Source organism: Typha latifolia, chromosome 4, assembly GCF_019914945.1.
Source record: "Typha latifolia isolate L0001 chromosome 4, TyphaL0001v2, whole genome shotgun sequence".
NCBI lineage: Eukaryota > Viridiplantae > Streptophyta > Magnoliopsida > Poales > Typhaceae > Typha > Typha latifolia.
The window spans coordinates 6,500,936-6,571,037 of NC_133089.1; the positions used below are offsets into that span (position 1 = coordinate 6,500,936).

Sequence of the window (70,102 nt, forward strand, 5' to 3'; positions counted from 1 at the left end):
ACGACACAAAATATTGTTATCATCCCATTTATGCTTTACAATTTTTTTGTCTACTGTGGACTTCTCGGTCAAGATGGAGCATTCATTTTCTATAACATAATGTATCTTCATCACCATAAGGACAAACTCAAGTTTCTTCTTCCATCTTTTATAATTATATTTATTAAAATAATTAAGTTTGTCATGCAATAACATGGATGAAAGTGTAGCATTTGAAGTAGCTATTTAAAATCACCAAGTAAAAAAATTGGTTCAAAAATTGTAGAAAAACTAAAAAGTGGAGATGAATGAATCAAATGGCTAGACTCTTATAACAATCAGGCGAAGATAAATCTCTCTTGAATAAATTTGTCATCCACTTCTTGTGATTGAAAATTGCAAAGGCAATATATTCTTGAGATACAAAACCCTCAACAAGATGTAACTCACAAAGTTAAACTTTGATCTTAACAAGAGTTAATTATAACAATAAGCACTAAGCTTTTTAGAATTATTCAAAACAATGGCACCATCTTCTATTTATAGAAAATAAAAAGACACCAACTAAAATAATGCTAGTAGTTAGACAACTAAAAAGTAGTTATGGTAGTTAAAAGACCAAAAGATGCAATTGAAAAGATGCTAGTTAAATAACTAACATATAGTTATAATCGTGAAAATGTGCCTTATCTAAATATTCACTTACAAAATTATTATTTATTTTAAAATAACACCGTAGAAATATTAATATTTCTAACAGCCTCACCTTATGAGCATTTTTTTCTCTATCTCACCTTTATACACTCATCTTTGAGTCATTAGTTATTCTTATTTAATTTTTATTCCTCCTAATGAAATAGATAAATTAATAGTTTGTTGCGTCTTTCTTAGATACAGTCTCAATATGTGGTGTTCTTAGAGTGTGTCCCATACTTTTCTCGTGACTCTTAGTACACACGACTCTACTTCTACTACTATTAATATTTTCTTCCTTGATTGACCTCACATGACCTAACTTTGATCTAGATACTTCCCTCACTCTTAGTGGTGAACTGGTGATAGTTGATCACTCGTGGCTCTTTCAGTGGCTGCTATTGAAGATATTTCTTATGGTTGAACGAAGGTATCCTTTACGCGTTCATAAACCTAAATAATTTTTTATTATATCTCATCATCACTTTCTCTATAATTTCATATCTTTTTAGCCAAGATCCATTCGCACCAGGAGCCCACTTCCTTTCATCATGCTATGTCTTATCCTGAATGGCAAACAATAATGTCCGAGGAGTTAGCTGCTCTATAATGAACTAGCACATGAGATCTTGTCATTTGTTGATGTATATATAAGGTAAGGATGGTTGTCCTTCTATTGTTTATCTATGTTTAACATCCTTATCTCTGAAAATTTTCATACATATCTTCCTCTTTCTACAGCTGATTTAAATTTTTCTCTTGCAATTCTTTTTCCTCATCTTTCTTTTGGATTATTCTTCACTAGTTAAGAATTGGGATGTGGATGCTCAAATGCCAGCATACCTCCAGTTTTGGCAAGGGTGAGGGGGCCAAGTCTCATCTAGATGGGAGCACCAAGCCCTGATCTACAAATAAATTGTTGCAAGTATTTATTTCTCATACCAACCCAGATCATAAAAAATAATTTTATAAAAATGGAATGAGAAAGAATGGTTTTATAAAGACTAACTTATTTTTAGTTTTTTAAATAGTTGGAGAAAGATTCAATACAATTTTCATTTCAAAACTTATCCAAAGATCCGTAACTTGAAAACTCCATGGTATTATGACTCCATAGTAATTAAATATGCATTATATTACTAGAGAAGACACCTCAAAGGGAAGAGTTATTTAGTAGTCCTTTAGAAGGCTTGTTGAATGAGAATTCAGTTTATTTTACAATTCTGATTGTGTTGGAAATAATATTTTATTTGATAGTTTTTATATTATTAATTTATTAGATAATGTCAGTTATAATTCAATACATGTTCATACTGGCACTAAACTATATAATATTAATGAGGACTCCACTATGTTATGGCACATCTATGTTATGACACCGGAAATTAGGACATATCTTCATAGAAAAAATTAAAAGATTAGGACACATATTCGTAGAAAGAATTAAGAGATTATTGAATGATAGAGTACTTAGTACTCTAGATTTTATTGATTTTGAGACATGTGTGGGCTGCATAAAGAGAAAGCAAACTAATAAATCCAAAAAAAGATGCCAATAGGAGTTCAGGCTTATTAAAAATCATACATACTGATATATGTAGTCCAGATATAGGCTCATACGGTCAGAGATACTTTATCACATTTATTGATGATTACTCATGATATATGTATCTCTACTTGCTTTATAATAAGAATGAAGTATTAAATGTCTTTAAGATGTTTAAAGTTGAAGTAGAGAAATAATGTGGAATGGAAATTAATATAAGATCAGATAAAGGTGGAGAGTATTATGGTAGATATACTAAGGATAGACAAGCACCTGGTCTAGTCGGTAAGTTTCTTCACGAGCATGGGATAGTTGCCTAATACACCATGTCTGGTTCACCAGATCAGAATAATGTGACAAAAAAAAGAAATCAACCATTGTTATATATGGTACGGATTGAATTATTGAAAAGTTGCAAACCGAGTTTGCAACATATGCACGCTTGGGGATATCTGTCTGAATAAGAACCCATAATCCACAAGAAAAAAAGCTGGACCTAAGGACTATTAGTAGGTATTTTCGTTGGATATATCGAAAAGTCTAAAGGTTACAGATTTTATTATTCATCCTATAACACTAAGATTGTAAAATAATATAAACAAATTTCTTAAATATGATTTGATGAGTGGGAGCAATCAAATCATGAATATAGTTTCTGATACTGATTATTTAGAGTCTCAACATTCCACTTCAAATGATAGATTGTTAATTATTCACAACACCTCTCAAGTTAAAAACTAGTGTTGAACATGTTAGGTTTTTATTTGTTGGCAATTGTGTACAAAATATTCTAAGTGTATTTTTTTCATGTATATGAGCTTTCCACAAGTCTAGAATATCTCTGGTTTGAAGAATTGCAAGATTATTGAAAAAAAGCCATTGAGTTCACAAACACATTTGAACGCGAAATCTGCATTCACACAGACAGAGAGCCGCGTTCACAAACGCGTTCGAATGTGGGTACTGCATTCACACAGACCGAGAGCTGCGTTCACAAACGCGTTCGAACGCGGGTATTGTGTTCACACATACTAAAAGCTGCGTTCACAAACGCGTTCGAACGCAACTTGAAGAATTCAAGTTGTCGCGTTCGAACGCACTCAGGCCCGTTCGAACGCACCTGAGATCAAGTCATGCCGTTCGAACGCACCCGGGCCGCTTCGAACGCACCAACGAAGTTTGATAAAATTGGACTTTCGTGAGTACGGATAAGACTTAGATTTGGCTCTATCTTGGAGATCATATATAAGGATTGTGATGCCCTATCTCTAGGGTGGTTGAAGAAGTATTATTGAAGGAGACTTCTTGAGGCTACATCGGTTCTTCAACTAACAAGGTTCCACTCATCATTAAAAAGTTAATCTTTCGTCTTAAGGGTTATCTAGACGAAAGATCAATCTCGAGGGTTACTGAGGTTGGACTTCAATCACGAGAAGCAATGAATCATGGGTTCTAGCGAGTGAGACTTAGAAGAACAAAGTTGTTTGGATCGATGAGTTGTTTTGTGAGTCAGTCTTGTAACTGCTACTATTCTAGTGATTGGTTTTGATCCGAGTTTGGATCCGTGATTTTTTCCCGTTTGGGTTTTTCCACGTTAAAATCTTGGCGTTCATCTCTGATTTCGTTCTTAATATTTCTACGGACTTTTACTTAAGCGAACGAGTGATATCATTGCCTAGTATTTAGATACATACTTGTGTCTAGGGGTTTTTCAGAACAACTAATGATAAAAAAATTTCAAGTTGTTGACAACATTCCGACATATCAAGTTGTTTAGGAGATGTATGAAACTTCTAAATAATAAGTTGAACCTCATACTTTTTAGGAAGATGATAATGTGACATTAAGAAGATCTACTAGAATTAAGAGGTCAGCAATTCTTAGTGATTATGTAGTGTATTTATAAGAATCTGACTATAATATTATAGCCAAAAATAATCTTGAGTCTTTTTCACAAGTCATGAGTTGTAAATAATCTGAATTATGGTACAATGTCATGAAAGATGAGATGAGTTCCATGAAAAGTAACAAAGTTTAAGATCTTATTGAGTTGCTTGATGGTGCAAAAGTCATAGATTGTAAATAAATTTTTAAGACTAAGAATAGCTCATTAGGTAACATTGAGAGATATAAAGCTAGACATGTTGCTAATGGATTCACCTAGAAAGAGGGAATTGATTACATAGAGATTTTTTTCTCCTGTATCTAAGAAAGATTCTTTGCGAATTATATTGCATTCGTAGCCTATTTTGATTTTGAGTTATAATAAAATGGATGTGAAAATAGCATTTCTTAATGAAGATCTAGAGAATGAGGTTTACATGAAACAACTTGAAGAATTCCTCTCTAGTTATGGTGAGCATTTGGTTTGTAAAATTAAGACATCCATATATGGTTTAAAACAAGCATCCCATCAATGGTATTTTAAATTTTATGGGGTGATTTCTTCATTCGAATTTATTGAATATCACATGGATTAATGCATATACTAGAAGGTTAGTGGCAGTAAGATATATTTTCTTGTTGTATAAGTGGATGATATTTTACTTGATTTTTGAGCTCGAGCTCAAAAATTCCATTAATGACATTTCTTAATGCAATAACTTTAAGATGATAGCCGAGCCAAGTTAGATTTTTGAGCTCGCTCGAGCTCGACTCGAATAGGCTCAATATATAATATGTGAGATGATATTATATATATATATATATATATATATATATATATATATATATATACCAAAATAAAAGTATAAATGGCATATAGCATAGTTTGTTAAGCAACTCTCATTAACCCAAAATGCGATGAAATTGGTTGTTGGATTAGCTTAATAAAATAATTAGATTTTGGATCGAGCCGCCAGCCCACATAGGCCCATTAAGCCCATGACCTGTCGAGCCTCATCAAGCTAGAGCCGAACCGAGTCGAGTTGAGCTTTTCCAGCTCGAGCCGAGCTAGATTTTTCCAACTCTCAATTCGCTCAAGCTCGGCTCGTTTACACCCCTACTTGCAACCAATGCTAAGAGTTTGCTTCATGAGATGAAATAAATTCTTTCTAAAAATTTTGATATAAGATATGGGTAATGTGTCTTATGTTGTTGGCATTAAAATTTATAGAGATAGACTTCGAGGTATTTTAGGTCTATCTCAGGAAACCTATATTAATAAAGTTTTGAAAAGATTTTGGATGAAGAATTGTTCACCGAGTAGAGCTCCCATTATGAAAGATGATAAGTTTAATTTGAACGAATGCCCGAAGAACGATCTTGAGAGAAAACAAATGAAGAACATTCCATATGCTTTTGCCATAGGAACCATGATGTATGCTCAAGTCTGTACAAGGCCTAGCATTGCATTTATTATAGGAATATTAAGATGATATCAGAGTAATCCAAGTATGGACCACTGGAAAAAATATCTTCAAGAAACTAAATACTATATGCTTTTGTATAGATAGACAAAAAAATTTAAAAGTGATTAAATACTCAAATTCTAACTTTGCTGGCTGTGCTGATTCAAGTAAATCAACATCTGGATATATTTTCATGATAGCCAGTCGAGTTGTGTCATGGAAGAGTGTCAAGCAAACCTTTATTGCTACTTGTACTATAGTAATTGAGTTTGTTTCTTATTTTGAGGCTACTTCACATGGTGTATGATTTAAAAGTTTCATATCTAGTCTTAGAGTTATGAATTCTATTCCAGGCCATTAAGATTTTTTTACGATAATTCAACTGACGTTTTTATGGCTAAGAATAATAAAAGGCAAAGTCAAAGTAAATACATCGACATTAAGTAACTAGCCATAAGAGAACATGTTAAGAAAAAGAAAGTGATTATTGGGCACATAAGCACTGAATTAATGATCGCTAATCCTTTGACTAAAGGCGCATATCATTGAAATTTAAGGATCATATAGAGAAAATAGGATTTGGTTCCACTATGTAATTGTGAATATAATGAATGAAACTCTTATTAATTGTGATATTTTCTCATATTAATGTGCATCTTAAATATTTAAGAAAATTCACTGGACCAAAATAAATATAGAGTTTATTCATTAAGTGTTACCATATAAAGTATAATATTTGAGAACTAAACACATTGTAATACATGAAAGGTAATAATTGTTATCAGATGACTTACCGCCATGATTCATCTGTTTATTTCTTAAGAAAGATAATTAATGAAAGTAAGTTAAGGTATTGATTAGGTCAAATGTATGGACAAGTGGGGGGAATGTAACATTTCTTTTAACTCAATTTATTATGATTCAAACATTTCCCTTTCTTATACTAAACATTTATAATGGTTAGAATGTTTTATCATTAATTAGATAAAGGTTATCTCATTAACTAAGATAAAGGTTTTCTTATTGATTGAGATAAAAGTTTTCTCATTGATTGAGATGATAAAAGTTTTCTCATAAGATGAACGTTTATTTTTAATATTATAATTCATAATCATGAAACTTAATGAGAGCTAGGTATATATAGTTGATTTTGTTTCTAAGCTCATTCACTCAATTTATAATAACCACACAATTAGTTTAGAATGTTTGAGAGCTTAAAAGAGTCAAAGCTAACGTAAGAAAAATCATAAAATTTGAGATGTGAACTTAAACACCAATGACAAGAAAATTTTCAGATATATCCCTACTGATTATGAGGTTTCATGAGGCATAGTATTACCGTATAATTTGAATATGGATAAATTTTATTTCATATCCGTTAAAGTTCAGATAAGGAATAGGATCTGAGTATTATCCACAAGTGTATGACGCGATATTCAACCTTACGAAGCACCCCAAGATGAATTTAACAAGTACTAAATCTCTAAGAAGCTTCAAAGGGTTGAACTTTTCGCATCCTGCCGGCCTGGAAAATCTTAATCCATCAGTCATATTCACAATAACATGACACAATTTTTTAGAATTAATGGACTGTCAAGTCCAAAAATGAAATGCAAATGACCCAAACGGCTGTTCAATCAGTGGATATCACAACCTATGAATATTACACAAGCAAGCAAACAAAACTTACAAGCTTCAAATCCTCTTACAATATATTTGGAATCGATCTTCTACCTTCTCTTCTATGACCAAAACCGTGCTATAATCAACTTGGCTGTTCTCAAATGTGACCTCAGATAAGCTCATCCACATCCATATATGCAAGTCAGCAATTTGTTACCAATCGATCAACTCAATGATGTGGTTCTAGAATCAAGTGCATCTAGAAGGTATAGAAAATTTAACCCCAACTTGTAAGACTTAAGGTGGCTAGACTCACACCTAACAAATCCTTGATCGATTGACAGGTGCGAGCTTACGTAAGGGTGCTTGTTCGTATGCAATGTAAGTTGTTAATTTGATGAGCTTTGATATATTATTCTTCACACCAGTCTTTAATTAATATGGAGTAGCTATTAAGGCACCATCTCTTCGTCTTCGGCCCCACATCTCCTAATCATCTTAAAAGTCTAATAAATACAACTGCTCAACAAGCAATTAATTGCCCTTTGATGGCTTTCCCGAAATGTGAAATTATTTATTTTAAATAATTTGAGAGCTCCTAAGCTATAGGCCGGATAATAGGACTAAATCTTAATAACTAAGCTAATCCTGCTAAAAAATTAATTATATTAAAGTAACTATGATCACTTACCAGGCTCAGTGTAAAGGAGATAACTATAAGTCCCCCTCCTTTAGTTAGAGTTGCTGGCAAATTGATATGTTGTCAAAATAATTATTAATCTGTCACATATCAATCAAATTGATATTAAGTCTATTATATATATATCGATAGTATTATTGGTTGACTTTACTGGTCATTCCGGAAGATAAACTAAACAAAACTTAATATACTCAATTATGATGTCTGCCACTTAATCCTCACGCTGTTCTTATTGTATAGGTTGCATGGGTGAATAAAATGGAGAGTGGGCAATTATTCATTGTGTCTCTCTTTTGTTTTGCTTCTTCGTAATAGATCTACTTGAATCTCAGAAAATGTAAAAAAGAACGACAGACAGTATGTCTAAACTAAAAACTAATTAAGTTATTAGGTGTGGATCGAACCTTATAATTTAAGTTTAAGGTGTAGGCCATTTTGATAAATAAAGCTTAGGTGAGAACTAGTTTGGTCAAAAACTCCAACAATAAAACACAAATACCATATCTGTGGAGTTTTATCAATAACTAAAGTTTAGGTGAGAACTAGATTGGTCAAGCCCCTTTTTTAATAAAAAAAAAGGATTCAATTAACGGTTACATTGTTCCTCTATTATTGTTTTATTTCCTATTGTGATTTGATTATGACAATAGGTCTTTTACCAAAGGTCCGTTGATGAATAATTTATTAAGCTTAAAATAACGGTTACATCATGATACACAAATAAAAGTAGGGGAAATATGATGATAATCCTATAATAAGCTCCACACTAAGCTAAATACAGACTGACTAACATTAAAACCCAAGGTATCAACATGTAAAAAAATAATAGCTCAAGCAAATAGAAGAAAATAGAGGAAATATGGCACCGACCCTAGATTAAGCCTCCCTCTTAGCCTAAAGTTGCAATACTACGAAGATGCTCAATTTGCAATAGACTTAAATTCGGATGACATCTCATAAAAGGTGAGAAAGACCCCTCTCATGAAGTAGAAAGATGGCAGCTCAATCCTAGCAGAGCTAAGGCCGGTGCTAGCGAATGTAGTCCATTTGGACCAGTTGATTTCACCTCACTATTATGACAAGATTGAATACGAACGTGATAAACAAATTAATTATCGCGACAAGTTGCACAAGTTGCTACGAGCAATAGGATAGGAAGGAGCAAGATAGGCATTAGTTGGTATTGTGATAAGAATGGTAAAATAGATAGATATTCATAGGTGAATTTCCAAACTATAATTACAAACATTGAAAATTTCAAGTCCTTAATTATTTTCAAATTATCTTGCAACTTAGCTAATGGATTTCTCTATGAATTAAGTATAATGTTCAAGCATTGAAAAACTTGGTGAATTTCCAAACTAATTAAAAGGGTATGCTCTAATAAAATGAATTGTTTTAGAATGAGAGTGAGTTACTTTCATTGTTATTGTTTTGTTACGATTCGACTATGTGGGTTAAGTCGAGTCGAGTCTATTTATTTTTTAATTATTTCATGATGTAAGCCTTTTAGGCAAGTCTAGTTTGGTTATGTGAGCTATTAAGGCAAGTTGAAATAAATCATGACAGCCCTTAAGATAAGTCTAATTAAGTCAAGTAAGCTTTAAAGCAAGTTCAAATAAGTTATGTAAAACATTAAGACAAGTCCAATTAAGTCATATAAGTCTAATTCAAGTCGTATCAGTCTTTATGGCTAGTCATAGTGGGACTCGTTGTAACCGACTTCTATAGATAGAAGGGTTGGGCTCCTTTGTTAAGCATCGAAGAATCCAAGTATCAATGAATCCAAGTATCCAAGTATTGAGAATTAATTGAGTTTAGTTATTTTTTTATTACCATATTTATCGTTTTGTCATAACTGTTAAATCATCTTTACCTTTCTAGTAGTAGATCATAGCCATAGAACCTCCAAAGCTTTCAAACCCTAGCCACCACCTTCCTACGGCAGCCATCCTACCCTACGGCCATCCACCACCACCCCTGACCATCCATCACCACCCTTGGCCGTCCGACACTATCCGACGACCGCCATAATATTGGATATTTACCATTCTGCCTTATTCTAATCTATCTCAATTTTTTTATTTTTAACTTTTCATCCCGACCTCCAATTTAGGTAAAACTAGAGCCATTAGAACCCTACTCATAAGGCTACCACTCTAAATTTTTATAATTTTCTTACCTTCAGATCATTCCAAATCTGGTTTGTAATATGTTTCTTCACTTATACATTTTTTAAGGGTTAATTACACTTAGACCCCCTTAAATTATCATTCTTTTCTATATATCTTCTCTGAACTTTATTTTGTAATATATAGACCTCTAAACTATAGAAAATATCTCAAATACTCATTTATTAGATTTTTCATTACCTTTTCCATCCATAAGTTGCCGCGTGTAAGTCACGTAAGTAGCTATATAATATGTTTACTCTTATATTATTAATTTATTAAGATATCCTTATCTTCTTATAGGAGATTATCTTGATCTTTTTTAACTTTTCTATCTACGATGACAATAAAGTGAGACATTTTTAATAGTTCAAAGAGTATATATATAATATAAAAATAATTAGGAAAGATACATAAAAAATAATAATAATTCAGATGATCTAAATATAACTATCACTCATTATAAAAAAAATGACTATGTTTGAAGAACAGATTTAATTATGTTTGACTGACTTGACAGTCAAAGAAAAGATAGAAGCCTGAAATACACCATTATATATAGGAAAATCGTGCATTCGGGCCTGCAGAGGATCTGCTACCAGTCCACATGGATAACTGCCACTCTCTCGGAAGGACGGCCACGTTTGAGAAGTGATAACTACCATTTGATCTAATCCTGGATAAGACTCATCTAATTCCACGCCCCTTCTCTATACCATGATGTCACCATGCTTTCTAGAAGATTGAAACTTGAACACGATGATCCAAATTAATCAAACCCATCATCATTGATCACATGACTCATTCTAAAGTTCATCCACCACAGGGATTTCCGGTAGCCATATAGATTTGGAAAAAATATCTGTTACATAACATCACGATAAATGTTTATGAATCAATTAATTACCCATTTGGATGTTAAAAGTCCTTCCAAATACTCTTTGTTCCTTTCCAAATAAGCACTTTTTAGTTTCCAATAGTGTAATAGAAATTCAAATCTTATCAAGAAATCGCGTACATTGCATATTCCTAATGATTAATGGTTAGGTGCAGCAGCACCTGAGGACAGAACACGATTAATCTAGAATTTTGGACTGTTACTTGTAGGGAATGCAACCCCGTATAAGTACAGACAAACTTAATATTAATATGCGTGCAAAACACGTAGCTCTTCCCACAAACACAACCGAACCTTCTGTTTCTTGACTGTAATACATTTCAATGTCACCGTTTGACCAAAGACTTGCAACCGCCTCCTTTGCTGATCAACTCTTCTCAGATCCAAGTCTTAAAATACCTCCTCTACAAGGCAAAAGAACTCAATAATTCCTTCATTCACATGCCACATATAGCTCATTTAAACTATGTTCTGCGGCAGCGTTAGCTTCAAGCACGTCGACGAGGATCCATCAAATCCGGCGTCGCCGAAGGGGTCCAGGAAGAAGGCCAACAAGAATCCGTACTCAACGAGAGGGCTCGACAAGTACTCCACCGTCTTATCAGAGCTCGAGTCGAAGAGGGCGTCGATCATGGCGAAGGCCGGGTCTCAAGGAATCGCCTTGGTGCGGTTCGTGTACTCCAATTCTCACGATTGGGTCCCAATAATTGTGAGGTTAAAAGATCATTCAAAGGAAGAAGAAGATAAGGAGAAGGCTCTACCGCCGCCTCCGATGTCGCGGCCGGATTCGGATGCAAAGGAAAGCCCGAAAGGGTCGATGGCGGTGGCGGAGAGGAAGGCGAAGAAGAGCTTCTCTTGGAGGAGGCTGAGGCCGAGTAGCTATTGGCCTCTGGTAATAGTTTTAATGTTGGTTTGCTTGGTGATGTTTGGGAGGGTGTTTGCTATATGTTGCACTTCGATATGGTGGTATTTGTTGCCTACTCTGATGGGTGAGGAAGTGGATGGGAGGAAGTCCATGAAGAAGGAGTATGGAAGAAGGGTGAGTGACAAGAGGTTGGGTGCTCATGTGGTGGTTGGACCTTCTTCACACGCCAAGGTGGGAGGTTGGCATGAATCCATATCACCTAGAGCCCATGCTAATGGGATCAAGAGAGGGTGATTTTAGAAGTAATTATGTGAAGGTGTTTTCTTTACACTTCTGTTTTTTTTTTTTTTTTTTTTAGTATGTTAGAAATGTAAATTATGTAGCCTCTAGATGTTGGTTTGACTCTTAAAGAGTCATAACTCCAAGCCGATCAGTTTTTTTTTTTGCCTTTTCCTTCCGGCTTTTTTGCCCCTTCTTTTCTTTTGTGTGTTCTTGTACGGTTAATCTGCACTCTTCTGTGATCAGCTGCACGGCATCAGTATGTCAGGAATGATTATGTTTCTAGTTCGCTGCACTGTTGTTGGGAAAAGAATCTCCTACAAGAAAATGGTTATGTTTCCGGCTTGATCAATTAAAGTCCACATGGATCTGAAAGGAGAAGAAATATGAAAAATAGCTGGAATACTACTGCTTTTTCTTTTTCTGTGCATGCCTACAGAACACAAATGAAGTTAAAATAGGAAACATAATATTTATATTTGTTTATAAGTAGGAATCTTAAACTACTCTATATTTTCTTCTTGTGAGAAGAATAAAGTAAGTGAAAAAAATTTTGAATTTGGTACCGGAGCCCAAGGTCCAAAGACACAAAACTTGGGTCGAAAAGTTGAGCCACAGCATCCCAACGCCCAACTAATTTCCTAGCTAGCATGCTGTATTGCCACCATTCAAAGTCATTGCCACTAAAAGACTCCATGACATCCGAAACTTGTTCCTAGCCGACCCTCCCTATCCTCGCTTTGACATATTGGTGCTTTTTCAATCAACAATGTCATCATGAGGGCCTACCATGATGCTGCTACCTGAAGCTGCCTTCTTCAACTGTCATCACTGATGCGAAAGACTCATCGAGCTCTACTCCCATAGTCACCTCACCAAACTCATTGAGTTCTTTTGTCGATTCATTGCCATGAGCAACATCGACATCCCCAAATCTGCTCCTACCATCCTCCGTAATTTTGGATTCAATGCATGGAACACATTGAATGAATTGAGCTATGATTTATGGTCCCGGTGCAAAAAAAAAAAAAGGGTCCTAGTTCCATTGATGGCGATTTCAAGATTCCGGCCTAGACTCCAATTGAGCAATTGGCCCAACAACCGAGCAAGAGTCTAGCGCAAAGAGAAGCTTGTGATTATGCATGTGGATTCGGGCGTGATGATCACGGCTTGGCGGAGACCTAGGTTTTTTGAATCTGAGGGTTTAGTGAGTGGAAGATCCTTGGAAAGAGAGCTAATTAATCTCACATAGGATGGAGTTTTTGAATAGCAATTTTTTTAAAAGCGTACATTCGAGTGAAGAGAAGGAATTTGATGTTGAGAGGGGGAAGGTAGCAAACCACTTTACAAGGACATCTTGTTAGGGTTCGAAAAAAAATTTGAGGGAGAAGGTAAAGATAAAGAATTTAGGGTTCCACCAAAAAATTACTGCATAGTTCTAGCAAGTGTTTTCGCTATGATGATCGTGGTCATTAGGCGACGTTCTACTGAAATAGCATATTTTACTACAAGTGTGAAAAATTTGGTCGTCAAGCGAAACTATGTAGCATGGGAAAAGTAACTCAACAATATTCTGGAGATGGATCACTGATAGTGATGCTATAAGCATTAGATGAAATGCGCCAAAATGAGTTTAATATGAAGTTGTGTATGGTGGTGACCATAACACAAGGTTAGATCTTTGCAAATAACTTAGAATTGGTCATGGACACAATGTGGTCACGGGGACATGTTTCGAGGGCTGGAACGGTCTCGAGGCAAGAGTATCTAGTAGATTTTTTATCTATGTAAAGGATGAGAACACTATTAGTTTTGTAAAGAGGATTTTGTTGGGTTGGTTCATAAGTGGTGGAAAACTCGTAAGGGAGATGTCTCTGCTATATAGAAATGGGCTGGGAGAATCAAAAAAGTGCAGCAAGGGCTTCGTGGCTAGAATAAAAATAATAATAAGAAAGATCAAGCTTAGAAAAAAAATTTAGGTTTAGAGCCTAAATGCTCTAGACATTATTAAGGAAGGTAAACCTCTAAATAAGAATAGGAATGTTGAAAGGCTATAGTATATATATATAATATAAATAGTATATATATATATAATATAAATATAAGATAATATAAGATAATTAACTATACATTATATATATATATAATATATATAAATATTTTAATATAATATAAAATAATAAATAATATAATATAAAAATATAAATTATATATAAATGTAATTTAGTAAATAATATAAATAAATAATATTAAAAAATAGTAAATAATATAAAATAACTTTTTTAATTTTAAATAATCAAATTCAAATAATAAATGCTAAAATGTAGAACTAAATTAAGTGTACCTATTCATCTTTCTACACAAATATAGATATGATAATTTGCTTTAAAATTTTTTATTATTCTTCTGCCATCCTTATATTCTTTCTTTCTAATCTAATGTAATAAGGTAAGGAGTTTATTATTAACAAATAAGGTAAGGAATTTTTTTTAACTAAATAATTATTAAATAATAAATTATTATTAACTAAAAAGGAGTTTTTTATTATGAAAATCAAATAGTTTATTATGAATTTATGAATTCGCGACTCTAAATTAAATAATCTGATCCAACAAACAAAACAGAAATTCATAGTTAAAAAGAACGGTTATCGATAGAGAGCGAAATAAAATCACTTCTATTCCATATTTTCTATTTCTTTTTATTTTGATATTTTTTATTATTTTCTCTATTAATACGTAAGAAGGCCAAATAAAATTCTTTTTATTTCTTACAATTAGAATTCCGCGAAAGCTTATAAAGAGGAGGAGTTATTGTGGCAGCAAAGATCCAAACAGCAATAACTGACTAAGGAGAATATTAGTATAGTCAATTTTTATTTGATTAAAAATAATATGAGGAAAAATTATATCTGCTCTATGCTAATACATGATAAATATGTAATGACATGGATAAGATAAAGAATCGTATAATTGAATATTACCAATAGTTATTTAGGAAGGTGAATAGTTGGAGGCTCAAAATGACTGATGATGTGTGAGATAATCTCATAATTAAGGATGAGGATGTGGATAGGTCAGGGCATCCTTTTACTGAAGCTTAGGTCTCCAAGGTTGTGTTTAGGTAGCTACAAATAAGGCCCTAGCCTTGATGGTTTCAATATGAAATTCTATTAAAAAAATTCTAGGATTGATTAAGCAGGACTTAATAAAAGTTTTTCATGATCTTTATGAGGGTAAAAGGTGTTTACATAAACTTAATTATGCTATACTAGTTTTAATTCCTAAAAGAATTGGGGCTAAGAAGATTAAGGAGTACAAAACTATCAGCTTGTTGAACTATAGTTATAAATTTGTAAGAAAAGTGCTGACTACCAAACTATGTAGTGTTATTCGATAAATGATTAAAAATTATCAAAGTACTTTTATAAAACAAAGATATATTCTTGATATCATAGTTTGTGCCTAAGCCATGAGATCATTTTTGGGGTGAAAAAAAAGTAAACGAGAAGGTTTACTATTGAAGCTGGACTTCGAAAAAACTTATGATAAGATAATATGAGATTTCTTGAGGGATTTATTAAACTAGAGAGGCTTCCCTAATGATTAGATTAAATGGATAATTCAAGCGGTTCCGACTAGGTGGTCAGCAGTGATGATCAATAGGGAATTAGGTAACTACTTTGGATGTCGAATGTGGTTACAACAAGTAGACCCATGGTCACCTTATCTTTTTGTGCTAATAGCAAATGGATTACATAGAATGATTGAACAGGCCAAAAATGCAAGTCTGATAAAAGGATTGGGGGAGGATGTCTAAACTAATAGGATCAATAACTTGCAAGATGTGAATGATATGCTAATATTTCTATGGGCAGACAAATGGGAAGTTGGGGTGTTAAAATTTATATTATACTATTTTGAAGTAGTGTTAGGTCTAAAGTTTAATTTTAATAAAACTCCATTGATATATATGGGCAATAATCCTGAGAAGGATTGTATACCAATTATTTATAAGATTGAGAAGAGACTGGCTAGATGGAAAGATAAGCTCCTCTTTATAGGAGGGAGAATTACTTTATTAATTATGTGTTGAATTTTATTCTCTTATATTATCTGTCACTTTTTAACATATCAGTGTGAGTGAAAATAAGGACTAGCAAATTGAGAAAATCAAGTTTTTCTATGAAAAGGAACAGAGGAAAAAAAGGATACTTTTTGGTACACTGAAAGAAAGTTTGTAAGAGGAAAGTATTTGGGGATCTGGGGATCACCGACTTCTTAGATATGAATAGCGCTTTGTTTGAAAAGTAGTGGCGTAGATCACTAAATTTTAAAAATCAACTATCGACTGAGATAGTTATGTAAAGACATTACAAAAAACTCAAAATTGAGGATATTGTTCTTAGTAGTTCCGCAAGAGTTTCTCCTTTCTAGAGTGCTGCAAACTAACAAGATATTTCACCTTGGAGCTAGCTAAGATCTAAAGAATGGGAAGGCTACTAGAATTTGGAAGGATATTTTGTGTAGTGAGTGCAGTTTGACAACAAGATTCCCTAGGTTTTTTGAGATTGCTTTGGGTGAAATGGTTATTGTGCAGGAGATTTGGGATGGATATAATAGAACTTGATGTATATGAAAAATCTCATGGAGCAGCAAAAAAAGGAGCAGCAAGAAATGATAACTCTAGTGGAGTGCAATGGTATTAGCATTAATGAAGGGAAGGACAAAATAAATTGGAGGCTTGTAAGTAATGAGATTTATACTGTGAAATCACTTTATCAATTTTTAAGGGAGGCATTCTTTCTCACCCTTCAAAAGATTTGAAAGTTAAAAATTTCTTTAAAAATTAGATATTTTCTGTGGCTGATGTGTTAGAATATAATTCTAACAAAGAAATAATAATTTGTATAAGAGAGGCTAGAGTGACAATACTAAATATATGTTTTGTTCTAAGGAGGAGTTTGTGGATCACCTTTTTCTGAGATATTATTATGTGCAGAAACTTATTAAAAAAGTTGTTCTTCCTATTAGTATGAGAATTCATAAGAATGCTAAATATTAGTTTTTCTTTTTGTACAAAGTTGATTACAAACAAACTTTCATTTGGGTTGCAGACCTAATATGGAGTGTTTGGTTGGAAGAAATAATAGAATATTTATTGATAAATTTAGACTTTGAAAAGATCTCCGGGGCGAAGGAAAGAGGGTGTAAAAAAAGGCTATGAAGAAATTATTTCTGAATCTATTTTGGAAGTTGGATGTTTCTAGTTTCCATTGTAGTACTTGCGAACTGGCCAAAAGTCACTGTATTTCCTATCCACCAAGTTTGAATAAAAGTTCCATTCCGCTTATGATCATTCAATCTGATGTTTGGGGTCCATATAAACACACATCACTTTGGGTGGAGCACGTTGGTTTGTTACTTTTATTGATCGCTACTCGAATGACAGGGATTTGTCTTATGAAAGCAAAGTGATAATGGAGGCGAATATCTCAGTGCCAAATTGCAGAAGTATTTCTCTGACATTGGAATTCTTCATCAAACTATTCTACACACCTCAGACAGAATGGATAGCTGAGTTGAAAAAACCCCAAAAAAAAATCATCTCCTTGAGGTGGTATGATCTTCTCTTTGGAAAGTCATGGGCCACTCATGTTTTATGGTGAAGCACTCGCTATGGCTTGACTCACAGAGTTCCCTCTAGTACTCTATTTTCTTCAACTCCGTTACAGGCACGGACAGATCGCATTCCTGATCCTATCTCTACCAATTTACCCCACATATGTTTGGGTGTACGATGTTTGTACATCTCTATCAACATCAGCAAAGTAAACGTGAATTGGATACGAGTGGTGGAATCTTGGGTTTAAGTGGTAATGGTGGTTTGAATGGAAACAGACGAAGAAGCTGTCGCGGAAGGATGAAGAAGTTGTCGGCAAAGAGGCTACTAAGATATCACCCACAAAAGCTGCCGACACCACCGAGACTGTGTCGTTGTCCCATAGTCCTCAGCACTGCATTAACATCATAACTTGATTGTATCAAATAATCAAATTGGTTATTATTAGTTACTCACTCTCTTTAAAGTCCTATGTGATCTACAAGTAATTATTAACAAATTGTATCTGTACGTATCTATAAATATCAAAGAATTACTCTCAGTTAACCTGAGTTGCAAACTTCCATTTTTAATGGTATCAGAGTCACCTATGTGAAATTTTTACTCTCTTCTCCTTCAACTAAAAGTACTGTGTCCTTCTCAATCTTCTTCCCTTCTTCAAATCGATTCTATCCCTTATAATGTCAAGTTTTTTGTATCCAAGCATAGCTCTCTTCTTACGATTAAGCTCAACACATCAAACTTGATCATATGGCGAGCTCAACTCCAATCTGTCTTTAGTGCTTATCAACTATTTGATTACCTTGATGGTTCTAAACCGTGTCAACCATCTACTCCACCTGGATCCTAATTGATTAGCATATCCAAACATGCCACCTTAAGTCCTCTTGTTCTTGCTAATGTTACTAGTCTATCTCCTACCTCTGCAGTATGGTCAGCCCTTGAGCGTCAATTCATCACTCTTCAGATCTCATGTCATCAATCTCAAAATCTAGCTTCAATCTCTTCGTAAGGGAGACTCTTCAATGTCTTCCTACCTAGACAAAATGAAAGAAATAGCTGACAATCTTGCAACAATCTCCTCTCCTGTTCATGATGAAGATATTCTTCTTCATACATTATATGGACTTCCGACCGTATACAGTGTCCTTGAAGACAGCAATAAGAACCTGTTCTGCATCTATTTTTATTGAAGAGTTATAGACTCTATTATTAACAGAAGAACTCAATATGCCCAATGAAAATTATTTGATTTCACCTTCACCAACTGCAATGACTATCGACAAATCTTCTTCTACAACTTTCCAACCACAACATGGACACACCTCAGACTACCGTGGTCGTAGCTTTGGATGAAGTTGACGTGGACGTTCTTATAGAGGTCGTGTTTTGTCTTACACCTCTAAAAATTTCAATCCCTCTTCTCCACTGCTCATTTGCTAAATTTGTGGTAAAGCTAATCACTCTGCTTACGAATGTTGGCAACTCTTCGATGATGTTCCTCTGTCAACACCACCTCTTCTTTTGACACTGAGCAAGGTTCCATATGCTACTCAACCTATCACAAATTCCATTGGAGATAACCATTCATGGTTCTTAGACTGGTGCAATAGATCACATAACTTCAGATCTTTCATCAAGATTAATTAATGCACCTTACAATGGATCTGAAAAATTCATAGTGGGCAATGGACAATGCTTACCTATTTCTCATATGGGTAAAACAACTATATGTACATGCATCCCATCATCCTATTCATCTTCATCATGTACTTTTGAGTTCCTAAAATTTCAAAATATCTTCTTTGTTCACAAATTGGCCACTAATAATAATTGCTCTATCACTTTTAACTCCAATGGCTATTTTATCCGGGACAACTATATTTTCTTTTGAAAAGATGTAAATAGATTTCTTCAAAGTAATGGGACTATTCCAATTATGATATATGTTAGACCACGAACCACATACTTATTTGCATATCTTTGAATGTCAATGTTATCCCTGGTTATGATCTTACGCCAAACACAAATTGGAAGCTTGGTCAATTGCATGTGTGTTCTTGGGCTGTTGTTCAGCTTCAAAAGATTACATATGTTATGATCCAATTATATCTCGTATTTATATTTCATGCAGTGTTCGCTTCTGTGAAGATGTTTTTTCATTTGCCTCTTCTACTCCACCTACTCCACTAGCTTGTCTTTGCCAGCTCCACCACAATTCCTATAACCATCTTCTCTTCTACAAACTCTAGAGTATTATCATTGTCCTACAAATACATCAAGTACTTCACCATCAAATCACTCTTTCATTCTTGAACCCACCATATCCACTACCTTCCCTCCAATCTCACCTATCCAACCCCCACCACCACTTGCTCCAATCCCCACCACAATCTGCTCCATTGCCATCAAAACATGCTCCAAACTATCATCCTATGCAGGCTAGAAGCAAATCTAGAATCATTAAAGCGAGAATCCCTTTAAATCTTCACACAAAAGTAATTGAGATAGAACCACTGCTTTACTCAGGCATCCAAGCTTCTTAAATGGTGTCTTGCCATGCTCGAGGAGTTTCAAGCACTGCAATGCAATGGCACTTGGTCATTTGTTCCATCAACTATCAATGTCAATACCATTGGTTGTCGTTGGGTCTATCCAATAAAATAAAATAGTGATGGCAGCATCACTCGCCATGAAGCTCATCTTGTGGCAAAAGTTTATCACCAGTAAGAAGGGTGCGACTATACAGATACTTTATCCCTATTGTTCGCCTTGATATTGTATGTCTTATATTGGCTCTTGCAGTTACTAATAATTGGTCACTCCATCAACTAGATGTTTCTAATATTTTTCTTCATGGAAGTATTACAAAAGAAATCTATATGGCTCAACCTCAAGGTTTCATTACACACAATCCTAATTATGTCTGTCGATTGCATAAGGCATTATATGGACTAAAACAAGTGCCAAGAGCTTTCATGTTTTCGTCACACTACCACCGACGGTACTATTATTTTGGCCTATGTTTAAGATATCATCATCACTGGAAATGATACAATCAGGCAAATTATTGTTCAACTAAAAACATCCTTTGCCACCAAGGACTTTAGTCCCCTTCACTTCTTTCTTGGTATTGAAGTCAAAAGAACTTATGCAGGTCTTTTTCTTTTCCGAAGCAACTATGCAAAAGAGCTTCTTCAACGAGCTTCTACGGTTAACTGCAAAGAATGTGCAAGTCCTTGTCCAACTAAATCATTTGCTCCTTCTTCTAATCAAGAGTATTCAGACCCAACTCTTTATCACAGTGTTGTTGGATCACTTCAGTATCTAACAAACACTCGTCCTAAAATCATATTTTTGTTAATAAAATATCTCAGCATATGCATCAGTCTCTCGATTCTCATTTTGCTGCTGTTAAACATATTATTCGATATCTTAAGGGCACTACTTATTATGGTATTCTATCACCCCTAGTTCCATTTATATCCAGGCGTACTCAGATGCAAATTGGGCCGGTGACATTGCTGACAAACGTTCTATTAGTGGTTCATGTGTCCACTGGCTCTAATCCTATATTGTGGAGTTCCAAAAAAGTAGAAAACTGTTGCACGCTCATCAACGAAAGCTGAATATAGATCATTGGCACAAACTTATATTGACATTAAATGGTTTACTATGTTATACACTGAGCTTCATCTACCACTCCTTTCTATTCCTAAGCTCTAGTATGACAACCTATCGGCTATCTCCCTTGCATCTAACCCAGTCTTTCCAATCGAACTAGACACATTTGAGGTTTGATGTTCATTTTGTTCGAGAGAAAGTTCAATCTAAAGAAATACTAGTTCATCGTATCTCCAATACAGAACAACATGTTGACATCTTTACAAAGTCGTTTCTTATCGCTCGCTTTCATTTTTTACGTGACAAACTCAAGGTGCATGCTCCTTGACTTTGAAGGGTTCTAATAGCATAACAACTAGATTGTATCAAATAACCAAATTGATTATTATTAGTTACTCATTCTCCTTAGGGAATTTATATATAACACCCTGTCTTTTAGCAAAATTATGATTTACACCCTATATTTTTATTATTTGTGAATTGAGCCCTCTAATTTAGTGAATATGTATAGAAAATACCCTACTGTTAGATTTGTTAGTTAAATTTAACAAAATATTTGGGTTAAGTTAACTATACTAAAAGAATTACAAAAATACCCTCAGCCAAGTCAAACTAAGAGTATTTTTTAGTAATTTTATAAATAAGGTATTTTAGTCATTTTATAGATAAAAATATTTTTACTTAACGGAATATTCTCACAGTGTTAGTTCAAATTTAACATAGGATGTTTTATACACATTCGCTAAATTATAAGGCTCAAATTGCAAATAGTAGAAATATATGTTGTAAACCATAATTTTGTTAAAAAGCATGGTCTCATATGCAAATTTTTCTTCTCCTTAATTGTTATGGCTCAACATCGGCTACTCAATCAAGCTCTGGTGTAGGAAAGCAGTCTGCATAGTTAGAGAAAAATATTCATTAAATATTCTCTCATAGCGAGAAAATTATGAAACCAATGGGTTCATTACGTATCTTCTTGATCTATGTTTTTAGCATTTATGCCCTCCTCAGATTCATATTGTAGCTAGGGAGAAAGTAGGCAGAGTTACGGTGGAGGTGAAGATGAAGGGTGGTGGTGATGATGGAGTGGATGTGAGTTATAAGTAGGATTTCCACGAGATACTATTGGGTGAAGGAAGAAGGGGGAGAAGGTGATCGGTATCTCAAGGAGGAGGGAAGGTCTAATAGTCGATGGAGACTAGGAGTAGTCAGCGTCGAGGTGGCACACGGCTAGGGTTTGAGCAAGGAGGGAGAATATTCGGAATAGAGGAAAAAGAAATGTTAACTCAATATTCATCGATAAATCCCATAAGATTGTCTGACACATATTAAGAGGCTAACATAAAAAGCAAAACAAACAAATGATAAATCTAGACACAGTGCATTCTTACCGAGTGCGTTCAAATGGCCCATTCGAATGCGACTTCCCGTGTTCGAATAGATAAATTGTACTCTCTGTATGTGCAAATGTATGCATGCGTTCGAACGGGACTTTCCCACGTTTAAACGCTAGTTCTCAGCATTTATGAAAAAGATTCATAGATTGTATAAATGCACGAGGCTACTCAGTTTGATTTGAATCACATCAAAGATCATTTCGATGTGTTATTAGTTGTAGCGAATTATAGTTATACATATATATTAAAATTAAGAAAATACTCTTAGTTAATTATCAAGCTAAGTTGCAAACTTCCATTCTTCATCAAGTACCAAGTCCAGCCTCTTGCACAGTAGCCCTCCAAACCCCACAAGCAATCAACGTCTAACATCTCTCATAGGGAACTTCCAAATCGCACTACAAGAGGTACCCCGAAATCCACAAATGAACTTGATCTTACGAATAATGTCAAATATCCCATGAGTAACTCTATGTCTACCCATAGGTTATATGAGTCGTACATTTGTGAATCAATAATTCAATTATTCTTCGTATCTATTTCTAATAATATGCAGGAAACCTTATTTGATCCAAAATGCAAAGCAACAATGTGTGAAGAGATAAACTCCTTTAAAAAAAATGAGACCTGAGATATTGTGAGTTACTAGTAGGAAATAAATATGTGCGGTGAAGATGGTTTTATACAATGAAGTATAAATAAGATAGATCAATAGAATGATTCAAGATGAGACTAGAGGTGAAGGAATATACACAAACATATGGGATCGACGATGATGAAGCATTTGCTTTTGTAGCCAAACTCAATGTTGTTCAAGCGTTCATATCACTAGCAATAAATTTGGATTGTTCTTTACAACAATTCAATGAAAATGACTATTTTTCTACATGGCGAGTAAACAGAAGAAGCATATATAGAACTTATACTTAGTTTGAATAGACTCATTAAGCATCGTAATAAAGTGTGTAAATTGAAGAAGGCATTCAGATACAAACAAAGTAACTTTGATCATACTTTGTTCCTGAAAATGGTAAGTGAAACACCCTTAACATGTTATGTGCCGCTCATCTGAAGCTATCTTCACGTGTGGGTTGGAAGAACTTGACAATATACATATTATCAATAGATAAGATCAAAATAATGAAAATTACAATAATGCCAATAGGCTACAATAATTTTGTCAATAGTATAAAAGCAAGTAAAGTGTCTAAGTATAAGAGTACATACTAAAATTAGCTACAATAAAGAGAAAACATGCCTCCAATAAAAAACTACAATACAAAAAGAAAAAAAAAATATAAGAGAGGTCTAATGCCCTCTAAGTAAACTGCTACATAAGCTCCAGCCGTGAATACAATCAATCTACATCATAAATTATATAAATGAGCCTATTGCGAAGTAAATTGCACTATCCCTAGCATGATTATGCATAAAGAATCTCATCACATGGCAAGTTTATACACCCAACATGATAATTACTTGACTAATCAAAGAAAACTATGACATTAAGTAATTTCAAACTCATCACCACGTTATACATATACTCATGCTAAAGGTCAATGCAATAAATTATATATGAATGATGTACTCATTCTCAATCATATCTAGGTATGGCATAGGGCAAGCATTCTCAATCATATCTAGGTATGGCACAGGGCAAGCATTCTCAATCATTCTCAATCATTCTCAATCATATCTAGTTATATTGGCTATTTGACTCCCTCACATGCTCTCTTTTGCTATATTCACTAGTCTATCTGATTTGCCGGTCATTGGGCCCATCAACATATACACATGCTATACCCATGTTGAAATTACATGTGAGGGAGTCAAATAGTTACATTTCGGCCTAGGGGCACCGCTGTGGACTGCATGGGCACTGGTTGTGGGCCACCGGCAGTCGACCTCCAGGGGTCCTTGAGGCGGTGAAGTGGCGGCGAGCAGCGATGGTAGCCAAATACCGAGCTCGGACTCGAGTGGCTACAGCGGTGGCCATGGCGCATCGTTGACGGGTCCCCTGGCCCCCGACGCCTACGGTTGGTGGTCGTAATCCCACTGCCGTGGAGCCAAGGCAGTGGTGAGGCATGTAGAAGCCACCCCGATGTGGCCTCGCTCAGGTAATAATACCGCGAGCGTGGCCGTCGGGTTCAGCCATGCGGTGGTCTCTGGCGACTATGATGGCTACCATTGGGTGGCAGTCAGCTTGAGGAGGCCGATCGTGGCCGTCAGTGGTCGCTAGAACGTCGGACACGCGACCACCTACCACGATTTTGCTGCAATGAGGAGGGTCGTCGATGACGCTCTTTCAGCCTTCTACTATGGCTGTCGTTGGTCTAGCTTAGGTGCGGGGGTCCCATGGAAGGGACCGGATGAGACAGCGGGGGCCATGAGCGATCGAATGGCTGCCGATAGGAGGCTAGGGTTTTCAGCCCTAGCTCTCACTACGGGTGAGGAAGATGACTCGGGGGGTCATCTCTATTCACTGCTCCGACGTCGTTGTGGCAGCTGTGAGGATCTGTAGTGGTGGAGGGACCTCCACCACAACCGGAGGAGGGATCGAGGTTGCGATTTTGGCTAGCTCATCCCCTCCCTCACGGCTTGGGTTTTCTTACCGTGGGTAGCCGGATTCCATTATGGTCGACGGCTCTGGCGACATAGGTCAATGGAGGGTGGCTAGTAGGACCTCTGTCAAGGCCTGAAACGAGTCCTTGAAGGCGGTTTGGATCTCCTTCGCGTTCTCCTTCGACTCGATCGAAAATGCTTTAAAAAAAACTTTTACCCACGCCAGTGGCTCGTCGTCAACAATTGCTAGGGTTCGAGGGGGTGTCGAAGAAACTCCCACAAGAATGGAGATGAGATCGTGGTCCTCCATGGTCGATCCCTTCTCGTTGGCTTTGGAACGTGTGTTAACCATCTTCCGAGGAACGTCGGCTTTGATACCAATGTTGCGAACCAGATCTAGAATGATTCGTTCACAAGAATATTATGAAAATTTAGGTGGAGGTAGCCTCGTGAGTTAGGGTTCTAATAGCTCTAGTTTCACCTAAATCAAAGATTAGGATGAACAGTTAAAAATAAAAATAGTAGAGATAGGTCAGAGAGGGCAAAACGGTAAATATTCGACGTTGCGGGGGTCGTCGGAGGGTGGCGGACGGCCAAGGGTGGTGGTGGACGACCGTGTAGTAGGGTGGCTGCTGGAGGTAGGATGTGGCTAAGATTTTGATACTTAAAAAGGATCTATGGTTATGATCTACTTCTATAAAGATAAAGACAATATAACGACTAAAGTAAAAAGGTAAGGATAAAAATAATAACTGGCTAAACTCAAATTTTTCTCAATGGTAATTATTAACACATGTCCACTCCTATTTATAGGAGTAAAATTTCTAGCGGATCGGATCCACATGCGGATTATTTAATTTATTTGAAATTTAAAATAATAAGATAAAACTAAGTAACTAGTTTGACTCAACTTAACTTGACTTGACTTAACCCATGTACTCAGATCATAATAGTACCTCGTCAAGTACATCCAAAAGTCTACATTTCTACTCGAGGTTGCTAGCTAATTGACAGCTTTATTAGCTTTTCAATAAATATGTTTCATACCAAGAACAGAAATACAAGAAATTAAAAAGTTTAAGTCCTCCATGAGAGAAGATATCGTCAACGGTGAAAGGTAAGACTATTCAGAATGTTGCCAAGTAATTGGGAATCTATTTCTACCTCAACATAAGTGATGCCATGCATTCAAATGGTGGGCAAGTCTTCCTTAAAGCCAGTAGTTCAACTCAGATAAGGTAGACTAAAATCTGTCAAAACAACTATGGGCTATTATTGGCAGAGCCCAATAGGGAACGCATGATAAAGATCTCCTCATCAGACTTGTTGGGACTCAAGAATGAGTTGTTGAGCTTTAAATACCTTAGTTAAGGGGCTATCCAGTGAATGAGGCGAGATGAACTAGTGGGGTTAGTGTGGTTTTGGGTCTGATTGCCAAATGGGCCACAAATTGTTGAGCTTGTCCTACATGGCTTTGGCCGACAAAGAATACGTGATCATTTGATTCATAAGAAAGGTCACACACCTGATAAGTTTTGGATGAATTTAGACGTAGGATTCTAGGCCAATTTCTTAAGAAAAATCTTACCTTTTAGGGAGTCTCTCAACTAATAAATTACTTTCCAACTTTTCCAAGTAGCCGAGATTCAATTTTATTCAGCATATTATAGACCGATTTGAAAGTAGCGAGGCCCAAAGGATTAGGGGGCATTAAACCATTTATTTGATGCCAAAATACTCTCACTTGGGAAATGACTGAATAAGTCCAAAATACAAGTGTCATTCCAAGTTTAATTGCAGATTAATTCAGAAACATTATAAACCATGTTAACTAGGTTCATATTAACACTTATACTTCTTGTTCCAAGGATCGATAGCCTCATACCTGTCTAAATCAGTCGGAACCGGATGTACTTATGTTTATTCAAGGCCTATAAGGCCCTTTTGTTCACCAACAGGTAGCGACAGACACTAGAGGTTCCTAATGACTAGGCCCCCATAGGTTTGGTAATGAGATTTCCAACCGATTAGGTGGAGCCCGTGCTTGTCCGAAAGGAACTTTGTAGCCGTTTTTTAACATTCTTAACATCTTTTCTCTCACCTTTTTCGGCACAATAATAATAGCAATAGTAATAATATAAATAAATAGAATACTTGAAGAACTTCTTAGTTAAAAGTTAGAATATGTTAAAGGTATTCCCGATGGTGAGTCTGGAATCCTTTTTCGTTGTGTGAGTGTGACCCAACCAAGGCGTAGTCTACGACGAAGGGAAGAAGAAGAAGACGATGCCTCTTTGCTCGTGCTTCGGGCCTTCGAAGGCAGAGAGGCGCGAAGCAGACCGCCTCGAATCCCAAGAAGCCCGCGCTAAAGCCGCTGAAGCCGCTCAAAGGAGGCAATTTTTTGCCCTAATCTCCCCTTCTATCTCTGTCCCCACAATGATTCCTATGCAAATCATTGGCCAATCCCTTTTGATAAAGTTTTTAATTATCTGAAACCGAATAGAATCGGATTTATTCTCTCCCTTATGATTGAAGAAGTGATAGGTTCTATAAGATCATGGAGAATTCTGCGTTTGACCTTAAGAAGATTGGTTGCAGGCAAGAGGAATACGAAAAGTCGGCGGCTGGGAGGGCAGCTCGAAAGCAGATGGCGGCGGCGAAGCAATCTAATGTATCGGATAAAGGGGAGCCGGTTCTCAAGGTGAGAAGGTTCTTGTACGTTAGAAATTTTAGATTGGTTTGGTTAGGTTTTTTTTCTCTTTTAATCTTCTGCTGAATAGAAAGTTGGGGTTTATGTCGTGATTGCAGTGGCAGATGGGATGAATGCTGGCTTCTTTTGGCAATTATCTGTAAATATGTAAGTGCTTGAGATCCTTTTGGTCTCATGATGCAATCTATGTAGTTACTGGTTGACTCTAGTTGTGAAATTCTTTTCTTTCTGGTGAAGCTGGATACTAGTGTTGCTTATATCATGTGGCTACTTATATCAATTTAGTATCTGATAGTCGATTAGTTTTGTATGAACTGCTTACGTTCAAATTTGATATAATTGCTGCAAGATGTTCCCCTTTATTGATCACTGGTCATGGATAGTGGTAAAATGATTCTTGATAAATATAATATGGATTCTTATGATACGATATTTGTGCTAAGTGAAAAAACTTGTAGACATGCGGATATATCTATAAGAACCCTAGGCACGATTCTCAACCCTTTTGCTTAAGTAAAATTGCGGAATAATAATTAACGAATAAAGCAAAGATAAACACCAAATTTTTTGGTGGAAAAACTTTAAATAGTAAAAAACAATGGATCCAAACTCGAACCAAAACTAATCACTAAAAATTATAGCGGTTAACAAAAAGCTTATAGATCATTCACCGATTCTCACGACTCAATCTATACCAACCTTGTTCGATAGACTCCGCGATACACTGCTTTCATAATAAGTGTTTCAAATCTCAATGGCCCTCGAGATTCATTCTTCCGTCTCAGTGACCCTCAAGACATAGTTCTTTCGGATATGATGTAAATGCGTGAGATAAAAATGATAGAACACATTTTGTCTAAAGTAGAGAAGTGATCTCCAATAGCCTCCAAAAGATGATCTATTGATTATAGATGGTATTTTTAGGATTAGATTAAACCCTTTTATATACCTCCTAGAGATAATATAAATATCTCTTGTAATCAATGACCGACCTCATCTAGGATTAGGGTATCCCAACCCTTTTATATCTTATAAAGATAAAGTCAAAAAGTTTTGCGACCGCATTCAAATGGCCTCCAAGTGCGTTCGAATACCAAAAGATGTTCTCTGTATGTATGAACGTACTACAAACAACTGTAGGGTGCGTTCGAATAGCAGAATAGATAGTTGAATACAGAGTGGTCATTTCTGTGCCCTTGAGTATTTTTTTTATACTACTCAAATCTTTATAATACCGTTTGAGCACTTCAATAAAATTTTAACTTCAAAATCAATTTTTCACATCAATATTCTTAATCAAATATTTCATACTTTGTGTATATGTTCATACATAAAATTTAGACATATTACATGAATATAAATTATGTTTTGAAATATAATTTGTTAATTACATAAGTACAAATAAAACCTAAGCCAAGTAATTCCAGATATTGAGTCCAAGCATTAGTTGAAGACTCTTTACCTAATTGGGTTGTTGTAGAAGGATGTCGATAAGGAAGAGAAGTCAAGGAAGGATTTGAATTAAATGGTAAATTTTGATAATGAGACTAAGATATCCTCATGCCTATAAAAGCAAAAGGAAAAGAACTTTCATATTAAGCAAGTGGCATGAGGGCATTGATGGCATATTGTCGGCATGGTGCACGCTGAGCAGCACCGAGCTATGCTGCTCAAACTTCTTGTCATATTGTGCACACTAGATGACAAGGATATGGGTTAGAGTTGGCGAGAGCAACTAAAGCCCTTCACTTGGATACTTTGCTGAGATCGTCTTAGATTCTCTTGTCAGAACTCAGAAATTGAAGACAGCTCAATCCAGTCACTGAGTTTGTTAAGCTATAGGAAGATGAAAAGATAAACCCTCAACCTCAATAAGTAATGGTTCTATCATTGGACTGGATCCAAAACTCTAACTTTCGCTTGACCCTATCTAGTAAGTTAGGCCTTACTATGTTTTTAGAACCCTAAACATCTGCCCTTTGCACAAGCATTCATTGAGCTAAGAATTTGCTCTAGAGGGGGCAAAATCTATTGACAGATTCTACGCATTGTCGTGAGGAGATTGTATGCACTAATGATATTAACTGTTTCTTTGATAGTCATCTTTTGGAGGCTATGCTTAGAAAGTTATCCGGAGTCATATGTAAGATATTTTACAATACAATCAAAAGGGAGACTTTGCACAGTAGTTTTACTATTTGATATATTTGGTCAGCGAACATTGTTTAGTGTGCCTATGTCTATCTACTCGTGTAGAAAGAATTGTTGATCTGAAACTGGGGGAATTTAGACATTCAATAATATGGGGAGCTGTGGATTTCTTGTAGACATCTCTTATCTAATATCTTGTTATTAGAAAAGAGCTGCATCTGAACAAACAAATTTGGTGCGTTCAAACAGTTCTTATCTTCAAATAAAAATCATGTCAATAATGTGTACACATCTGTAGACTTGTATATTTGAGATCACATCAGTAGTTAGCTTCTGCATTCCAGATCACATTTGTAATTTTAGTACATTCATAGGCTTATATATTTGAGATCACATCAGTAATTATATTCTACATTTCAGATCACATTCATAATTTTAGTATATCCAGTACCTTATACATTTCAGATCAAACAATGTTTCTGATACATCTATAGGCTTGTAAATCTATCTATCTATATATATAGGATTCATGTAGAGGCATACTTGATTAAGATCCCTTTACAAAAGCTTAATTAATGAAGGTTGCTTTCCACGATTGATGTTGTGATGGGTGTAATAGGGACTTCAGAACTCTACTTGAGATAACAGGAAATGATAAAATCTAGTAATCTTTCAGGATAATGCTACATAATGATCATGCAGACTATTAGCAGTAGCAGCAATGATATATATTTGTTGTTTTGGGGATAGTTTTCTGGAGTGATTTTCTGTATGATCAGATCAAATCCTCCATTAAGACATAGTATTCTAACACGGTAACACAACATGGGCACTCGTATCATAAATATTCTCTAACAGATAGTATATTAATGGTCATATTGATGATGTATTGGTTATTTACTTGTCCTCTGAGCTAAGGTAGCCATCTAAAAATGCTCCTGTTAATCTAACCATTTCCTTCAACCAAATGAGAAGTGATGTCAGCTTCTTGAATCAAATTGGAGTCTCCCATCATGTATGATATGACCCCAGAGTATTGAGTAATGGATGGCATGACTCAATGTTTTGGTTCTATGCTTCCATCCCGGCTATGACAAGTAATTTGCAGAGTAACCTTATAAATTGCATAATTTGAATTATTAATATCTTGTGTGAAAAATTGTAGGCAGAAGAACCTAAAGTGCATTATCAGCGGCTCTTTTTAACATATAGTACATTCTACATTGCAACTATATACAAGATGACTATTTAATCTTTTCATGATTTGTATCTGTTACATGATATGCATTGAGCTCTCTCCTAGAATTCCTTGCGTTATTAACTATGTTGGTTTTGCTCAGGTTGAAAAGCTGTTATCATACTCCTGTGATGGCTTATGCTACTGTCAGGTGCGCGGGAATACAATTGGCTGCGTTCTAATATGTGGATATTGGATGTTTTTTTCATCATAAGAAGTGAGGAATAATTTAAGGAGCATTTGCTTATTCCCTTGTAAATACCCAATTAAGTGTGATGTGGGATTTCTGAATGTAATAAATGCTTTTCTTCAGTTTAGCATGTTGTGCCACTACCATTTAGCCTATAGTCCATGAGCATACTGCATCTACAGGAGGTTCCTTGATGCGACTCCACCAAGGACAGCAGCAGGAGTTCGAATGCGATGCTCACCATTGGCCAGGGCAGGTCCATATCGAACTCAATCGAGCTGTGGGGTTACCTGCGAGTATTTTGGAGTGGTGCACACCAGCCTTCTCAAGTGTGCATCCACACAGGTAAGGTCTCTCAATGAGGTTGATCTAATGATCAATTAATGGATGAGATTTAAGGATGGACTTTTAGGGACTACACGAGGTTGTCGGGCGGTGTTTGGATTGAATGAAAAATCGTGGAAAGGTGCAGCTATGTGGTAGGATTATTTAGGGTTTAGATACAATAGATGATAAATGAATTAAAGCTAGGGTTAATGTAAGTGATGCTGGAATGTGAATAATGGCTCTGGTAGGGTTGTGCATGGTGAGAAAATGGGAAAACCGCTAAGATGAGAGGGTGGCAAAGGTAGAGAGAGATTTGCTAGAAGATAGAAAGAGCTAGAGATAGAGAGTAGGTTGCACAGGCCGAGAAATAATATTGCCGCAAGATTTGCTACAAGATGGCTAGAGATAGAGATAAAGAGATTGAGAAAGATAAATTCATTTAATTCATAAGCATGCCTATAATACAAGTCATAATACAGTATTTATAGAAAATACAAAAAGTTCTAAAATCAAATAAGAAACAAACATTTAAACCTATCTAACTAGTAATTATATTTCTCTCAAATTGTAACTTCATTCTGCTCCAAATAAAGTCTGAATCTAAAGGAAGTGAATAAGAAAAACGTAGATCATAACATCACTAATCTAATCCTTCTTACAGATGTTGTACGAATATTTTATTATTATTTTAGAAACTACGCAGATTGTAAATTCTTGCAATTCAAGGGCTCAAATTTATTTCTAGCTCAAGCTCAATTTTGATTATAATCATATCAAATCCACAGTACTTCTATTCATATTGGCCTCAAGGTAAATCACAATCTCTGTTTAGGAATCCTCATATAGCTCATTCTCCATTGAATCCAACTTGTTCAAGCAAGTTACTAACTCGCTCGGATCAAGCTATTGCGATAGTGCATCCGCAGCTCAACTCTTCATTCCCTTTTTATATATTATTTTATACTCGTATCTAAGTAATTTGGATCCATCTCACTGTTGTTGCAATGCATATATCTACTGACCCAAAACGTAAGGTAAACTTTAATGGTTTGTGCAAATAACAAAGCGGCGACAGATTAAATACGAACGCTACTTTATGATAGCACGAACAGTAGCCAACATCTCTCGCTCATACTTAGATAGTTGCCGAGATTTATGTGAGAGAGCCTTGCTGAGATAAGCCACAAGTTGACATTCCATGAGCACGGCTCCAATACCAACTCCCAAAGCATTGCATTTAATAACGCATGCCTTCAAAAAATTTAGCAAGAAAATGGAAACAGAGGTCATAGTTATTTTCAACTTCTTAAAAACATCTCGTGTTTTGTCCATCCATCTAAATTCACTCTTCTTTAATAAGAATGTCAATGGGACAGCAATCTAATTATACCATTTGATAAATCGATAAAAGTAGCCCGTAAGACAAAGAAAACCACGTTGGTCCCTCAAATTTGTCAATAATGGCCATCTCACCATGTTCACAATTTTCTTAAGTCCGTCTCAATTCCTATGGCTTAAATAGTATGTCCAAGATAATCTATTCTCGTTGATCCCAAAGGCACTTGGACATCTTCACATGTAAATGGTTTGGTGGATTAGCTAACGCCCCCTTACAATGACTCAAGTGCTCCTCCTAGGTAAAACTATACATCAAGATATCATCAAAAATACAAGTAAATACTGATAGAGGGCTAAAGATATCATTCATTAGTCCTTCATAGATCACCAATTCATTGGTAAGGCCATATGCATATATTAATGGTTTTTGTCGTGGGTGCGAAAAGCCTAGTGTTGCTAGTACGAAAGAAAGATGAGACTTGACAATTTGTGTAGACTACCGAGTAATGAACGCATCATCATCAAAGACTGATATCCAATGCCGATGATAGAAGATTTATTAGATGAGTTATCAGTGGTGTCATATTCTCCAAATTAGATTTGAGGGTCGGATATTGTCAAATTTGAGTGCTGATCCCACTAGCAACCAACTTAGTAATTTCTTCCTTTTGGATGTGCGAGTAGTAGTATGGTCGCACATTTGTCAATCATGTATCGAGCACAATCTCATTTCAGTGATCATGAGATCTAGCCATTGATAAACTCTTCAGCACATCAAATACCTCGCAAATTCCTACCATACATAAGATAGATCAGCGTGTAAAACATTGACAAGTTGCTCCATCAAGGGACCCTTGATCAACTTTATGAAATAGCTACTACATTGGTTTGGGCAAGCTGTTCAATAAATGTATTGCTGCACCTGAATTTGATCTCTCAATTTTGTATTGTTCTCAATGGTGGCATTTAAACTAGTGTAGGTTCGACCTCCAATCCTATTTTTTGAATCATCTTCTCATTGAGAAAAATTATTAGTACTTCCACCTTTAATGTGAATGCGAACTGTATAATTCTTCACTGTTCTTCCATCTATATAATTCGCGATGCAGTAGACCCTAGATATGCATGCAGGAAGATCCTCAACATAGATTCCCTCCTCCACATCCCCAATTTCTTCAATGACCTCTTTCTCTTATCCATCTTCTTCATATGCCTTAGCCCCAATCTCAATGCCAACCGGCTCCCCTATCAATATTATTGTTGCTAGTCCAACACATTTGTGCCTTGGGATAATTTACTCGTTGCAATAAAAGTACAAACATTTGGCTCTTTACTCCTTCACTTGCGCTACTATAAAGCGTCATGTCAAAGGTCGTAAAGGATCTCTATAAGTCTCTAAACTAACCCTAGCCACGAGTGATCACACTAAAGCTTGTGTGAACACAGTTGTCACAATGGCCGCACCATTATGGTCGCAAATGGGCTGGTCTACCTCATATGTATGTCCCTATCCAAGATATTTTTCATCCCGTCTTTAATACCAGAAGTTTTTCCCATATCATTGTGCTATGTGGAAGGCATCTGCAAGCGAAGTACGTCAAGCTACCCTGACTTTAGCTTGAATATAAAGACGGAGTTTGCTAATGAAAGTATTTCAAAGAGTGAAGTCTTAGTCATCTCTCAATAAATTTGGACAGAAGTAATTTGAAGAAGTTTGGAGAGAATCATCTCGAAGTCCGAACAAAAAATAATTAATTAAACATATCTAAACTAACTATCATATATATATATATATATATATATATATCCCTTAGATTTTAACTTCATTCTGCCCCATATAAAATCTCAATCTAAAAAAAGTCTTAGTACGAAAAATATAGATCATGATATTAATGGTCTAATATTAACATTTTGGTTTCATATTATTCAGGTATTGATGATCAATTTTTCGAAATTGCATGGACTATAAATTTTTGCAATTTAAAGACTTTGACTCAATTCTGACTTTAATCATATCATTCCTTGCTCTAACAGCATCATCAAAGGACGTCAAAATATAGTAAGATTCTAGCTTTTAGGGTAATAATCTGATGAAAATATAAGAAAGAAGCCTGCTGAACTACATATGTTGGATATAACTATGGACTGATAATACTCTTCTATCTTGTATAGCAAAAATGCTGCTAACGAGAGGAGACAAATATACTTAATTTGGTTTGAGTAGTATCACTTTCATTAGCTGGCAGCATGTGAAAGATTGTTAAAAGATGAAATCTAACTAAATTTTCTTTCATATATTCATTAAGAGACCAATCAACTCTAGTAGAGTTACCTTCCCATGACAAAGAGATTGTGAGTTCGACTCTAACCCTAGACAATATTATGAAGAAAATTATTTGATGGTTCGATGGCTTGACTCAACGACTCAATAGTGCGATTAATAATTCGGTAATACAATTGATTTGGAGGAAGAGCTTGGCAACGCAACGACTTAAAGCAAGTCTCAACGACATTTAATTAGAAGTAATTGTGTTCGGCAATGCACATAATTTAAAACTAAACTAAGCAGCTTACTATATTGGCTAAAAAATTTAGTAAAATCTAAGTACCTCCGTATCTAAGGACAATTGACCATTTGTTTAGGGCATATATCTAGCTTTTAGACGCATGAATGACTAAAAAAAAGACATTCATTAAGGGACATCCACTAACGGCAAAACTTTGCCAACATATGCACGGAACCTTTTGTATTGTCTGATGAGCCATGCTTCCCAGGTAGGGGTGAAAACGGGTCAGATTAACTCCGACCCGACCCGCTATCCGACCCGACTCGGATCGGATTCGGATAAAAAATTTCTATCCGATTCGAATTCGGATACGGATACGGATAGAATTTTTGAAAAAAATTCGGATACGGATTCGGATACGGGTCGGATATAATTTTCGGATTCGGATACGGATATCGGATATCCGTTTATCCGCATATTTTTTAAATGATTTACAGTTTTTTAATTTGCTTATTTAAATAGTAAGTATTAATATTATTATTAATAATACGTTATATATTATTTATAGAGATTAATTTCTCTAATTTTATATATTTGACATACAAAAAAATAATTTCTTATAAAAACTCTTAATAATTTTGTGTTAATTATATTTAAATAAAATATTATAATTATTTTAAATTTAATCAATATTCGTTTAAGATCCGATCCTTTATCCGAAAATTATCCGTATCCGTTTAGTTAGGATATGGTTTTTAATTTTGTTATCCGTCTAATATCCGTATCCGAATCCGTATCCGAACTAAAAATACGGATCCGGATATGGGTTGAGCACTATCCGATCCGTATCCGATCCGTTTTCACCCCTATTCCCAGGTCTCTGTATGCTTCTACAACTTTGTCAAACCAATCACTTGCCTTCGATTGCCTATGCTACAGAAGGGCAAAACCATACTAGAAACAACACGAATTACAAAATTTTAACAGAAAAGAACGAGATACTTTACTTGGAAGTTTTCCGTATTCACTATACAATACCAGCAAAAATTGATGTATGAAAAAACTATTCTATCATTAGAATCTGTGTTTTGGAAATGCCAAGCTGAAGACCAGGAGGGGGCTGCTTGCTATCTTTCCTCTTCAAACTTCTCACTAGCTGATGGTATCATGATGTTTAGGAATTAAATCATCCTTCAATCTGTCTTGCTTCCATTTTTGGAGGATCTCTGATGCTGATGGCAGCTCTGCAAAGAGGTTCCCAACATCAGCTCTTAGCAAGTCAAGTGTTTCATCAGTTACAGAAGCCTGTGAGTTGCAATGAACTGATTGCAACTCTTTGTCACAAGTTGTGCAGGATGATACAGTAACAGTTTTTTCTGAAGTAACACCTGCCTGTCCACCAGTTTCCTTGGTATCAACATTGCTAACTGAGGAGAGGTTATTTCGTGCATAAGTAGGTAGAGCACCACCAAAATCTATAATTGGTTTAATTGGGAAACAGTCCAGAGCCTTCCTATTGCTGTCTGCACTGTTGGCATCCTCCAGATATGTTGGATGACTTGATGAAACATCACTGGCATCAGCAAGCAGATGGGTACTTTTTAACAGTATCATTCCACAAAGGGACTGCAATGATCTCAGGAAATCAGGAACAGGTTCTTCCATAACAAGATTACAACCACTGAGATGGTTCAAGAGGTCTTGAAATGCATTCTTGCTAAACCGATCCATGTTATGCTGGAAGAGATCTGTCCACTGCGACTCACTCACTTTAAATGAGGCGTGAGCCATGCCGTTAATCAGATTCACAATCCTTCCAAAGTTATTCTGACCAATGGAGTGGCATATGATTTCAGCAAACATGGATACATGGGGAACCTCTCCCGCCTCCAGGATGGTATCAAATGCATGCTCCAGCAAATACCACTGCACACCATAGAGGATAGTCAAGTACTCTACTGATCTACTGATGACTATTCTTCTACATAAATTGATATAAGAAAGAAATATTCAATAGGATTTGGTCTCGAGGACACATACCATGTTAAAGCAATAAATGTTGTTTATACAACTACAAGTCAAACAAAGATAACCAGTATCATGCTGCAACAAGGCAAACTCAGCATGACCATATCAATAAATTAATACATTTCAGACCATCAAATTCCTACTAACTGACCTCAAAAACAGAGTTTCCAACTAACTTTATTATTGACCAAATATATGTTTATGGGAAGAGAAAATTGTACAGTTATGTAACTCGCATTTAGTGATAGAAGGTTCATATTAAATAACTGCTCCAATAAAGAATGCCTAGCTGTATGAAGTATGCAAAGCATGACTGTTCATAAAAAGACAAGGCATAAAATGAGCAGAAAATAGTTTCCCTTATAGAATTAAAACCTAGTATCATATAGAAGCAATAAGCAAATGAGAAACACTAGCTTAGGACAATTCTGTAAAGAGAGGTTAAAAAATGACTGAACATATTTGGCAAGGATAAGTGCAGATGTACACAGGGAAATACAGCTTAACGATTTAAAGGACTTGTACCAGTACAAAGGGAAGTACTATGACATAGTATGAAAGGTAGGAAAAGGCCACAGTAGCAAGCACCACTACCAAATTATTTGCAAGCTCCAATTTTTCACTTGCACTCAAAAAGCAACATTACCATATTAAAGAGTCTCGTGTCGATCATATTTCTTCGTTAAACTTTATACAAAGTTTAAACATCTATATTGTCATGTATGTCAGGCTCAAGAAACCAAGGTTTTAAAAGTTAGGATCGGCCTTTCGAAAAAATGATATGTGGTGGCCGGATAAGCCGTATCGGTCGCCCGAATCGGCTATATTGGTCGCCCGAATCGGCTATATTGGTCGCCCGGTCAGATCAGATTTTTTTTAATTACATAAAATTCTAAATATTATTTAAAAATGCAGAAAAATTTCTAAAATTTTAGAAAACATAACAACAAAATAAGAACATATGAGCTAAAAATTAAACAAAAGTACTAACTTACTCTAAAATCAAAATCCGATGAATACTGAATTGACTCTCGTAAATCCCTGTGGTCGTCATCATAATCATCTTAAGTTTGAAAATAATAATGTCTAAGATCTAATGCTCCAAATGCATCATATCATTCATATCAAATGAATTTTGTTAAATCTGAGAAGGATAATAATTAATATGTGAATCTTGTGTATGAGGATACTGAGGAGGATATTGAGGAGGATAATAACCAATATATGAATCGTGTGATGGTTTTAAACAATGCATACTTAATGAACCATAGTTCGTTGAAGTTAGCTGGAGTGAGATTTGCGTCGCCGGAGTTTGTTGGAGCTAGATCTCTCCATTAGAAAGTGAGAGTGAGAATAAAAGGAAAAAAGAGTGAAAGAGAGAGAGTGAGAAGAAAAGAATAAAAAGAGAAAGAGAAAGAGCTTGAGGACATCAATAATTGTTGTCTCCAGGTTAAATCCAGGTCAAATCCATAATGGATTTGGCCCGATTTGATCAAAACCGGCCGATTCTAGTCATTTGACTGGAATTGGCCATGGATCAGGATCGGCCGATCCGATGAACCTTGCAGGAAACTACGTTTCTAAACTAAAGATCTTACTTCAAACAAGCATACTCGGCCTATTCTTAGTGATATCAAAGCATGAGTAGTACAAGACTAGCATGTATTTGAAAACCAATGGTTAAAGAATCTATACCAAAGGGATTTGCAATGAGCAGTTCAAAATAAGAGACAAACACTGCTCACCTTTCCAGATTTGGATGCTTCAACCAGCAACCATGCATATTTACGTTGGTCTAGTTGGTAACCAGATAGAGCCATCTCCTTGTACACATACTCAAAATACTCCCACTGGAGGGCAGAAGCTGATGCCTCAAGCATAGAACGATATGTATAAGCATCTGCCTTAAGTGATGGACTATCATGACTACATATTCCAGAACCAGAAAAGGGAGTCTTGATGTTTTCAAATAGCTCCTTTGCCTTTCCAAACATATCCAAATGATGATAAACTTTCAGCATGGCATTTATGGTTCCAATGTTAGGGCTACAATGATCCTTCATGAGTTCAAAAATTGAGATACAGTCGTTAATATATCCCCCATCCAACGAGGCTAAGATCATACCAGTAAATGACACTTCCAGTGGTTTAGTAATAGGAAGATTTTTAAGCTTCTGAACCTGTATGACATTTACAAATACAAGCTTAATTGTATGTATGTCTAGATAATTTGGACTCTTCTATGTGACAATTATAACTCAAAAGAGAATCACTCAATATGCAGTCATGTAAAACAAACTATCAAACAACAGAGCATTCACATCTTTCCTTGATATATAAACTTAGTGTACGCACTAATATTTATAATACTAGGTCAAGAATACTAGTCATCTACGAAACAAATGAATGGAGACATGCAAGAAGTCAATATCATAGACAACATCTGTACTCAAATTATATAAAATCCTATCTAACTATGTATGATGAATGCAAGCACACGCATATATGAAGAAAACCACATTTTTCACATATAAAGAAAAAGATAATTGTGAGAAAATTTCTTAAAATAATTTGACACAGATAACTGGAAAGTGACAGGACTGAGTAGAAAGAATGTCTTCAGTAGCCAGAACAAAAGTTAAACATGATGATGAAAGAATATTAGATAAATCTTCTCAGTAAAGTTATATGATTGCTAAGAACCAAGAGAAATGGACAGGCTTCAACAAAAGATCAGCCTCGAATGAACAAATAATGCTAGGACACAGGTACATACCAGCAGATCATACTTGCATGAAAACTGTAGATCCTTTACGACAACCATTTTATACAGTTTTTTGGCTTTATAAGAAGACAGTGCACTGATTTGCATACATAAAAAGAACATGGCACCTACAAAATCAGTTCTGAACAGTTCAGAAATAATAAGACCTTATATATAACAAACTATTGATTCATCATAGAAGTCATAGTTCTACATTTGCACTGCATTTTTGTGCCTTAAGGATGCTTTAAAAAATATATAAGCTCAAAAAAGGCACCCAAGAATAGGTCAACGTGTCACTCAATGATTCTCTATCACTAACCTTTCATCACCTCCAAGTTTTATACTTTTATACCAACCTCATGCAAAAGGGACCTACTCTAGAATTAACATTTTTACAACAAATGCATACATACTATTTTAAATAGGGCTTCATGAAATGATTGTAATCTGAAAATTGCAAAAATAAACACCTAACCAGGTCATCAACTGGAAATGTAGAAGTAGTGCATATCACAATTATTTATTGAGTAACCCTGCAATACCAAAATACAGCACAAAAGTGGATCATGTGTAGCACACCTCCATCATAGCATCCTGCCACCTTCCATTGTTGCAGAGGCAGCATGCCAGTTCATAATAAACGCTGGCTGCTCCAACCACTCCTCTCTGTTCCATCTGCCTAACAGCTTCAACTGCTTCATCTATTTTGCCTTCTTTCCAAAATGTTCTTACAAGAACTGCAAATTTTGGATGCATGATTAAGAAGCCTAGCAGATACTGGTACAACTAACAATGAAAGGAAAAGCATAAAAGTAATGCTTCTTACTCCTACCTTTGTATGTCAATGCCTTTGGAGCCAGTCCACCTTTCCGCATTTTTTCAAAGAATTTGTGAACAAGATCGTGTTTCCCCGCATTCAGCATCACCTTTCAACAAGCAGCACCTGTAAGTCTAACATACAAAACCTGAGGGTAGATATGGTACTAGACTACCAGGAAAAGGAGATCTAGGATACAAGCATCTAGCTATTCTCTTGTTTCTGATCAAATGCTTCATCTTCTTATGCATTAACTAACAGTCCCCACAAGCACAGCAAGTTCTGACATACTAAAATGAAAAGTCCCAACGTACTGACTTATCTTGCTATCCAGGAAAATAAGGGGGAAAACCATTGATACCCTTGTTTGGTTTGAGATTAAACTCCGAACTCGATTAGTTAGTATTATTTCTTAGTCTTGATATTTTCGAGAGCAAACTTAGTTAGATATGAAAAAAATAAAAAAATATTTGGTTACTGAACTAATTAAAAGTCCCTGAATTAGTTTAGAAGGAGTTCCTAAACTCAAAAAAAAAACAAGGCCTAAAAGATTAGAGGTCTGCAAGCGCTTTTTCCGCCAGACAAAAAAGACCATTTAGCATCCTTGAGGAGCTCTCACTGACAGTGTCTATCAGTTTGGAGACCTGATTTCTGGAAACTCTCATCACTGTAATTCATTAACTAGGGATGTGATAAGGTAGGATTTGGTAGCACATCTAGTAAAATTAACCTCAAGTCCTTTAAGTTTGTCAAACTTTAAAACTTTCAGATCTTAAATAAAAACTAAATATTTGGTCAATTTGTTAAATAATTTTGCCATGCAAAATCTCAAATCATATATAATCTAACGAAAAATATTAAAATTTCTTATGACTAGAAGCATCATGCAAGAACAAACTATCTTAAAATTTTATTGGTTTAAGATAAGCAAATGAGTTATGGAAAAATAATAGAATTTTCAGCTAGTGCTCTGCAAGATTACTTATAAGGTGCTTGAGTCAAGCTAATCTGAACAAGATGTTTCTCTCAAGCTGGCTCACTTGACCTGTCTTACTACCACAGAAACATGTCGTATTTGATGTTCTTACACTGATAATATAGAGGCAACAATAAAGTAGTCCAATGATCCAATCAATTCACAATTTTTGAGGACCAAAGATCCAGCTCAGAAAATGAATGGCAGTTTCCTGACTTACTTCCATGGACAACCCATAGCTTGCTGCAGTAGGTTTCATACCAGCATGTCTCATTTGCTCCAACACCCAAAATACCCCTTTCCATTGACGAGATGGGATACAGGCATTTAGCACCTGCAACATATCAATATTATTAAGAAAAAGGCAATTAAGAGAATCTGATGATTCTATCCACAACTTATCTAACAAATAGGGTTAATTACATCTGATCCCTTCAACTATTTCTCTATATCACTTTCATCCACTCAAGAAAACAATTTATCATATACACTCCCTAAACTATTTAAATGTATCACTAAGTCCTCTAAATTTGACTAACTTAATATATGGACAAAAATACCCCATCTTTCTTCCATATCCTTCCATCTTTTTCTTTAGTGGTCTATATGACAACTTTTCCAAATAATAAATTCTAAATGATCTTCTCTAATTCCTTTAAATTTTATTTCTAACAGAAAAGGGGAAGAGAAATTAAGGACATTTTTATCCATCTAAGTCATTAGTCAATTTTTAAACTTTTTTCTAATATAATTTCTAATGGAAGAGGCTTAGTGCACAATTAGATAATTCAAAGGGTTTATCTATCCACTTTTTCTCTTAAGGGGGTCAAAGTGATATGGAGTGATAGCTGAGGGAGCCATAATGTAATTAACCCAAGGAATATCCACATGTTGAAAGAAGTTGCCCTCACAGCATTATATATGATCACATCTGGCTCCAAGGTTGGATCCCAATTTTTGCTTCTCATATTTCTAGTCTTTTTTAAAGGCTTCTGCCTCATGAACTCAACAATCTTGGTTAGCTCATTCACAAAACCAGCTTGACCAAGTGTAACAGCAATAGTACGGTATGCAGCCATATCAGGATATATCTGAGCATCTCCCTACATCCAAAGTGAAATTACAGGATAATATGAGATACCAAATACATCAAAACAAGCAATTTCAAATTCTTCTGGAATAGCCAGTGATGTTAATATAGAAGTAACTACTTTACTTAAGCAACATGAAGAAAGACTTACCCGCATTACATCGAAAATTTTGAGAGCTTCAGTAGGTCTCCTTGCTTTTCCAAGGACGGCTAAAAGTTTTGTATACACAAACCTGTACAAGAAACAACTCTAATCAGTCTTGAAATTCCTCTATCACAATTCCACATGAAGAAAGAATAAATATAAAAGAGAAAGAAACTTGTCGTACAAATAAGTAACACTCTAAAAACAAATAACCCTCCATACAACTTTTACCTGCTTTTTCGGTGCTCATATTCCTTTTCTTTATAGACCCATTCAACGACAGACAGAGCTTGCCTCCAATTTCCAAGAGCTCCAAGCCCTTCAACTATTTTCAGTAGATACATCTCTGTAAAGAGCAAACCTGATTGCTTCATCAACCTTGGAAACTTCCAGTCATGCGAACTCAGGTCTGAGTCGCTAAGCCTGTATCACAATGTCTTCAAAAGCTTATCTTGTAATATTATTCGAGGTAAACTCCGGAAGAACCAACCAACAGTAAGGAGTAAATTTAATTAATTTCATTTGAAGTCCTCATAGTCACAGACTCAGGAAGGAATATAAAAAGGCATCATATCAGCTTAAATGCAAAATATCCGATGGAAATTTTTCAAGAAAATTCGAAAATCCGATCTTCCAAGCAACATGATCGCATCTTTCAAATAATTCTTATAAACATTTGAAAGCAATTATAGAGACTATATCTAGTAAGAAGATGAGGAAAAAGGCAAAGCTCACACCTTCTTACGAGCAACTCAATCTTCTCGTCATCTCCCATCTGTGTTTGCTTCAAAGCAGCCACCTTTCTCTCTCTTCCCTCCTCAACGCCCACATCCACCTCGACATCATCCTCCAGAAGCCACTGAAATCGACTACCATTCCTCTCCGCAAGCATATCCCTCAACTCCTCCAAGTGCTCCCCTTTCAGCCTTCCCCCACCATCCCCCTCCCTCGCGCTCACTATTCCTCTCAAATCGACACCGCCTGACCTCTCCCACGGCCTTCCGGCAAGCTCCTCCTTCAAGGCACGATACTCGGCAGAGATCTCTCGGAACTGCGCCTCTTCCTCCATTTCCTGCCTCTGGGACTCAGACAAACTTAGAACTTCATCAGCTAGGGCTTTTTTCGTGGTTCTACGGAGGGATTTCTGGGTCTCCTTCTTGCGGAGGGCGTGGAGGATCTTGGGAGTGGGGGCGACGCCCTTCCGGAGGAGGCGGCTCTTTAGGGTTTCAGTGGTGGGGTAGAGGGGCTTCTTTTTCTCGGAGCGGGGGATGAGGGTGGAGAGTTGCAGGGAAGGGGTAGAAGAGACCGCCATCAGGAGGGATGGAGAACGGAAGATTACAGAGGCGGGAGAAGAAAATAGAGAAGCGAGTTGTGTATACGTAGATTTGGTGCCGAGGGGGTCGAATCCTGCACGTGCTGTGCGAGTGAACTGTTGGAGGGTTTGGCAGTTAATTTGCGAGATATTTTTCTTTCCAAAGAAAGAATGGATCAAGATTCAAGAGTTACCGAGCATTCCACCCAAAACATTATCCTTTACCAAGTCTGACTCTGTTAGAGTTGGATAGATATCTTTTCCATGACTAGAAAGATTATGAGTTTGACTCTAGTATTAAATAATATTATTGATAAATTATTTAGTGGTTTAGTGTCTTAGCTCTCGACTCAATTGATGACTCGGCACTACAATTAGCTTTGAGGAATAGCTTAGAGCAGGTTTTAGCGTTTGATTCGGAGCAATTATCCGGCGACATATATATCTTGAAACCTAGATAATACAGCTAAAAGTTCTGTAAAACATAAGTGTCTCTATATTTAGGGAGGGCTACTAGCAAGACTTATTTCTTAATATTATTTTAAGATAGGTTAAAGTGGACTTTAAAAATTAGGTATTTAATCATAAACCAGATTAAAAGTGTAATATTATTACATTTTCATATGACATAAAAAATAATAAGCATTTCAAGTCATCCTATCTTTCCCGATTTTTGAAAAAAGAAAAAAAAAATCATGACTTATCAATTCAAGGCATGACCCACGAGATGTTCCTTTTGGCAAATCGAGGGTTAATTGTGATGTTTTCTTTCGGACTTCAGCAAAGCAACCTGAGGAAAGTTAGAGTGTTTTAATTAATTGCCTAGATAATTCAGATTTATTTCTTCATGCATCTATATGTTATTGGATAACACGATAGTACTACAAAAAAAGACATCTTTAAGTTATCTGAAATATATTATTAATGCAGATTTTGTCTTCCATATATAAGTGTCATTTTTTTTGTTCAGTTGGGAGCAGAAATTAAAAATTATTTTATACATATATGAGATTTTATTGCATTAGATAATATTCATATATAAATTTGAAATATATACAATTAAATTCACGTGCTTTGCACAATAAACTATTCTAGTTTATATTTTGCACCGTTACATATTGGTTTATCCAATTCTTTTCTCAAAATATCAAAAATACTATTACACCAAAGTTAAGAAGATCTCATAACATTAAATGCACATAGAATTCATATCATTTTTAAACTATAAAAAAAAATATATATTTCTACTTCTCTTCCTTTCCTGGTAGGAAAAATATCATATATTGAGAGATGAAATATATATTATTTATTTATTTTTCTGAGTGCTTAACCAAACTTTCTCTTTCTATTTTTCTTCTCTCCAATAAAAATGTTAGCTAAAAAGTTTACTCTTATACCGTCATATTACAGTATTTTTTTCATATACAGAACGCTAAAAGAGTAAAAGAGTATAATATATATATATATATATATATATATATATTATATAGAAGTACTCATCTTTTATACATTAAAAATTATTTCATCACACTGGAAAATATAATAAAATTTTATAAATTAATAAAAGAGCATCCAGATGAATACAATGATGCTATTAAGTATCTTTTTCTAACAAAGGAAGTTAATTCTTTTATTGATCTTTTATTGACATTGTTGAAGATAAAAAAAATCTCTCGTTATTGTTTGAAATATACCTAATTTATCAAAACACTTTATACTTATTTGATAGTAAAATGTATAACCATAGAGATGGACTAAGATAATATATAAATTTCATAAATATAATTATAGATTTTATAAATATTCATTTTTGATTATTTAAAAATTCTCTTTGGATTTAATATATATAATTTGTGAATTCCATATATATGTTTGTGGATTGCATAGATATATTTTAGGAACTCATTGCTAGTAATTAGATATTAATAGTTAGTAATTAGCAATCCATAGTTAGTAATTACAAAATCTATAATTAATTTTTTTAAATCTATAATAACTACAAAAATCTAAAGTTAGTATATATAGAATTTAAATATACAACTATAGAACCCGATTATAATATCTATAAAATCTATTACTGGTCACTATACATATAATTTAATTTAATAAAATGAGTAGTTTTATTTATAACAGAGTGTATATAGAAATATTATATCTAAAATTCATAGTTAGTATCTCAAGAATCTGTAGTAATAATAATGTAATCTAAAATTTGTAACTATGAAATTTGGAATTGGTACCTACAGAATTTAGAATTAGCATATATGGAATCTGAATATACCAACTAAAAAAATATGAATCTAGGTATACTCTAATACTAATTGAAATAAAATTAAGAAATATATTTACTTCTATTAGGAGAATCTATTAAAAAAACTCTAAGTATGAAAATATTTCATGTTTTCTTTTATTGTTCTACCACTCAAATACACAATTGACATAGTAAAATATTTAAACTTGTCTCGGGGTGTGCATAGCATGTAATAATATGAAATTCATAAATAATAACTACGAAATTTATAGTTAGTATCTATAGAATCTATAATCAGTATATATGGAATCCAAATATACTAATAAAATTATGTAGATTATATGTCAAAATATTTTGTTGCTCTACATAAATATTTTAAAACATAATATTTATAAATTATATACGATGTATGTCGAAATACACCCCTGTAAAGAAATATATATTGAAGTTCATTTCACACATTTAAGTGTTGTATATCAAAACAAAATTTCGTTATTATGAAATTTTTATGTGAGATGTGATTTTTAAAGAAAGAGAGAGAGAGAGAGTTTGGAGAAAAACTCTTCACTTACAATTAAAAAAAAAGTTGATACTTACCTATGCCACCTCTAAAGTATACATTCTCTCCTAATAAATAAAAAATTAGGAAAGCAAAAATTTTATCCAATATAGTGATACACTTAGTTAGGATCTTTTCTCATTACATTAGTTATAGATTTTTATTAAAATAAAATTTCTATATGTCGCGTTCGAACGCAGGAGGGGTCATGTTCGAACGTCCTTATGAACGCCTACATCAGGTTCGCAAATACAAAGAACGCATACTGTGCGTTTGAACGCGGTCGGGCGAGTTCGAACGCCTGTATCGCGTTCACACATCTAGATATAGAGCTTTTTGAGTGCGTTCGAACACGATCGATAGGAATCCTCTAGAATTAGGGTTTTATATTGTTTTAGGACTTGTTGGCTAGTCTCTATAAATATGTGGATAGCAGCCAACTTCATAATGATATTGGATTATTGATTTCCTGCCTCCTATCTTCTCTCTAGACTCTCCCTCCTCCCTCTTCACCATCCTTTCACCTCTACCGTTAGTAAAGTTTCTCGTAGCTTCTAATCTCTCTCGACTGTCGAGCCACCCCTCTTCTTTGGGATCTCGACCACTTTGATCCCTTCATTTACTTCCCTTAATCACATCCATAATCTATCTTCATCTCCATACCCATCCATAACCCTAAACTCCACCCGTCACCACCACCATCACCCACGTTCTTTCGTGTTTTCATCCGAGTTGAAGTTCGAATATGCAAAGGCATAAATACAAAAGCTGTAGATCAGGAAGTTACGGTTGCGCGGACTGATTCCTATAATACATCCAAATCTTAAAGGAATCGTTGCGTGGTGGATTTATGCGAATCGGGTCAGATCAGATCACATCAAGGGGAGATTAGACTCAATGGATTGAGTCTAGTTATCTTATTTGCTAATTTGATTTAGTTAGAATGTTAGAATTTTATTTAATTAGATAAATCCAGCTCTATGCAGTTTTGGGAAAATATTCGTAGAATATTCTACAGAAGTCAGAATATTCTACAGAAGTCAGAATAATATCAAACCAGATGGATAAGATTGCTAAACTTTAGATCTACAACTTGGTATTCACAAAGATTCGGAATCTATCTATGGCAAAATGAAGATTAATGCGAGAAAGATAAAAAGAAGGCTGATTTAGTTAGTTAGCTAGCTTTATCTTGTTGTTTGAATTTCAAATAAATCGGATAATCCGCATGTGGATCCGATCCGCTATGGATTTTTACTCCTATAAATAGGAGTGGACATGTATTAAAGAGAATTGAATCATTGAGAAATCTGAGTTTAGCTAGTTATTATTCTCATCCTTATTTTTTTACATTAGCCATTAGATTGTCTTTATCTTCATAGGAGTAGATCATAACCGTAGAACCCTTCAAGCATCCAAACCCTAGCCACCTCCTACCTCCAGCAGCCACCCTACTACACAGTCATCCACCACCACCCTTGGCCATCCACCACCGTTCACCACCCTCCGACGACCGTCATAACGTCGGTATTACTATTCTGCCCTCCTTGACATATCTCCACTATTTTATTTTTATCTTTTCATCTTGATCTGTGATTTAGATAAAAGCAAAGTCATTAGAACCCTAACTCACGAAGCTACCTCTACCTTTCATAATCATCCTATAGACAGATCGTTCCAGATTTGGTTTGTAACACCTAAATTTAATACGAAAATCCATCAATTTAGTATCATAGCCCATCATATAAATCCATAGTTAGCGCTTCTACAACTTATAATTAAATGACAGTCATTAGCCTGCTAGGCTACAGAGCCCACACTAGCCAATTACATTGGACTTATGTCAAGCTATAAATATATATTCCTCGTATAAATGATTTTAGATATTATTATTGTGAAATGTACTTTTTATAACTTTGCTAATGCTTTTAGGATTTTTGTAATGCACTTTTAAGAACTTATGCCATATTTATAAATAAAAATATTTTTAATCATTCAAAAGTTCATATGCTAGACATAAGTTAGGACAAAGAATCAATCCTCTTAGATTAAAAAAAAATACTTAAATTTTAGGGCATATAGATAATGGCTAGACAACAAATTATTAGTTTGGTCGATGGTTAAAAAAAACTAATTATATAATATTTCTTACAAATGCATAGTGAAGATTAAATAATTCTTAATCTCTAGGTTGACTTTATATTATCTCTTATTTCAATAAATAATATTTTACTTCTCTATATAGAACAATAAAATTTAGTGTATTAGCATAGTCTACTAAATAGTATTTGTTTTTTGAAATATTAAAATCTTGTTATAAAAACTGCTGCAATATTTTTACATGAAATGCCTTTCCAACCTGCCCATATATAGATAAATTTAATATGGAAATCACTTGCAATAAGAATATTATATGATAATGACCATTTTCTACTGCAATAGGAGTAATATAATTCGAGTAAAATGGATATTGGAACATGTGTTTTATCCATACCTATCATAACCGGACCAGACCGATGAATCGACCATCAAATTACTTTAATTTTATTATTAGACCGGATAAACAATTGATTCCGTGAACAATGCAACCCAGCTGATTTTTGGGCAACTAGCCCATCAACTATTTTTGCAAAATTATATAATTATTCTTAATATTTAATTATTTTCTATATCTTAATGGTACTTTGGTCCTAAAATTTAAAAATTATTTAGTTTATAACATAACTGTTGTCCTTGAAAAGTCCTATTTGCTTATATGTTTATCTAAAGTTTTATATTTACATGTATATCTCTCAAAATATAAATTTCGTGCATCCCGACAAAATTATCTTTATTCTTGTTTTTAAGTATTTCTCTTAGTTAATAGTATTTTTATTTTTTTATATTAAATAACTTAACTTGAAAATAACCATGAAGGTATCTATATAAATGACATTCGTTTTGAGGGATATACATACAATTATACTATTTTTATAAATATTTATTTATTTTTAAAATTATTTAGATTTATTTAGATATTATTTAAATATTTTTAAAAAATAACAATCTAACCTCGTGAGCTACCAATTGAACCAATAACCTAGTGATCCGACACCCCTGACATTCTCAATGCTGGATCCAATTTTGATAACTATAGTTTTATCGATTAAACCAATATAATTCAAAACAAATTTAGTGCCACTGTACTTTGATTAATGAGGTGAAAATTCAAGAATATATACTATGCCAAACCTTGAAGTAAAAAAAAAAAATAAGTTGCTTTTATTTTCTACTTCAAGATGAATAAATGTGGATGGCAAATAATTACAATTTTGAGAGAGTTATGTAATGGCTTTTATTATTTGTCTAAAATGATGACGAACAGTTTTATCACTGTGTTAAAATTTTTCTTATATCACATAATAACTAGCATTTAGTATTAAAATATATAAGAACATATATAACAAGTTATTCTCCAATAGCAAATCCTGGAGCAATGACCCGTCTAATGATGCATGGACTAAAGCAACAATAGCTGCATCACTTTGGGGAATATGAAAAGAGCGCAACAATAGAGTTTTCAGAGCGGCGAAATCTACTCTAAGGGTGGTGGCTATCCAAGCGATTAATCTAACCCAAGAGTATTGGTGCCAACTAGTGAAGGACCATCGTTGGGGCGGCTCAAGGCTGAAGACAAAATGGCGCCCCCATCGAGAGGTTAAATCAAAATTAATATTGACAGTTTTTATGTGGAGAGCAAGCTAAGGGGGAGTAGGGTTTATTGCGAGAAACGAGTTGGCCCAAGTGAGGCTAACAAGGACGGAACCTACTAGCAAGATCTCTATTGAATTCTACGAAGCCAAAGCCATATATGTAGTACTCCTCAAGGCTCGGGGGAGATGGGACAAGATTATCGTAGAGACAGATGCAACAACCATGGTTAGTATATTCCAAGGAGTGAAAGGCGTGCCGTGGCGTCTTAGGGGCATTGTCAATGATTGCCTTCAAATTTTGGCATCCTTCACAAGTTTGAAATTTTCACACACGAATAGGGAAGGCAACAACGCTGCGGACTGGCGGGCCAAGAATGGAAGGTTGGTAGCGACCGGTTGTCGATGGGGCTGATGGACCCTTGTCCTAGAGAACTTAAAGATATTATTGATTATGATAGCCAAAATGAAGATAAGAATTGATGGAGATAATAAGGAAAATGTGTTTATATTATAAATATGTTATTTCTAAACTTCCAAAGAATATGGAGATACAAATGGATCACGAAAATGAATCAAATTTATAAATTCTATAAGAATGTTTTTATTTAGGTGCCTCTTTTTTATGTTTGGTTTTTTTTTTTTTTTTGACTTTTTTTTCTTTTTTCATCTAAATCGATCCTTGCTTTTTTAGATTTACTACCTACTACTATAAGTCCTCTATCATTAGTTCTTGTCACATAGACTAATTAGTATTTATGTTATACTAATATATAATGATCAATTTATTATTATACCTTTGGAACAATGAGTACAAAAAATATCTTATTTTATAATATGAAAACAACCCATTTATAACCCAATGACTAGAATAGAAAACTCATTCTCTGAATATGTTGTCCTTCTCAGCAATGTTCTTGTATCCTTGTATTTTTTTCCCTTTCATGAGTAAATTACAACACTACGAAAAGAAGCAAAAAAAAAATCGAAGAATGAGTTATAGATTTTTAATGAGGAATTTACAATATATATATATATATATATATATATATATATATATATATATAATATTCAAAGGAGAAACTTTATTTTTACAAAATGAAAAATGATCCAATTGGCTATTTCGATTGATAAAAAAATCTTAAAGTCTATCCATCTTCTTCGTAGTCCCAAAGGAAAAAAAAATATAAAACTAGGGGTTGAAATGAAAATGATTGCAAAAAAGGACGGATTTAAATAACTTTTTAATTTGTAAATTATGTAGATGTATTCATACATAAAGAAATTATTTTATCATTCAATGACTTTACTTAGCAGAAAACTAAGTTTTACGTAAACTATTTAAAAGTCGTGGTTTAATTCAGCAAATTGTGAAATAAATTAATGTAAGACTTAGTACAGTAAGAAATAGCCTATTTGCAGAAAAAAAATTTAAATATTTAGTAATAGCAAGACTGAATTTTTAAAATTAAATACGTTTATTTTTAAAACTAGATGTATATTTTTTTATAATTTATACAAGAGATATGCATAAGAATTTATGTTTACTATTTTTGGGTAGATAAGCGGATTAATCGTCATTTTCTAAGTTGAACGTCCTGCAAAGGGCACCAATATTGCAAACGGCATCATCTCTCGTCCGAGTCGAAACTTTTTCCCACTGGCCACTGCACACCAAAATGAACCGCAGTGGATCTAAGTCACGTGCCAAATAACAAGTAGTTGGGCTTGGTCAGGCCCATGGATACCTCACAATGACCACCGTCAGATCAATGGCATTCTACAACAGCCGATTTGCAGCCGTTCGATCCGATTACCCGAAGGCTCGCACCAATCTATAAGTATCTCGCTTCCTAGGGCAAGGGTTTTCCCTCTTCCTCCTTGTACCCATCGCCGAAACCCCTTGCGGAGGAGAGTAGCATCAACCATGGCGGTCGGGTTAGTTAGCTCGTTATCCGGCTTCGGGCATAATTTTATTCGCCTCTATTCTCGTCTTTATCCGTCGATGCTATCTCTTTATCGCTTTCTTCGTTTCTCATCCGTTTCAGGAAGAACAAGAGGATCTCCAAGGGCAAGAAGGGAGGAAAGAAGAAGACGTACTTTTGAAACCTAATCCATCTCTTTCATTTATTTCTTTTCTCTTGATTTGCTTAGCTCTGATCCGGTTGGATTTGGGTTTTTTGGTCACTTGTAGTGTGGATCCGTTCTCAAAGAAGGATTGGTATGACATCAAGGCACCGTCGGTGTTCAATGTGAGGAACGTCGGGAAGACACTAGTCTCAAGGACCCAGGGTACCAAGGTTCAATTTTTTTTCTTTCTTCTTTAGTTGTACTTTTCAGTTCTTTTGGATCGGTAATTGGTGCGAGTTTTGCCTTTCTTTTAATTGAAAGGGATAAATTCCGATTTTGGAGACATTAGCCTCCGTGCTTAGATGAGATTCTTTTCCTTACCATGGTTCTGTCTCATGAGCTCACTGAAATGAATAATGTTCCTTAGAACGATTGGAATTAAGTAAAGTCATGTAATATGAGTGTTTATTTGCGAAACAATAGTTTGTATAAGTGATATAATATTTGTGTGCATAATTTCAATGAAGTATTATTTTTTAACGTTCATGTTTCACTTATTGGCACATTCTGTAGCGTTCATGTTTCACTTGTTTGCACGCATGAAGAATTTTTTTTTTGTTTACAGCTTAACATCTCTTTGGTGTTGCTCTGTAAAGTTAACACATAAAGTTTGATATGTGTTATACTGTGCTAAGATATCCAATTTCTAGATCCTGCTTGCTTACCATACTTTTAAGATAATTCTAAGGTGGAATAGACTAAAGTTGGTTGAAGATGTCTTGTCTAGGGGAAAACTATTGGAGTATTAACTTACTAAGCTGATTAAGTAACTTCAGTTCTTCTGTAGTATAGTAGGTTTGTTTCTGCAGTGATGTTGTTTTGGTGTTCTTTAATTTCTTATTTTGCTATTGTCAATATGATAACTATATTCGCCATGTTTCCTTTAGGAGGTTATATACTTAATGCTATTTTCATGCTCTTGGCCTTTAAAATATTAATTGATAGAAACTCGTTGGTTGGGTTAGGAGTGACCAACAGTAGATTTTCAAACCAAAGTTGAACGATCATTATAGTTGTTGACCCTTGAAGGGAAGTTTATATATAGCTTCACTAATTCATATCAAATTCTTTAGAGTAAAAATTCAGCTAAGTGAGGTTTGTAATTGTTAGAACTTAGATTTTGTAGATGTACTCTCCATACTCAAAAAGTTCTAAAAATGGATTCTTGACATTCTTTTGGACTTATGTAAATTATTACTAGCTCATCCATTGTTTTTTTTTCTGACATGCAATTTCTCATGATAACTGAACTCACCTCCACAGATGTTTGGTTGGTATTAGTGGCAGAGATTTGCGTATTCTATTAGATGGGTTGGGTCTTTGTCACTAGCAAACATCAGACAACACTCAAGATGTTGATGTATGTGTTTCTAGATGATAGCAACATTTATTTCACATTACATTGTGTTATGATTCAATTGAGAAATAAATGAGAACAACTACAGCAAAATAGTTGGTATTTATATGCCCCACTTAGGATGAGAAGATCATGATATGAGACCTCGATCATCTTGACAAAAGGTGTATGAAATGTAGACAAAGGGTGAACTGGTGAAGCAATAGGTCCACAATCCCTATTGAGGAAAACTGGAAGATTTTCAACAATATAGTTGAATGGAAATAGAAAGGTTTTTAAGGCTAATAAATATTTGGAACGTGAGGCTTTGTGGTTGTCTATTTTGAGAAAATTATTCTATTTATCTAAAATATCTATAGGAGTTTTTGGAAACAATTTTAAGAGGGATTTGTATGCAATTTTGGTTTTCTGTAACCATTCCTCACTTCCTCGAACAATTAAGGAAGTTACTTGGTTTTGTTCTTGTGAAGCTTTTTGCTAGTTGATGTGTAATTAAAAAAATTGGTGCATGCACTTGCATAGGCTATTAGTCCATGTGAAGCACGAATGCCGATACGATAGATTCTTAAAAGTAGAATTAAGGATACAACATAGATACGCAAATAAATAAAAAACTAATACATTTTTAATTTGTTGTCAGCCAATAGTACATATCGTAAAAATTGATTATCCCAGAAATGATAAAATAAAAGAAAAGAAAGCTATAAATTTAGTATCTACATATCTAAAACTTTAGAATAATATTGTAATAAGAACTGATATGAAACTCAAAATGTTAGTGAAATATTGAAACATAAATCAACTATTAATCTACAATTCATTTGGATCTTTAGATGGCTTTCAAGTTATATGTTTGATTCATTATCAATAAACAAAGCCAGCCTTAAAATATTATAAAGGCTTTGATAACCATATATACATATAAAGTGTATGTTTAATATCATCTTTTAGCACAAAAAGAAAAAAAATAAAATGATTGGATGATCAAGAAATGTATTAGAGCCGTCTCGAAGTCGTATCTCGTTGTATTGAAGCCGTATCCTGTGTCAGAAATTGAAAATTAATTTTTTTATTCAAATACTTCTCCAACCATATCTGATATATATCGGGTCATATTGTCGTTGTATTGATATCCAATACGTATCGAATACCGATATGGAGGGGCAAATGGAGTATCAGTGTATCGGATATTGATATAGAGGGGCAAATGAAGTATTGGCGCATCGGTGTATCGGATATCGATAAGGAGGGATAAATGGAGTATTGGTGCTTCATAGGCAGTCACATATGAGGAAATGGTCCCCTCATCGTGTTGCATGATCTGTATTTGTATAGTGACCTATAGTCAGAACTAGATAGCTCGTACATGATAAAGACATTATTCCCACACATTTAAGGTAGATATGAGAAAGTTAAGCATGACATATATTTGTTTAACTAAACCTAAAGCACTTGAATATCTAATTATTTATTTTGATAGCTGACTTGAATATTTTTTTAGTTGTAGTTTGGACACTTCATTTAAATTACACTTAGTTTGTTGGTAGATCACATGTGACACGATATGCACCCGCCTATTGCTTGTGCACTACGTTTTATTTTTTCAGTAGTTTGGACACTTGATTTAAAATTATACTTCCCTAGTTTGTAGGGAGATCACATATGTGACATGATATACACCCACCTATCGCTTATGCACTATGTCAGCATTCTGTGGGCTTTTTGGCAACATTGCTGTTTGTTTTCTACAAAGTAGATAGAGCTGGAAATGAAAAGAAAGACTACTTGATGGCTATTAAGATGGTTTGCACGGGCATTGTTTCTTAATCTTTGGCTTGTGAGGTTTTTACTTTGCTTGTGTGCAGTACCAATTACCAAACACATGGACAGTAGGGATTTCTCATTTCTCTTTGTTTGTGTACTTAGGTAAGCCTTGCACAATCGTTTCTTTGGCCATCTTTAGTCTTGTTTGGCTGCCTGATAAATTATTACAAATATAGCTTTTATGAGTGAGTATCTCAACTGCACTTTGAGCCTTTCATGTGCAAGTTTGTAGAATTGGTATATAATTTTATGTTGTAATCTGGTATCATTTAAATTCATAATAATGAGTTGACAGCTGTCAACATGATTCAAATTCAATCTGTTAATGATTTCAGAGTGGCTTTCATAGAGATGCTTATTCATGCTTTTTGACCTGATTGATAAATTTGTTAGCTGATTCTATGCTTAAATTGCTTCCCCGTTCTTAATATCAGATTGCATCTGAGGGTCTCAAACACAGAGTTTTCGAGGTCTCTTTAGCTGATTTGCAAACTGATGAGGACCAGGCTTACAGAAAGATCCGGCTTCGTGCAGAGGATGTGCAAGGGAAGAATGTGCTCACCAATTTCTGGGTATGCATTATTTATACTATTTCCAGTTCTCTTAATTTATTAGTCCTATATACTTTTTTTTTTTCTGACAATGCTCTCTCAGGGCATGGACTTTACAACCGACAAGCTTAGATCTTTGGTGAGGAAGTGGCAAACTATGATAGAGGCACATGTTGATGTCAAGACCACTGACAGTTATACCCTGCGGATGTTCTGCATTGGCTTCACTAAGAGACGACCAAATCAGGTCAAGCGGACTTGTTATGCACAAAGCAGTCAGATCAGACAGGTAAATCATTTAGTTTTCCAATTTAAGACAACTCTTCAATATTTAAGAAATTCTTAGAAGTTTCCTTCTTCATCTTCTGATTTAGATACGCCGCAAGATGAGAGAGATTATGGTAAACCAAGCTACAACCTGTGATCTGAAGGATCTGGTACAGAAATTCATACCTGAGGTCATTGGGAAGGAGATTGAGAAGGCAACTACTAGCATTTTCCCACTCCAGAATGTCTTTATCCGTAAAGTCAAGATCTTAAAAGCCCCAAAATTTGATTTGGGAAAGCTCATGGAGGTATGAACATCACCCTCGATTTACTAGAAACTAGAAACTGCAAAACCTTTATTCTCTACTCTTTTCTGTTGAAATATTAATTATGGAATTTAGTTGACCAACTTTTGTGTACACTATGATGGCAAAACGTCTTTAATTTCTCAAAATATGTGGCCTTTTTTGCCTTCAGGTTCACGGTGATTACAAGGAGGATACGGGTGTGAAGTTGGATAGACCTGCTGAAGATGTTCAGATGGAAGGTGAACAAGAAGTTGTTGGAGCCTAAATGGATGCAAATCATTTGTCTTAAATCGTCATGCAAAATTTGTGTTTGTTTAGAAGATATCTGATACTAGTCCGATGTTAAACTGAGCAGTCAACTGATAGTTACTTAGTTTGCTGTTAGTATTCCTTTTTGTTTCACTGAGTTTATCGTCAAGCGATATTAACTTTTCTTTTTCCAAGTACGAGAGGTTCATTTGTGGACATCCCATTGCTGTCACTATTTTGTACTGTTTCTTTGTCGTTGCTTTATTTGGTCATTTGGTTCTGCTAGAGGTGGGGTTGTAAACGAGCTGCTCTTCTAGCTTCCTCTGAAATACTTTGGCTAAATTACATTGAGGCCCTCTAATTGTTGGCCAGTATCATCTATGCTACCTGCAAATATATTTCACTAGGAAAACTATGTCAATATTCTAAAATGATTCGTTTGATAGTATGCCATTTGCAGTCCTTTTATTTTTATCGTAACTTAATAGACAAAGGGTACGGTTACTTGTATATGTATTAAATTAATGGTAGTATTTTTGAGGTACTAAAATAAAATATAGGAATTAAATGATAAAGTATTAATATGATAGGGAGTGAATGATACTATAGACAGGAATATGATAAATTTTTATATGATAGGGAGTGAATGATATTATTTATATGGTTTGGTATAGATAATAATATAGATAAAATATGAAACTGTGGTCTCTCTCCTTGTCATTGTCAGGTTACCTCGTTTTCTTTTGCCTTTTGTGAGAGGAGACCCTAGTAATTAGGTTACCTCGTACTTGGGTCATAGAATATCACGCATTCCGGCGATGGATATTAGGGTTGGGATAGGAATTAGAGTTTGCAAGGAATAGGTAATAGAAGTTTTTTTTATAGAATTTAACGTCTCCAATAATTATTTTTCTCTGTAAATGTCACATTTTTATTTTAAAAGATATATAAATGATCTCGAATTGCATTATTATGCCTCAATTTTAAGTTTCAACCTCTTCACCCTCTTTGACTCTTCTCCATCGTCCTCATTTCCAAATTGAATTAAGTTCTCCATCGTTCTCATTTCCAAATTGAATCAAATCCATCTCCCATTCTCCCGACTTATAACCCCAAATTGCACCTTTACTTTCCATTTTTACCTTTCTCCTTATTTTCAAGTCCAAGTCCTAATTTTTCTCCACTTTCCTCCCACCCACTGTTATGCCGTGTAAGTCAACTGTTTATGTTACTATAACTATTCATATTATTAGAAGAGATTCACGTTGTATAAATTCACATTGTAGAATTATAGGTTTTAATTATTAGTATAGTCATTAGAATCGGATTGGATCGGGCTGTTGGACCAATAAACCGACAAAACAACCACTTAACCTTCAATTTGGTTATATAATGATGTAATCTGGGTACGACCGTCAGAATAATCAAGCCAAGCTCGGCTCAAATATATGCTCAACTGAGCTTGATCTTGATTTTGAAACTAGGCTCAAAATTAAATTTGAGCCAAGCTTGATACCGAGTTGGCTCGTTCAAGTTGGCTCAAATGTATATATATATATATATATATATATATATGAACCATTTGATCAAAAGATCTAATGGCTTAGCTTCTCTTTCCCTAGGTTAGATCTTTCTAGAATGACATCGCAAACCCATTTTATTCTCAAACTTACCACTATTAGCCTAGCTGACGTTGACACCTCCTACACCAAATTCGCATGTTATCACCTTCGCACCTCGACATGCCGGCACCTTTGCATGCTCTCGTCCACTCATTCCTCCACGCTGGCACATCCTCATCGACTCTTTTCTTCACAACGGCACGATGCTCTACCACACACTCGTAGTCTTCCTCGACTTTGACCGTCCATGATAGGTATGTATTTATAGTAGATCTATTCATTTCTTGATAGGTATGTATTCATAGTTTTGATTTTGGAGTCCCTATTGCTAGATTTGAGATTTTCAAACCCCTGTTGCTCGCAGATTTTGTGGTAGCTATAAGTAGTGAGTTTCATTTTTGAATGCACAGATGCACTTTGAATTTCTCTGAATTAGTCTTCTTGATCTTTAGGTCAAGAGTTGATTTCTCTGAATTAGATTGAGAGATTTACATAGTTGACAAACAAACTCTAAGGTTGGATTCAACTCAACATGGAAGACCAAATATATTCTAATGTTTTAGTACACTGTAATTTTCAGTGATATCTAAATGTTGTTAATTTTCAGTGATCTCTAAGACTCTAAATGCTGTTAATTTTCAGTGATCTCTAATACTCTAAATGCTGTTAATTTTTAGTGATATCTAATTATCTTTGTATAGTAATGTGTACTTATGAATACATGTAGAATTTCACATGAATGATTGTCTTCTCAACTGTCATCTTAACAATCAGAAGTAGGTGATACTATACCTAGTATTGAAATACAAGCTAAAAAAGAAAATAATAATGTTACACAGAGAATGGGTAGAAAGGCTTCAAAATTATGGTAATTTTTTAAAAGGATAAAGGTAATAGAAAAAGGAGTAGAAGTAAAAAAAAAACTTAGTGTTTGACTTGCCCGTCAAAGTATTTCGTGCCTAAACAAAATACTATACATTTGAAAAAGCACACAAACGGATGTCTTGAATTATTGGGCAAGAAATAAATGGTTCTTTCATTCCTTTCTATTATACCAATAGTGTAGTTTCTATTGTAGAAGAACAATATCTGAAGTTGCTTGAGGTATAATCAAACTTTAATAAAGGAGATTATAGCCAAAATGATTATGGTACATGATTATTCATTTAATATGGTGGAACATAATTGATTCAATATTTTATTGAAATCTTTAAATTCACGTCATGAGAGGGTGTCTAGGAATATAATTATGAATGACGTCATTAAAGTATTTGAGACTATAAAGCAAGAGTGAAAAGATATTTTAAAGGTATTAACAAACTCAGTTTGACATCAAATTTATGGACATCAAATCAAAATATTTTTGATTGCTCACTTCATTAATTCTGATTTTAAATTATATAAACGTGTGATTAATTTTTGCCAATTAAAACCTCCGCACACTTGTGTTGCTGTTGTAGATGCTATAGTTGAATACTTGATTAGTTGGGGTGGAGAAGACAAGGTAATAAATATCCATTTGGATTATGCCTTCTCTAATGATATTGCAGCTAAAGCCATAATGGAGAATTTTCAAGCTAGAGAAAAATTATTCTTTAGGGGACATATTTTTCATATTAGGCACATATCTTGAATTTGATTGTTCAGGATTAGATACATGCTATTAAAGATGTTATTGAAAACATTAGATGCAGCGTCACTTATTTGAAGATATCTCTTGGATGCCTTTATAGATTCAGAAAAATTGTAAGACAATTTTCTATTTCTACTTCTAAGGGGTTGGCTTTGTATATTGCTACTTGGTGGAGTTTGACCTACATCATGCTAGAACATGCATTAGCTTATAAAAGTATTTTTTAACAGTATGCAACAAGGGATGCAAACTATCATGGCTTCCTTCTAAAGAGGATTGGAAAAATACCAAAATATTGTGTGAATTTCTTAAAATATTTAATGATGTTAGTGACATATTTTTTGGAAGTTTATATCCTATTGCTAATATTTTTTGGTCTAAAGTGTGAAAGGCAAAATAGTCGCTTAATATTGCATCTGAAAGTGGGGTTCCTTTTTTGTAAGAATATGCCATGGTGATGAAAAACAATTGATAAATATTGGGGAGATTGCAACATGTTAATGGCAATAGCAACAATATTAAACCTTTTTCTCAAAATGAAGCTTGGAGAGTATTGATTTCCTAAGATATAACTATTTGGAAGGTTAAAGAAGTATTATATGATATTATAATGCTTTTGTGCTTGAAAAATCAAGTATAATTGTTGAAGATGTTTCATTTTGTTCAATAAATGAGAGAGAATCAATTGGTAGTGGTAGAGCTATAACAACCCCCTAAATACACGTGGCCCTCACGTGGGTGGAACCCACGTGATGTCCACGTGACCTATTGGTTAATATTTCAACACAATAAATAGGAGAAAAACATATATTTCCATATATAATACAAAATAGAAGGAAGTCTATAACACCATAGGTCACAACAAGCTCCAAAATATAAAACTATAGACATATCCTAATACTCTCGCAAGAGCTATAAGCTATCTACCTTACTTTACAAGAATAAAATAAATAAAAAGAACCAAAACTAGGCTTCACTAGATCTTATACGAGCCTCGGTCCATTTACCATTTTGAAAATATTTCCACAAAAAGTTGGTGAGCATAAAGCCCAGCAAGTATCCACTGCTATAATCTAAATATAGTGCAATTAATATTGCAACAATAAGTAAATATGAATATGCGTTTCATGATCAAATCAATACATTATTATCTCATATTCGGCATGTTCATCTAATGCGCACATACATTAGCAATTAATAACCTACCATGCATCAATCCGGATTATCAAGTCCTCAAACTCAAACTCACACTAAGTTCCATCCATAGGTCATGTTAACACTACACTACATGATATGCATCATCTCAGACTATAAAGTTTGTAATTTAGGCTCATATGGAGCTATGCCTATAAGCCACATCAATAGGCATACCCAACTATACAAACTCATAAGGGATAGTAGATCCTAATGGTAACTCGCTAGTTTATCACCCGACGAACAATATGACTAATTATCCATCATCTTAGATTAAAAATTTCAATCGTAAGCCCATCACATAGGTTAGTATCGCACATAGATACTACTATTTGAGCCCTCGGCTCCATATCATCGCACAACTGTGCGAAAATCATGAGCCATTGCTTAAGAACGCCATTAGTTTGCGTCATCAGGTATTGCTAGGTCTATGTCATTTTACTCTTCTATCTCTCTATCTTAAATATCTTAAAGGGTAGGGCTCTCCTTGATTAATAATAAATCGTCCATCGTTTGACAAAATGTCTACTTGATTGTCTATGATCAATAGATTGAGACCTCAAGCGTGCACCGTAATATATAAGTATAATAATATCCTCCGCTTCTAATCCTAGCTGGGGAGATGTCGAGTACTATCAAAACACAGTAGTCACACTCTTTATGGTTATGCACATGTCCAAGTGGTATGATATTATACAACATAATAAGCATAATGGAATATACATTATTATTATGTATTATGTGCTATCATAAATGATGATTTGTTGCTAGAGAAGTTGAAACTTGGAAGTGGAGATATATTTGTTCAATTTAAGAACTATGTTCCTATGTCAACTAAAGAGATACACTCTAAAATTTAAATAAAGAACGGTATATTGTAGTAATTTATATGAACTTGTTAACTTTGACAATAATTTGTTAATAATATTATGCTAGAACCTAACTATAGTGAAAACTCTAAAAGAGTCAAAATGATTTAGCAGTAATTATAATATTTTAAAGAATGTATGGGCAGTTATGATGCTTTGAAAATTTTAGGTGGCAATTATATAAAAAACTTAAATAATATGACTTATGCAAAATTATATCTTAATTACATTTACAGTAAATTATGCTTAAAGTAAAAGAAAATTGAATACTAAGTATAGCTATGTAAGTTTCAAAAGAAAAATGTTAGTTCAGTTGCAGTAGGTTGACCGATTTGTTACAAGTTAATTCTTTTTTTGATTCATTGATATGATCCGATCCTCAACTTCAATTGGGATGATGGTGGTGATGATGATGATGAAATCTAGAAAATGGAAATGAAAGGGATATGTATCAACAATCTTGTCTTGCACGAAACAACATATATTTCATTATGTTATGATTCTGGGTAAACTAATGGATAGATTTGTACTATTTTAAATTGTTTACATAAGGGTAAACTAGTTATTTTTAAATCCAAGTTCAATTTTAATTATGATTACTTAAATTTAAGCAACAGAATGCCATTTTTAAAGGAGTATCAAAGATTTCGCGGTGCTTACTATATTTTGGAAGCATATATAATATAAAGTTTTTAGTGGCAATTATGTAAGAATCTTTATTATTTAATATACGTAAATGTAAAGATTAGTTAAAAATGGCTAAATAATAGAAGAAAAATAATTATATTGCTTTTAAAGATACTTCTTTGGTTTTTAAAATTATTTAGAATTATAATATATTATTTATATTTAAAGGAGTACATTGAAAGAATTACTATATATGTTGACGGCAATAATCTGATTCTAAAAAGTAAATTTAATCGAAAATAAATAAATAAATAAAATAAATTTACAGATTACAAAATATAAAATTCTGAATAGTCGAGTCTAGTGTTGGACACTATCTCCTTAAGACTAATTCACCCTCCAGTGATTGCTTCTAGAACAATGGACGTCGATCTCCCAGAATATAACGACTGCCTTGCACTCAAAAGGAAGCAGCTATTCGAATGTCTTGTTGAACTTGAACCGTGTTGTGCTATTTCTCAAATGCAGACTCAGACTTAAGACTCGACCAAGACTTAGAAGGAATGAACTAAAATTCTGTGTATCAAATTATGTAGACTGACAGCCTATTTATAGAATTAAACAAGCTCGACGAAAGGATGCAAATGGTTAGTCTGAAACCAATTAACAGTTACAACGTGAAGGGATGCACCATTTCGAGTCGGGTTCAACCAACTAATTAACTGATTAACTGTTCATCGAAGGGACACACCACTTCGACTTCGGGCAGGTTCAACCAACCAACCCGAGCTAGACCATATTTGAACCCGTATCAGGCAAAAAAATTAAAATTGGACTTGACTTGTGTGTGCGATCCGAACCGAGCCGAGGCAGGTCGGGCGGCGTGCGCGTATAAGTTAAGTTACATAGTAACCTTTACCCATAAAATAGATACCCATTTTGGGGCACAAAGCCCATAAAAAATTTGTTACTTATATACTATACTAACATTTCTCAAATGGTACTAAACTTTTTTTTTTTTAATTTTCTATTACCATGATACCTACTTTAGAGCCAATTTTTATTCACTTCTCTTCATGAATTTGACTAAGTGAATATATAACAATAAAGTACTCTTTGAGCTAAATTAATTTTATCATTAAACTATCATTAATAATATATGGGCCCTACTTAAAACTTAGCTCAAAATTAATAAAAAATTCATGTCAAATACATAAAATTAACAACAATACATGAGGCTACTCAGATAATAGAATAGAGGTAAAGTGCCAATTATTCAGTGAAGCATCTAGCTAGCGCTAGAGACATGTCTTTTCCATCACATACAAGTGCATCTCTACTGTCCCACCAGTGGCAAGGCTATAGTCATAATTCTTGGATAGAAGATAACCACGAGCAAACCGGAAATGGCCGGTACCTCCGACGACCACCGACTCCCTCACCGGCAAGGTCATCGCAATCCTCCCATGAACGGTGAGTGAGCTTCCTTTGTAAGGCCCTTCCTCTAACGCGAAGTGCAAGCTCAAGTCTGACACGGTCCCGTTCTCCGACACCCGAACGGCGAACCCTTGAGCCCTTCCGACGAGCTTGGAATCCGGGGTCGGCCCTTCTGTTATTACGTTGTTGAGCACAACTATGTCGCCAAAGTGGCGCGGTGATGAGTCGATCGTCGACGGCAAGGTCACCACCCGCATAGCCGTTGGATTAGGGCTGGTGTAGTCGTCGTGCATGTAGAAGTGGAAGTGGAGCATGTGACATTCGTTGGTGTGGTACGACGCCATGCAGGAGTTTAGGAGCAGGAGATAGAGGATGGTAACGGAGATGAGAGAGGAAGTACGCAGAGATGAATACTCCATGGTGTGGATACAACCAGTTGTCGGGACAAGCAAATGATGCAGGCTATTTATAGATAGAAAAGTGTTAGGAGATCGATCTTTTTTACCTTTTAGTTAGCTTTAAATATTGCATTGTGTTCCTTTAAAAATTTAAAAGAGATGGGAAAGAAAAAAAGAAGAAGAGTCAAATAAAAAATATAGCACAAATGGCTGGTAGATTGTGAATCACACTAAATATATATAATAAATACCATTGCGAGATTTTTCCATCCGGTACCCCCACAAAGTAAGAGGTGTTAGGAAATTAATCACACCATATTACGTCACCTCAGTGAATTCGAGCAATTAGGAGGTTTTTTTTTTAGAGGTGGGTGGATTTTCAAAGATCTAGAGTGTGTTTTTCCAAAGGAGTAGAAGCTATCTTATCTAAAGCTTGGGCGTTCCGAAAAGCTTTGTTTAAAACAAGGGGGATTGGACTTCCAAAAGTGAATTTTGAAATTAATTCTATATTAATAATTGAATCCGTGAAAAATAAAAAAGATTCTGAATGATTGGAGATATCTTACGTCTACTTTTCCCAAACATAACTATCCATCAAATTGTGAGACAAATCTTGCTACCTAGTGGCTAGCACGTCACATCAAATGTTGACATTTTATTTTTTTCTTTTGGGATAGATAAGGGATGCCAGAATTCCAATGGCTAGAGACGCACTTGGGATGAGCCAATCCCGGTGCTGCTAGCCTCTAATTTTTTTTAATAAAATTTCCTTTAATTAAAAAGAGAAAATTGTGATTCATAATATATGAATTAGTTTTCACTCTTGATTCTACTTTATGATCCTACGGGCTCGAATGATTAAAAAAGAAAAGAAAAAACTAACCTCAAAACTTGTTTAAAGTCTCTAGATGAGCTCTTATTTGGAGGACCGAGCAGAGATTTATCTTTAATATAGATAATTATCAGAACATCTATAAAATGAAAGAACACCAATACTGCTATAATAAAATCAAGAGTATTTTCAGTATTGGCTTAATCCTCTTTCTTATTCATATTTTAGAAATCAAACTCCTCATTCATAGTTATAATTACCTATTCTAGTATTATAACGAAGTACACACAAAACAGACGTGATGGATAGCGCCACTAGACTGTCTGTCGAGAATAACATCAGCCAAGGCCCTAGCAATTAAAGAAATTAGACTAATAAACCACTAGACTAATGGTCGACGAGTAACCATCAGTAGAATCTCTAGCTATTCGTAATTCATGTGTGCAGCCCTCAAAGATTTGTTTTTTGGTTTTTGTTTTATTTACTTATTTATTTTCTTTGCAGTCTCAAAGTTGGATGGAAAGATTAGCATGCTATCAGATATATTAATTGGATTACTTCGGTGTACACCTAACAAACTCTATGTATTTTGAAGATTACTGCCAATTTAGTGTATAAGTTTAGTATATATAATCATATCGTCCTCCAAGAAGCTAAGCAATCGTTTAACACATGCATTACTATGACTCCCACCTACTCTATTTTTCAAATACTAGAGACGTGTAAGCTACTATTATAGCTTCTATTGTGACGTGTAGTCGGTCCTGGCCGATCAACTACGTCACAAGTTATGGGCTTGATAACATTGATATTGAGATATATTAAATTTTTTATAGAAGCATTACATGTGCATGATTTGAATTCGTGACCTGTTCGTTAGGAGGATTGTTTAGTATATTACAGATGGTTAGCCTATAATTACCTCCTGTTAGTAATTTCATGTATTTGACATGAATTTTTATTAATTTTGAGCTAAATTTTAAGTGGAGGGGCCCACACATTATTAATGATAGTTTAATGGTGAAATAAATTTAGCTCAAAGTGTACTTTATTGTCAAATATTCACTTAGTCAAATCCATGAAGAGAAGTGAATGAAAATTGGCTCTAAAGTGGATATCATGGCAATGGAAAATAAAGAAAAGTGAGTTTAGTACCATATTGGATATTTGAGAAATATTAGTATGGTATATAAGTAACAAACTTCTTATAGGCTTTGGGCCCCAAAAGGGGTACATATTTTGTGGGTAAATGTTACATTCTACATAATTAAAGAAAGAAAAATTGGTTCAATTAGTGGAGGACGAATTGGTCTTAAGGAGATAATGTCCAACACTAGACTCGACTATTCAGAATTTTATATTCTGTAATCTGTAAATTTATTTAATTTATTTTGATCGGATTTTTTTGTGAGTTTTTGGAATCAGATTGTAACCTCCAACACCTCCTCCTTCCTCACCACAAAGGAAATCGTAGCGATTTTGACAGATTCATTATGGAAAGTGTGAATTATAGGAGAAACATCTATTATAACATTGATTTGTCTTGCAAAGTGGGGAAAACATCACTCATAATTGTTGGATTTACCTATACAGTTAACAAGAATATTTGATCAATGGGTGAGATATTAGGAAGAGCATTTATGGTAGCCAACACAATGTTAGATAATTTGATAACATAGTTAATAACATGACAGGATAGGCCTAGTATCATTAAGCTCATATTGAGTGGTTCGAGGAGAGATACAAGCACTTCCATTCTACCACGTTTGAACTTTTCACAAGAAGCTCCAGTGTGAGGCAGTGCCACCTACCACAGAAATGAACTTACCTATAAAAGGGTAATCTTAGCATTAGAAGTGGTAGCTATACCAAAGGTGGCATTAGGGTTGATCGACCCTAGTGAAGGAGGAACACATCGAGTTGGGCTCTTACCAGCTCCACCTAGGTGATGGTCTATACCTCGCTCTTTTAAGGCAAAGAAGCCCTCCACATGCGAAGAAAAAGAAATGGTCGGCTATTTGTCAGCATAAGTCGCCTTATTGGCAACAAAAAAAAGTATGAAGATAGGTGTGGTGGTTGCAATCATGTTCAGAAAAATAGTAAGCCAATGCCTCACATCACCACATTAAAAACCAACCAAAGAAAGATTTTCATAGGCAGCCATTTATATTGAATTTGCTACCCTAGTGGTTCAATCAAGTAAGTTTAATTTCAATACACACCTTGACAATGCGACCATGAGTTTCGACCAACGTGTAGCCATTGATCTTTATTAGACACTCGAAGTTTGAGGCCACCTTTAAGAGGAGGCGGTCTTGGGGAAAATACACACTTAATAACCCGACTGTCTGAGCCCAAACCAGGATAGATTTGATCTTCTTGGAGAAGGGCTGGAAATTAGGTGCCACAGAATAAGATTGAGGACAAGTCTGTGGAAGGTCTAAGGACTTTTGTAGGAACATTTACTATATCACCTTAAAAGAATATTTAAAAGTGAAAAAACTCGACACTGTGTCTACTAACTAAAGGTTTCGACGGGTTTTCACCTCCTCGTCATCTCATTAATAAGGTAGGAATAGATAGTGGCTCGCCCAAAAATATATCTATCAGGCTGTAGCCTCATTCCAACCTACTCTCTTTCACTCTCGCAAGATCCATGCTGATCTTCAAAAAGGAAGCATGCTGGATCTACTGTAGGATGGATCTGTAGGATGTCGATGAATTAGAAATAGTGAATATAGAACAAGCAGCTTTATAAAGTTGAGTCAAGAGAAAAGGAGTCCCCTTTTTCTCAATGGTCAGAGCCTTTAATGGAGAAACATAATTTACTCCAATAGAAGAATTAGATGGATTAAGAGGATTAGAATAATATTAATGGCAAGAGAAAGTGTTACGAACTAGATCTGGAATGATTTGGACGTAAGAAAATTATGAAAATTTAGGTAGTGGTAGCTTTGTGAGTTATAATAGCTCTAGTTTTACATAAATCTAAGGTCAAGATGAAAAATTAAAAATAAAACAGTGGAGATAGGTCAGAAAATGACAGAATGTTAAATATCTAAAGTTGCGGCGGTCATTGGAGAGTGGCGGACGACCAAGGGTGGTGATGGACAGCCGTAAAGTAGGGTGACTACTAGAGGATGGTCATGGCTAGGGTTTAGACGCTTTGGAGGTTCTATGGCTATGAACTACTCCTAGAAAGGTAAAGACGATCTAACGATTATGATAAAACAGTGAATACGGTAATAAGAAAATAACTAAACTCAATTAATTTTCAATGCTTGGATATACTTAGATTATTAGATGTTTAATAAGGAGCCCGACCACTCTACATATAGAGATAGGTTACCACAAGTCCCACTAGGAATAGCCCCTAAAGGCCGACACGACTCGAATTA

General features: G+C 34.8%; 5 protein-coding genes across 5 annotated transcripts; 3 read left to right on the forward strand and 2 right to left on the reverse strand.

Moving 5' to 3' along the window:
- The first annotated feature begins 11,079 nt into the window (after nucleotides 1-11,079).
- LOC140785755 (uncharacterized) lies at nucleotides 11,080-12,417 on the forward strand. Its single transcript, XM_073133736.1, has one exon. It carries the CDS (start codon nucleotides 11,427-11,429, stop codon nucleotides 12,117-12,119), a length of 693 nt encoding a protein of 230 aa, XP_072989837.1. The 5' UTR covers nucleotides 11,080-11,426; the 3' UTR covers nucleotides 12,120-12,417.
- A 15,061-nt stretch (nucleotides 12,418-27,478) lies between these two features.
- Nucleotides 27,479-31,727, forward strand: LOC140785741 (uncharacterized). The gene is made up of 4 exons (XM_073133716.1): nucleotides 27,479-27,705; nucleotides 27,911-28,013; nucleotides 28,093-28,169; nucleotides 31,514-31,727. Exons 1-4 carry the CDS (start codon nucleotides 27,599-27,601, stop codon nucleotides 31,590-31,592), a joined length of 366 nt encoding a protein of 121 aa, XP_072989817.1. The 5' UTR covers nucleotides 27,479-27,598; the 3' UTR covers nucleotides 31,593-31,727.
- Nucleotides 31,728-36,750: 5,023 nt separating this feature from the next.
- Nucleotides 36,751-44,983, reverse strand: LOC140787457 (pentatricopeptide repeat-containing protein At5g67570, chloroplastic). Its single transcript, XM_073136380.1, has 9 exons — nucleotides 44,333-44,983; nucleotides 43,827-44,018; nucleotides 43,602-43,683; nucleotides 43,272-43,463; nucleotides 42,581-42,694; nucleotides 41,400-41,493; nucleotides 41,147-41,304; nucleotides 39,546-39,980; nucleotides 36,751-37,698 (listed from the first exon to the last, which is right to left on the reverse strand). Exons 1-9 carry the CDS (start codon nucleotides 44,905-44,907, stop codon nucleotides 36,925-36,927), a joined length of 2,616 nt encoding a protein of 871 aa, XP_072992481.1. The 5' UTR covers nucleotides 44,908-44,983; the 3' UTR covers nucleotides 36,751-36,924.
- Nucleotides 44,984-53,256: 8,273 nt separating this feature from the next.
- Nucleotides 53,257-58,310, forward strand: LOC140786075 (small ribosomal subunit protein eS1). Its single transcript, XM_073134266.1, has 7 exons — nucleotides 53,257-53,344; nucleotides 53,455-53,502; nucleotides 53,601-53,706; nucleotides 57,152-57,289; nucleotides 57,372-57,557; nucleotides 57,643-57,843; nucleotides 58,013-58,310. The coding sequence occupies exons 1-7, from the start codon at nucleotides 53,334-53,336 to the stop codon at nucleotides 58,106-58,108; spliced, it is 786 nt and encodes a 261-aa protein (XP_072990367.1). The 5' UTR covers nucleotides 53,257-53,333; the 3' UTR covers nucleotides 58,109-58,310.
- A 7,025-nt stretch (nucleotides 58,311-65,335) lies between these two features.
- LOC140787806 (pterocarpan synthase 1-like) lies at nucleotides 65,336-65,818 on the reverse strand. Its single transcript, XM_073136913.1, has one exon. It carries the CDS (start codon nucleotides 65,816-65,818, stop codon nucleotides 65,336-65,338), a length of 483 nt encoding a protein of 160 aa, XP_072993014.1.
- Nucleotides 65,819-70,102: the final 4,284 nt, after the last annotated feature.

Bases quoted from the DNA above. Each gene is read 5' to 3' on its own strand.
- LOC140786075 (XM_073134266.1), top strand. The intron at 53,503-53,600 runs GTACTTTTGAAA...GGTCACTTGTAG, and splicing joins AAGGGAGGAAAGAAGAAGAC to TGTGGATCCGTTCTCAAAGA. The intron at 57,844-58,012 runs GTATGAACATCA...TTTTGCCTTCAG, and splicing joins ATTTGGGAAAGCTCATGGAG to GTTCACGGTGATTACAAGGA.
- LOC140785741 (XM_073133716.1), top strand. From the start codon at position 27,599: ATGCCTCTTTGCTCGTGCTTCGGGCCTTCGAAGGCAGAGAGGCGCGAA. The intron at 27,706-27,910 runs GCAATTTTTTGC...GATTGGTTGCAG, and splicing joins GCTGAAGCCGCTCAAAGGAG to GCAAGAGGAATACGAAAAGT. The intron at 28,014-28,092 runs GTGAGAAGGTTC...TCTGCTGAATAG, and splicing joins AAGGGGAGCCGGTTCTCAAG to AAAGTTGGGGTTTATGTCGT.
- LOC140787806 (XM_073136913.1), bottom strand. From the start codon at position 65,818: ATGGCGTCGTACCACACCAACGAATGTCACATGCTCCACTTCCACTTC.
- LOC140785755 (XM_073133736.1), top strand. From the start codon at position 11,427: ATGTTCTGCGGCAGCGTTAGCTTCAAGCACGTCGACGAGGATCCATCA.
- LOC140787457 (XM_073136380.1), bottom strand. From the start codon at position 44,907: ATGGCGGTCTCTTCTACCCCTTCCCTGCAACTCTCCACCCTCATCCCC. The intron at 43,464-43,601 runs GTAAGTCTTTCT...CTTTGGATGTAG, and splicing joins AAATTTTCGATGTAATGCGG to GGAGATGCTCAGATATATCC. The intron at 42,695-43,271 runs GTGAGGGCAACT...GATATGTTGCAG, and splicing joins ATGTGATCATATATAATGCT to GTGCTAAATGCCTGTATCCC.